The sequence below is a fragment of the Podarcis erhardii genome (genome assembly GCF_964252035.2).
Source record: "Podarcis erhardii genome assembly, chromosome: 3".
NCBI lineage: Eukaryota > Metazoa > Chordata > Lepidosauria > Squamata > Lacertidae > Podarcis > Podarcis erhardii.
In genome coordinates, this window is record NC_138507.1 from 76,757,871 (window position 1) to 76,824,927 (window position 67,057).

Below are 67,057 nucleotides of genomic sequence, written 5' to 3' on the forward strand. Positions count from 1 at the left end.
TGGGCAAAGACAGGCTGGGGCCGGGGGGGGGGGAGGTGAGTTAGTTCACTGCTTAGTCTCAGAAATCAGCAGGTCTCAAAATACATTGCAAATAGTCTGTTTTGTAACATTTACAGCAGAGACACTTTGAACTGGTTCTTGAAGTTGTTGGTCCTGTTTTGTATTTATAGAAGACCCACCACACTGCTTCGAAAGTGGACAAGTCCACTCACGTGTACATGGATTGGGAATGCTCTCTGTCTGAGGCCAAAAACTGGAGAAAAGCTGAAGGACCCTGGATGTAGCCATTTAAAACCTCAACTTCTTTTCCCTACAGTGGTTTTCCAGGGGAGATCCACACTATGCATTTAAAGCACATCCAGCACACATTTAAAACACATGACTTCCTCCAGAGAATCCTGGGAATTGTAGTTTGTTACAGGTCCTAGGAATGTTACTCTGTGGAGGAAACTGCAGTTCCCACTATTCTTTGGGGGAAATTGAGTGGAATGTGCTTTAAATGTGTAGTGTGGATCTGCCCTAGGACAGCTTGGTTCTTTATCATATCAGCATCACTTTTCCTCTTACCTCAGGCATAGGAAAGCTCAGCCAAATGCAGCCCTCCAGGCTACTCTATCCAGCCTATGAGACTCTCCCTAGAACATGGGTAGGCAACCTAAGGCCTGGGGGCTGGATGCGGCCCGATCACCATCTAAATCCAGCCTGCGGACAGTCCGGGAATCATGAGTAGAATATGTCCTTTTATTTAAAATGCATCTCTGGGTTATTTGTGGGGCGTGCCTGGTGTTTTTACATGAGCAGAATGTGTGCTTTTACAGTCATACCTCAGGTTAAATATGCTTCAGGTTGAGCATTTTCAGGTTACACTCCGCGGCAACCCGGAAGTAACGGAACGCGTTACTTCTGGGTTTCACCGCTTGCGCATGCGTAGACGCTCAAAATGACATCACGTGCATGCGCAGATGTGGCGAATTGCGACCCGCAGACGCGGGTTGCATTCACTTCAGTGGTACCTCTGGATGCGAACGGGGTCCGTTCCAGAGCCCCATTCGCATCCAGAGGTACCACTGTATTTAAAATGCACCTCTGGCTTATATGTGGAGCATAGGAATTCATTCATTTTTTCCCCTTCAAAATATAGTCCGCCCCCCCACAAGGTCTGAGGGACATTGGACCAGCCCCCTGCTGAAAAAGTTTGCTGACCCCTGCCCTAGAATATGCCTCCTCCCTAGGCCATACCACTTCTCCTCAGGTTACATCCCTCACCGGCCTAGAGACTGTTGGGCAGTGAGGCAGGCAGTACACCAACACAATGCCTTTCCTGTCCAGAGCACCCCATTTTCAGAAACACACACTCCAAACCTGGCAGAGGCTGCACTGGGTTCCTGGTGATGATATTTTACATATGGTGCTTTACAGATGTGACCCAACTGGAACTTGAAAGAGTCAGGATAAAAATAACAGGGAGGAAGGGAAATCCATTGCATCCATTTCTTGTCACCAGCCAAACCAAGTAGAGAGCAGTACTCTCTAAGGGATAGTGCCTCCCTTTCACTTATACAGTGGTACCTCAGGTTACAAATGCTTCAGGTTACAGACTCCGTTAACCTGGAAGTAGTACCTCAGGTTAAGAACTTTACTTCAGGATGAGAACAGAAATCAAGTGGCAGCAGTGGGAGGCCCCATTAGTTAAAGTGATACCTCAGGTTAAGAACAGTTTCAGGTTAAGAACGGACCTCCGGAACGAATTACGTTCTTAACCAGAGGTACCACTGTACATTCATACAGGTATGTTAGAAGCAATATTGTATATGGTGTATCTGGTAAGTGGGTTTCATAGTGTTTCAAAAACCTGAAAAAGCTACAGGACCAAACCATCAGATCAAAGAAGCAAGGATACCCTACTCTATTGCAATGCCTTCTACTCTCTTAAAAGATATTGTTTGCCTCCATCCTTAGATGCATGGTGAAATTTCATGCTGGTGAAATAAAGTAATGCCAAGATCTGCCCTTTTAATATGAATCAGTAGTGTAGGCTATTCATCTTCAGCTGTGTACAGGTAAGAGGGATAAATGTATTTCTTTATTATAAATCAATATTTCACTTCAAAACAAACCTCAAAGTGGTTTACAACACTATAGTAACACAGCAGCAATAATATCTCAACAGAGCATCACATTTGCTGCATTGTACACTGTCTTCCATTTGGGCACTGCTGTCACATTAAAGAGCTTATATTTGTATAACTCCAGGTCTTGCTTCTGGTAAAATCCATTTCCCATCAACTTTACATGGAGCAGGGTGAAACCTGGAAATGACACCCACGCCACCTTTTGTTTAGACTGTCATCACTTTTTTACAAGCCTGCTTGCAACTTTTGCCTTAGGTCATAGCACAAGAGCTACCACAACCAACAGACTTTATAAATGACCTCTCCACATTCTCTAGCTAGGCTCAGATGAACTTGCATAGACGAAAATATGTATAAAGCGGCATAGTTCTTACTCATGTATTTTTGAAAATCAGGAACCGCAGAACTCACCATCAACAAAGTCACAGATTTGTAGCCCGTGTCTACTATTACAGTTACACCACTTTTTATTGCTCATGAGCAAGGATGGGCCAATGTATCAGTTTCCATTTCAGTTTCTCATTTTTTCCCAGTCCTAAGTGCCGTTCTTCACATTTCCACATCAGTTTGCTTTAAAAAAAAAGTCATCATGGAAAGTCATCAGCATTTTGACACAAATTTCTCCTTATACTGTATGCACATGTTAGCATGTAATTTCCCCAAATATACTCATTTTTGCAAAAGCAGTTGTCCCTGATATAATGCATTTCCATATGTCCTTTTTACTAGTATATGCATTTGTCTGCACATTTCACCCTAGTATATGCATATGTGTGTGTATTACTTGGCGCTGCAAGATTCAGAGAAGTCCAAAATCTGAAGGGTGGATATGTTGCATTCACTAAAAGTGATAATTAGGTAGGTTCATTTTTAAATGCAAAGTGAATTGAATCCCCCCCATCCCTACTCAAGAGGTTTTGAATAGCAAAACATTTGTGCCACCATTCAGACATTTCAAGGCATGTGCTCTCTTTAAAAAAACAAGCAAACAAAACCTTGAAAATTAAACTTTGCACCTTAGAAAATAATGCTATTTATTTATTTAAAATATTTCTACCCCATTCTTCCATCATAACAAGATGATCCCACACAGGTTTACCATTTACAATAAAATACATAAACAATAAAGCATAGGCAACAAAAAATATATCTAAAAATAGTATGTATCATTACATCTGGCTTTGTGGCTCAGACTAGCAAAGCTTAAAACTTCAAAGAGGTTTTCATTAAGAAGACCTGAATTCTAAGCCCAACTGCAATTTTAAGAATCATTTATGCAGTTAAAAAAGCAAACTAGTTTTTTGGATTATCTCCTAGGCCCTGCTTTGGTTGATCAAATCCGAATCTGAAGTTTTCAGTGGACTTGTCTGGACTCATCCCAGCAGGTTATGAAAGGAATATGTGGTTTTTCGTGATGTGCTGAAAGGAATAACAATTTGTAGAATTCTATGCATCCCAGATCCCATTCTGACGCAAGATAAACATTAAAAACATGAAGACTCCGAAACAGATATAATTAACTGTATCTAAAACAGTTTATGCCTTGTGATTTCAGTCACTGGTTTATTTCTGAAAATAATTCCTTCAGATATATCTATTTAAAAATCTGAATATAGAATAGAAAACCTCCCAAATTGGAAATATCATATAGGGTGTTTTGTAAGAAAATGATTAGGTTTATTGCTAAGGATTTAATCCCAGGGTTTACTAAGAATTAACTTCCATTCTGCTTTCAATACTGCATAGCCAATTTCTTCACATAAAAAAGGGAGGGGGGAACAGTCAGCTTGCTAAGATCAGAATAAAAAGAACAACAATTGAATGAAATTTGCATCTCTGAAAACCCAAATTATATTTGTGAGTAATCAGTGTATTAATTCAGGGACTTTTCTATGGTGCTAATCACTGTCATTATGTTTCTGAGCACTTCAGATGCATTAATGAATTTATTCTTGTAGCATGCTTGTACAAAAGAGCAGTGCTGTCCCAGTTTAATAGATGGTGTTTTGAAGCACAGGGAGAAGACGTAGTTGATGTAAAGTTGCCCAAAATTTCTGACCCGCTGTTTGAACAAAGAGCTCTTAAATTCTGCTCTAAATCAGCAGGAATGCGCTGGGCACTGGCGTGATCATTACATCAGCTATTGCAGTTCAGATGCATATTTGTCAAATGCAGAGCATGAAACAATGAGCAGCTTGTTTCAGTTTATGTTACCCATGCTATGGCTTCTGTTGTGTTCAGAACAAATTGGTTCGCATTGAGTGAGCAAGATTCAAAGTGATTTGGTCTGATTCTTATATCAGGGCAAAGGGGCATTTTAGATATTCAGAAAACAGAGGTGGTGCTTGCTTAACCGCCACCTGACACAAACTAGGAAATTGCCATCTTGCTGCCACCACAACTCTGCCACTGCCACCTCCCTTACCTGGGTTGTGGGGCGGCACTTGCAAAGCAGAAATCTTGCCAGTGGTAGAGGTGCCCACAGGTGTGGCACCTCATGAGCTTCCATTGCACAAGGCAGCTGCCTCAGCCTGCCTCATAGGTAGGCCAGCTCTGTCAGAAAATGAATAGAGTCAATAGACCATTAAAAAGGTAAAGGGATCCCTGACAGTTAAGTCCAGTCACCAACAACTCTGGGGTTGCAGCACACATCTCGCTTTACTGGCCGAGGGAGCTGGCGTTTATCCACAAACAGTTTTTCTGGGTCATGTGGCCAGCATGACTAAGCCGCTTCTGGTGAAACCAGAGCACCACACAGAAACGCCATTTACCTTCCCGCCGGAGTGGTACCTATTTATCTACTTGCACTTTGGCGTGCTTTCAAACTGCTAGGTTGGCAGGAGCTAGGACCGAGCAACAGGAGCTCACTCCGTTGCGGGGATTCAAAGCGCCAACCTTCCGATCGGCAAGCCCAAGGCTCAGTGGTTTAGACCACAGTGCCACCCGTGTCCCATAATAGACCATTAGTGAGACACTTATCACTTCAGAATGGAGGAGAGAGATGCTCATTCCCATGGATGCTTCCGCCCTGTAAACTAGCATGTCATAGGGAAAATAAGGCTAGAAATCTTCCATTCTTGGACAAAGTGACTGAGCAGGTGGTTGCTCAACAACTCCAGGCACGCCTGGAAGATGCGGACCATTTGGATCCCTTCCAGTTGGGATTCAGGCCTCATCGTGGGACTGAAACTTGCTTGTTTGCGCTGGTCAATGATCTCTGGCAGGCTAGGGAGAGAGGTGAAATGTGGTGGTGGGGTTTTGCTCAATCAGCCCAACAACATCAACTAGCTAAGTGTTTGGAATGTGCACAGGGCACACAATCCCTCCAAGTTTGGAAACACAGTTGAAGTGCCATAAAGCTTCAAATTAAGGCTGGAGAGAGTAGCCCCCTCCCTCACATAAATAAATGTGAGGATAAAATGCAGAGAAGGAGAACCACCTTGAGCTCCTTGAAGGAAAGGTGGGATATACTGTAAATGTAATTTTGAAAAAAACACCCAACAATTTGAGATTGTTAAGGTCTCTGCTGCTTAATCTGTAGCCAAGAACAAGCCTTTTGTTTCACCTTTCAGGGAGAATACAAAGAAAATATTCACTTCTTTTGTCTTTTTTGCACAACAGAACCATGTGAAAATACAGACATGATTAGATATGTAGGTAGACAGACAGACATATGGATCACCCACTTCTACATATCTATGGACTTGCATTCTAAGCTATTTGCCTTGCAGACATCTTAGCTAATTTAATATAACTTATTCCCATGGCCACACAATGGTGTGAAATAAATGGTACAACGAGAGTATGCGCTAACACAGACTCAGATTTTGCGTGCAAAGGAGTCTGAAGGCCAGCGATGGACATAGGAATTTCCCCTGCATCTGGACATGTTTCCAGTCCTCGGAAGCCTTACATGGTGGTTTTTGTGCTATACTGTGTGCTGCCATGTGAAAAGATGCATGGAATCAGGAAATGTCATGTCACTTTGTGCTGACTCTGAGCTCCCCTGAATTAATGCAGCTTTGCTGAGCATATCTGTCGTGCATGACCAGCACGAAATATGGGACTGGTCCTGCCTGTACACTTCTCATGACCTCCCACAATGTCACTCTTAGTTCCTGCTAAGAAAGGACATTCACAAAGGTTGACCATCCAGCACTCTTCTTGACATTATCACGTGTAGTTCATATACATGGTTAGAGAAGGATTTTGAGTTTTATCTGGGTATAAACTTCGAACATCAATAAAATGAATTTTATTTTTGTAGCAGGCTGTGTACACATTACTGGCTTAAAATGCAACTAGGTTGTTCTTTTTCTCAATTCAGTTGGAAGGTGGCTTGGGGGAAAGCACATCAAAACACAGCAGTTCATGAGGAACAGTAGGATAGATACGGATTGTGGTTAATGTCACGTGTACACCACTCCCCAAATCAGTGGTGGGAGTGCCCTAGATGCAGAGTAAACGAGTGTCCGTACACAGCCCTGGGTTCACTTTGTGCCACATTTCCCCACAATTCTGCATCATCAAAAGATGACAATGAGAATCCAGAAATAGGATAATTGGCATTGCAACTGGATTGTGCCACCCAGCAATCTCAAATACGTGAAGAGTTATTTCCATTACCCGGCAAATATGGAATCATCCTTCAGACATCTTGTAAGCATATAGCTTTTTGATCAGGCTTTCCCTGACACATGAGATTGGACCCTGTTATTACGGAAGTCCTGCTTTCAGAATATTGTACTGGTTTACTGGTTTTTGTTACACTGTTTTATTGTTTTCATGTTATATTTTTGCATACAGCATAAAGTTCAGTCATTAAGTGACTCAAAACTACTTTTATCCACTCACTCTGAACTACAAAATCATAACATATATGGTACCGCATAAGCTCAGCATCTTATAAAGGGAATAAACAGCACTGGTAGCAGACAATAATATTAATCTTATTCTCTTGGTAGCCACAGATGGCAAAAGCATGCCAGAAAACTGTTTAGATGGGCCTCTTAAGATGCACTCTTCTTTGAAGAAGTGGAATTAATTTTATCCCCTTGCAAAAGCACATGATGTGTCTCCCCTCACCCCCCCCCCCCCGGTAACACCATGAGACCTCCCCTGATATATGCCTGTCTTTGGGAGATTCATTTCTGACTCATTCACTGTAACTTTATGCTCTGCATGCATGGGGTTCTCTTATCTGATGGCTGGAATGAGCTGGAATGTTATTACAGAAGTTTCACTGACTCAGTCGGGGAGTGGCTTCACTAATATTTCTCAATATTGGCCAAAGAGTGAAAAGGTGAGGATAAATCCCATTCCACAGGAAAGGAGTTGACATTATCTGTTGCTTTTACAGTGTACCTTTCTTGGCAGAAGATTGCTTTACAGATTACATGTATAGAGAGCTATCCATTTTCAGCACAGGGTCTACTTGACACCCGTCTGTGAGACATCAACAACAGGATTTGTCAGAAAAAGTCACAAGTAACTTCTGAGAATGTGTGTAAAATATGCTTTTTAAAAACTTCTTTCTTCTAGTTTTTTAGTTCAAGGTGACCACAGACTACAGACCACAGTATTTGCTTTTTTATTTTAGTTCACACAATACAGACATTGTAAAGAGGAGAAAGGGCCAGAGGTTTTGCATATAGATACAGGCAACGACTGTTTTGCACAGAGGATTGTTCTCCTGTCCCCCATGCACACCAGTGGAGTGCGCGTAAACCCCTTCTGCCCTTCACACACTGCCCCACCCCACTTTCCAGCCACTTCCAGCTTGAAGTAATGCACACATGCATTAATTAAGGCCTGCGTCAATTGGATGTTGGCTGTATATTTTTCGCTCTATAAGATGCACTTTTCCCCTCCTAAAAAGTAAGGAGAAATGTGTGTGCATCTTATGGAGAGAATGCAGGCTGCACAGCTATCACTGAAGCCAGAAGAGCAAGAGGGAGCATTCCTGCCTCTTCGCTCAAGAGGCTTTGCGTTGCTTTCTTGTTTCTTGTTTTCCTCCTCTATAAATGAGGTGCATCTTATGGTTGGGTGTGTATTATAGAGTGAAAAATACGGTAGATATAGACAGACACACACACACACACACACACACGACCCAAGCTACTGGGTTATAGGGTCATTTTCAGAAATGCATCCTCCCACCTCCATATATAAATACAGTCATACCTTGGAAGTCGAACAGCTTAGTTCCTGAACGTTTTGGCTCCCAAATGTCACAAACCCAGAAGTGATTGTTCCGCTTTGCGAACTATTTTTGGAAGCCAAACATGCGACGGGGCTTTGGTTTTTGAACATTTTAGAAGTCAAACGGACTTCTGGAATGGCTTCTGTTCGACTTCCAAGTTATGACTGTATATGGAGGTGGGAGGATGCATTTCTGAAAATGACCCTATGGCCCAGTAGCTTGGACACCCTCGGCTACTGAATATATAGTAAACCAATCAATTCCCACATTCCCTTCTTCTTTAGACCTTCCCACTCAATGCATGAAGGTGAGGTTGGAGACGGTGCCCCCAGTGTGCAAGAATATTGGGTGTGGGGTTGGCACACGTCCCCCTGGCCGCTACACATTCAGCCCTCGTGCTTTGGCTGAACAGCTGAATAGGGCTTTTGTGGCTGTGTCACATAGGTGTGGTATAGAAGGATCTCTTCTCCCCACACCCTATTATGTTTCCGCTTTCTACTTTCACGTCTGGAAGTTGGTCTTACACAGCATGACCTTTCCCCCACATTTAGCTGCTGGTAGTGGTATGATGGTTTTATAACTCACACTTGATCCACTGTTTTGTGAGTAGCAGCAGGAAAATGATAGTTTAAGCCCTTGCTAACTTGGGGTGAAACACTGCTGGGCTGCACTGTTTCAAAAACCCGGACTGTTTTTTTTTTTTCTGCCGTTTCTCTCCCGGTGCATCCCCTTTTTTAAAGCACAGAGGTCATCTTTCTTTCCTTGACACCTGCCAATTGCAACAGTGCTGCAGCTTAGATAACAACAGAAGAACAAGGAGCCTGGCTAATCTTTCCACTATTGGTGTCAACAGAAGGGCACTTCCAAATGTGGTTAATTTCCCACACAGATGGTACTTCTGTGGGGGGTGGGGTGGAAACATGCCAGCCACATGTAAATCACCACATGCGACAAATGCACACATCTCTTTTTGGCTCCTTAGTCTGAAAGTATGCAATTGCCGTGCATGATTTCCGACTGACATGCTTTCCTACATTATTATGCGTCGTGTTTCTCTCCCGCCTTTCTTTCAAGGAGCTTCTGGCATATAATGGTCACCCAACACCATCATTTTATTCTCAGAACACCTCAGTGAGGTAGGTTAGGCTGAGAGATGGTCCAAGGTCAACCCAGTGAGGGGAATCTAAACCTGGGTCTCTGTGCTCTCATCTGGCACATTCCCTATGCTCCGCTGGTTCTCCGGCATGCCATTTGTATGTTCTACTTGTCATGAAATGGAGCATGTTTGAAATAAACTTGAGAGGTAGCATTTTTAGCTGAAGAGAAAGCAGTTGTGTAATACTTGTGGAAAGTCTCAGCCAACTGTCACCTACACAGCAGGCATAGGGGAGGCCTGCTGTCTGCCACAGTTTTTAGGGATGTATGGAGCTATGCACGATACACAGACGTGCGCATGAGAAGGTCTTGGCCACCTCAGGCTGTTGATTTTGGATATCGTAAAGTGTCTGGAATCCAAGCCTTATGAGGAGCAGTTGAGGAAGTTGGGTATGTTTATCTTGGTAAAGACGGGACTGAGAGGAGATATGACAGCCATCTTCAAATATCTCAAGGGCTGTCACATGGAAGATGGAGCAAGCTTGTTTTCTGCTGCTCTGGAGGTTAGGACCCAAACCAATGAATTCAAGTTACAAGAAAGAAGATTTTGACTAAGCATCAGGAAGGACCTTCTGATCTCTCCCAGGAGGTGGTGGGCTCTCCATACTTGGAGGTTTTTAAGCAGAAGTTGTATGGCCATCTGTCATGAATGCTTTAGTTGAGATTTCTGCATCACAGTGGGATGGATTCCATGGGCCCCAGGATCCCTTCCAACTCTGCAATTCTTTGATTCTATAATTTATGATAGCTGTATTTTTACTGCCAGTGAGGGGGCAGACACTTTTGGGATTTACTACCCTGGTGCAAAATACTTTGACCAACCTGGATACGATGCACTTTGACTTGCTATTCCACCTCAAGCAATAAAATCTCTTGTACCAACCTGGAAATGTCTGTGTTGTGTCATCAGAGCTTTCCACCAACATTATTGTCTTGCCAATTGTCTAACTGTATATTACCTTTCCAGTCCATTGTTTCTGAGCAGGGCATGCATGTTGCTACATAAATTTTAATTAAAAGGAAACTAAGGGACATTAACAATCGAAACTTGTCATTGACTTTTGCTTTATTTTGGTTCATTAACTTGTCATCAACACAACTATTCAGTTGGGCTAAGAGCTGGGGGGAACCACTGTTTCACAAATGGAAGATCATTCCAGATTGAACCACCCAAAGGAAGTCAATAGCCTTTGCAGCAAAGGTCATATTTTAGCATTTGTTTGCTAGTAAGCATGTCAGAGTTCAGAAATATTTAGACCTGTGCTCTCTAGATGTAGTGGCACAAGTCGTTTCTATTAGGCAGGAAAGGAACTTATGGACCTGGGATAGCTCAGTTAGTAGAGCATGAGACTCTTAATCTCAGGGTCGTGGGTTGGAGCTCCATGTTGGGAACAAAGATTTCTGCATTGCCAGGAGTTGGGCTAGATGATTGCCATGGTCCCTTAGAACTCAACAATTCTGTTCTGTTCTGATCAAGATAGAGAAAGCAGCAATGAGGGAAGGGCTGTGGCTCAGTGGCAGATCTCCAGTAGAAGACCCCAGTTGGATCACTGGCATCTCCAGGTGGGGCTGGAGAGCCACTGCCAGTCAATGAAGACTGACTCCATTGGATTAATGGTCTAACTCTGTACAAGGCAGCTTCCTACATTCCTGTCTCTGGTAGAGTATTTGTATTGATTTCTTCTTATCAGATAGCATTGCCTTGCACATGCAAATATCCACAATGCAAATATCTCTGCTTTGCTCTGAGTGCAGGTGGAGGTTAGGGTTACATTTATTTCTGGACTCCGGCTTAAGAACTCTTACTAAGTTTTGTGAAGTCACAAGTTTGCAGGCACCTACTACCCTGCCCAGTCAAAACCGGAATTTATAGAACTAAACAATTCAAGTGCAAGCTTTTGGCTAGCTTCCAGCACCACCAAGATAGATAGATCGTAAGCCTAATATCTTTCCCTGCCAAATACAGGAGCGAGATAAGCTGCAAGCTAAATTGAAAACTCCACTTAGGCAGCTTGAAGGCTCAATATAAATGCTTTTGACATTCCTACACATATGTTGAATTACTTCCAGTTAGTCCTTGACTTTCAGAACTGGCACATGAACAACCAGAGCTCATGCATCATTTGGACTCCAAAGAAACATTTCAGACAGCTAAACAATGCATGTGCATTATGAGACCCTGGATATTGTCAGTCAGGAGGGCTAGTAGAATCATAGAAGTCATTATAAGTAAGCTGTACTGCCCTGGCAACTTTCTGCATTTCATTAGATCTTTTGGAATTGATTGACTATGACAGCAATCCTTCACACAGCTAAGACGGCTTAAATCCTATTGGATTCTTGCCTAAATGTGTGCAAAAATGCAACCCATAAGGTTGCAAATGAGCTGAATGAAACCTTGCCCATTCCTGCACAGTAGGACTTTTTGCAAGAAGTAGAGCATGGATATCCATTAATTTATTTAATATGCAAATACATTTCCCAAAGGCCCAGTGTGAGTTGCAACATTTTCCCTTCTAAGAATCTTGCAAATGTGTGTGTGTGTGTGTGTGTGTGTGTGTATTCCCTTTCATAGCTACGAAATGAAAACTGAGGAAAAAGTAACACTGCAATCCTGCCATGCTTACTTGGAAGTAAATTCCACTGAAATCAGCAGAACTGTTAAAGCTAAATGTGTGGGTGTGAGGTTTTAGGGCTAATTTAGTCCAATGGACTGCAAGAAGATCAAACCTATCCATTCTTAAGGAAATCAGCCCTGAGTGCTCACTGCAAGGACAGATCCTGAAGCTGAGGCTCCAATACTTTGGCCACCTCATGAGAAGAGAAGACTCCCTGGAAAAGACCCTGATGTTGGGAAAGATGGAGGGCACAAGGAGAAGGGGACAACAGAGGACGAGATGGTTGGACAGTGTTCCCGAAGCTACCAGCATGAGTTAGACCAAACTGCGGGAGGCAGTGGAAGACAGGAGTGCCTGGTGTGCTCTGGTCCATAGGATCACGAAGAGTCAGACATGACTAAACGACTAAACAACAACAATGTGATCAATCTGGAGCACTGTGGATGTGGGTTACATCATATACATCAAGGCTGAGTCTGATATGCTCTGACATGCCATACCTTTAAAGCGTATGGTGTCACTTTAAACAGTGATGGATTCCCACAAATAATTCTGGGAACTGTAGTTTGTTCAGGATACTGAGAGTTTATAGAGGCCCCTATTCCCCTTACAGAGTTACAGTTCTCAGATTTCCCTGTGAAGAGGGATTGATTGTTAAACCACTCTGGGAATTATAGCTGTGTCGTGGAAACTCTCAGCATTCTTAACACATTCCCAGGATTCTTTAGGCGAAGTCATGGCTGTTTAAAGAGGCATCATAGTGCTTTGAATGTACAGTGTGAATGCAGTCATATAGTCTTGCAATTTTGCCAGCAAGCATCCGAACAAAACTCAGATCCTATCTATGGCTTCCCCAGAGAGAAGCCAACCATAGCTTGAATTAAGAGTTGGGTATTTGCAAAAGAAGTCACTTGACCAGTTAAGCATATGCCAGACTGAACCAAACAATTATGTTGAAGCCAAATTCACATTCAGCCATTTGCATCATGAGGGTGGCCTTAAAATAGCAAATGAATGGTTGAGCACAAACCTTGTTAGGTGGTGGGATGGAGGTGGTCATCCTTGTAGTTAGCTGCTGATGGAGAAACAGATGCCTCCTTCTTTCTCCTACGAACAGGATATTTTCTGTGGTGGTCAGTGGAATCATGGGAGATGCACTTCGCTGACCCATTTAGGATAGGCCAGGAAAACATTTCCATTTCATCTAGGCAGTGAGGTGAACTGGAAAAAAAGTGCATAGAACATTAATGTTGTGGCAGCTCTTCAGGGACTAGGTAAACTCTACAATTTTTATTTTTATTTTTTGTGTAGGCAAGAAATCCCCAAGTCCTTGGGTTGAAGGTTTTCTGCAAGATTTTCTGCAGGGATTTCCCCCCCTGCTAGGACACATTTAAAGGAACAACTGTTACACTGAAATTTGGGGTAGAATCTATGGCTCACATTGAGTGTGTGGAATGAGAATGATCAGAAAGTTGCATGAGACCTTAGGCAGTACATGCATCTGTGTGTACTGTTCACTTGCACAGTCTATCCTCTTTTTGGTGACAGGAAGATCCTGTGGAGAGGTATATGTGTCTATATGCTGTGCCACACATGAACATGGGCTGTACAGAGCTGGACATACAATGCTATGGGTTACCACCCTTGCTTAGGCACAGAACCATCTAACAGATTCCTGAACCTGATTCCATGTCTTGAGAGTTCCTCCCTTAGGAAAAAGAGGTGCTTAAGGAATCAGCTTGGTACAAAGGGAGCCACCTCTCTCTGCAGCCCTTGGCTCCAGCTCTGCTGGAGGGCAGACCAAGGGAGGGGTCCACACTTTCCCCCTGAAAAACACACCCTTCACCAATGAATCAGAACAAACCACAATCCATGGAAAACTCAACTGCCACTTGTCCCAATTAAGTGGTAAACCATGGGTTTTTCTAGAGGGAAGAGGCGGGGCAAATGGAGGTGTGTGGCCACAACTGTTCTAGACATTGGAGCATCACAGCGAGATTTCCAAGGCTATACCTTTCAAGCATATTTGAAGCACATTCCTCCCCTCAAAGAGTTTTGGGCACTGTAGTTTATTCTTGCAGAGATACAATTCCCAGGTGTTGCCTGGGAATAGGAATTAGTTCTTAAGCCACTCTGGGAATTGCAGCTCTGAGAGGGAAATAAGGGTTTCCGGAGCGATTTTTTAGCGCCCTTATCAAACTACACTAGATTTGAGCTACTATTTGATGGTGGCTCCCTCCGACTGTAAAAAACATGAGGTTTTATGTTTTGTTTCTGTGTAAAAGACAGTTTCATCAAGTGTGGCCTGAATGGCTCTTCCTTTTTTACCATCTGGGATACCCTCCGCAGCTGTTTCTTATAGAACCCTATGATAGCAGAGTGGCACATTGCTCCCCCCCCCCCCAAGAATCCTGGAAAATGTAGTTTACTCCTAGAATTTCAAACTACAGTTCCCAGGATTCCAGGAATCCTTAATGCAGCTTGCTTGCCTGGACAGAGATGTGTACATGCATGTGGCTTCCGTGTGGCTGGCATGTAGCCTACAGTACGAGCCGCAAATGTTAGTCCATTATTCCAAAATACCAGCCGAATGGTCTGCTGTCATGCCAAAATATCTGAAAACCCCCAGCAACTGTTCCACTATAAATGGTAAGTGCATAAAGACCCCAGGTAAAGAGCTTGTTAAAAGCCATTTAAATGTCTGTTTTGTTTGGAGACTGGATGAATGTTGTTTGTTCCAGGCATTAAAAAGCACTTCATGGTCTATACAACAGGGACCAATGAAGCAGGGGAAAGGCTATAAACCTTCAGTGTGACATGGAAAAGGTTCACTGAAATTGACAACTCAAAGGAATACACAACATCAGTATCTGCTACTGTTTGCCATAGAGATCAAAGGGAGGCTTGAACTCTTGACCTGGCGGAATGTGGGCCGGGAATTCCCTAACTCCATAATGTTCAGCCGAGATTGAAAATCCATGACAGCGCTGTGTGCTGTTTCTCTCAAACCATCATTGCTGGCTCGGCTTTTTCAGCTATAACAACAGCAGCATTAAGTCATTAGTCTGGTCCAGGGTGAAACTGGAGATAGTACCTTGCTGTTTGCCCCCCCCCCCCCCAAAAAAAAGATGTGACAATATTTACGCAGTCAGCAATGACATGGATCACTTTTAGAACCAAATAGCAGCCACAGGGTGTGGGTGAGAGAGCGAGAGAGAGAGTCAGATCAGAACTATGGTCCAGTTTAATTCTTTGCCACTGCTGAGGTCCAAAACCAGATTCCCCACTTTCCCCATGGCTTGGGATTTTTCTCCAGATGCAAAGAGCAGCTGGGAGGGCAAGAAAAGGGGATTTGAATTAGGTTTGGGGTGCAGGCTTAAAGCACCCCACCCCTACTAGGGTCCTAATCCTGATCAGCTGCCTCCCATGAATTTATTTACTTTAAGGGGGGGGGGAATCCATGCCATCACTAGATATGTGAATCGCATTGGCCCTCAGTCCTCTTTTTGTGTGTGTAATTATAGGTGCAATGCCCTTCAAAATCCTTGTCTCAAAAAGCAGTTTTGCAGTCCCTAGCTGGCAGAAAACAGTTGGAACTTGATTGTCAGAGATGGCCAAATGATTAATAGACTCCACAGTCACCAGTTGTTGAACAAGCTGGATTTTCATAGTTTGCCAGCAGCGGCTGATATCCAAAGATCCCGCTGGGTCAACAGAAGGCATCTCTGCTTGTACAGTGGTGTCACTGGTTTCCTCCCTCCCTCCTGCACTGACCCTCTTGCTGCCTGGAAAGCAATTCTGGGCATCCCTATAGGATTTTCAAGGCTCACAGGGGACACGCAGAAGGGGACAACATTGTGCTGTTGTTTTACAAACAACAAAGGGAGTTCAGTGGAATATTGAGATTAAGTCAATGTGTGGAAACAGGATCCACAATAGATGGGACTCTTTTAGGCAACTGTCATGGACTGGCTGGATGAAGAGATGCTGTGGGAGACACCAGCTGGAGAACCCCCAAGGAAACCCCCAAGGGAAGAAGATGCAGAACCAGGGGACTGGTGGTGGGATGACAATGAGTGGTCAGAGGGAGAAGAGGAAGCAGACTGGGAGAAGAAGGTGTCGGAAGCTGAAGAGACAACAGGGTTTAGTGAGCAGGAAGAAGCCGGGGCAGAAAGCAGTCCTGATGTAGAGGCTGGAGGTGGGGGGGGCAGGAGACAGGGATGAGGCAGGCTGCTGAAGAATCCAGGGAGCCTTTTCTCCTGCTGTCACCAGCTCTCCCAGCCTAGTCTCTTAGAATATGCAGAGAAATGAAAAGAGCAGAAGAGAGATTGGTTGCACGCAGATGCAGTCCCTGATTGATTGGGGGGAAACCCTGGAGAGGAGAGGAAATATCCTTTGCCAAAGCAACAGTACTGGCAATAGCTTGTTTTTGCACCCCTCAAACAAATGGTCAAAAGGGGATTAGTCTGGGGGAGGGTGCAAACATATTCACAAATGATTGCTCCCTTGTTTAGCTCACCTGCTCTCTGTTAAAGAAACCTTGGGCCACTCATAATCAAATAATAGGTTTGAAACTCAAGTATATTTCTGCATTAGCTGTTACTTTAGACCTGCAGTTTTTTGCAACATACTTCAAAACTGCATTTTGTATCTTCCCCAAAAGTAAAATTAGACATATTAATAGTACAGTGGTACCTTGGGATAAGTACTTAATTCGTTCCGGATGTCCGTACTTAACCTGAAACTGTTCTTAACGTGAAGCACCACTTTAGCTAACGGGGCCTTCTGCTGCTGCCGCGCCGCTGGAGCAGCGTTCTTAACCTGAAGCACTATTTCTGGGTTAGCGGATACTGTAACCTGAAGCGTATGTAACCTAAAGTGTATGTATTTGTAAGGTATAGCACACCCTTCAGTTAATAGCTAGTTCAAAAAGTAGCTTTTCGTGGTTGTAAGCTTATCACAAAATCATATTTTATTGTTTTGACATACCAATGAGCAGCCTCTCTGAAATGTGAGGGAGACGACAACAAAAGAGAAACTTTGGAAAGGTGCAAATGGAGAAAAGGTTTTGCTCTAAGTGTAAGGAGCTCTTTTACATTGAAATATGGGTCAAATCTCTACATTAGCCATGGTAGTCTTGTGGGCTGCAGAGGTTTGGTTTCCTGCCGGATTTTGATTTGTGAATGTTGATGTTACATTTTAGAAGCATTTCGAAGCAACTTCAACTGCACAGCTGCTACCTGGAGTCCCACATGAAATGATAAAATGAAACTAGAAAAGAGATGACAGGAAGATGGTACAAGGTCAACATATCTTGTTCCCATAGAGGCTTTTTGCTTGCTTTCTCTGCTATGGAGCAGATGTTCCTTTCTCTTTTTAAAAACTTTATTTCCTCTTTTATTGCTGCATTGAAGCAACTGTACTATTAATAGCAATCGGTGTTCTTTGGAAAAAGGGATTGAGCAGGCACTCTGCTGCCTCCAATAATCCAGAGGCCCATTGCTGATCCAGTCTTTGCTTGTAACACAAACAGTGTGAGGGCAACTGGGCTTTGTGAAGTCTCTTGCTCACCCCTTCCCCTGCAGCTGAACTCCAAGACCAGGAATGAGGCCAACTTAAGGGCAAAACAGACTGGTTCAGGGGAGACATTTATGCAGAAGAATTGGTGGGTGAGCAAGGGTTAAGCACTTCCTGCCCCATCTGTGTTCTTTTACAGATTTGGGAACATACTCTTCTGCAACTATCATGCACTTCTGATCTGGGACTGTAGAGAGAGAGAAAATGCAGCTTTGCAAGGATGCTGAATTTGCAATGTGTGTCTCTCTTGTATCTTTAATGAACTCAAGGTAAACAAAGCAATCCTTCAAAGCAGAAATGGCGTGTTTACATATTCTGGCAACTCTTGCTTTTGCTTATTACATTTCCTGACACATATAACTTATCCTCGTGGTGTGTGTGTGTGTAATTCTCTAAAGAAGAAGTCTTTATAGCACACATGACTGTGAGCGGTTTTTGATTTTGCGTTGTTTCTGCAGAGGAGAAGAACTAACTGCGTCAGTCTTGCTCATTTACTAGACAACTCTGTTTTTATTTCCTGCTGCTTGTTAAAACACGGCAAGAAGGGTTGATTAGTTCAAATATGCATTTCAAAAGATCTAGCTTCATAACAAACTTGCTGATTTCACCCCTTCTCCTTGCCAATGCCAAAGATGTGGCAGAAGGAATAGTATCTGCATTTAGAGACTTGTAATTATTATGCAGATAGACAGCCATATGGAGTGCACACACAAAAACAGAAATAAAACAGGTCTGTGGTAGCCTAAGTGGTGTTGGACTACAAGTCCCTCTCAGCCCCAGCCAACCTTGCACATGGTCAAGGATGGTGGGAGTTGTAGTCTTATCAACATCTAGAGGGCTCCACATTGGGTATTCCTGAAAGGAGGATACAGTCGGTGCTTTTGTGTATGAAGCTACTCACCATTACGGAGTGGTCACCTCATTTCTTTTTTCCTGCCTGTGAGAGCCATTTTGTGGTGGCACCCACAGCACAGTTATCAAGATATGACATATAACACTGGTCCTGAAAGATCTACATTGGTTCCCAGTATGTTTCCGAGCACAATTAAAAGTGCTGACCTTTAAAGCCCTAACCGGCCTTGGCCCAGTATACCTGAAGGAGCATCTCCACCTCCATCATTCAGCCTAGACACCTGAGGTCCAGCTCCAAGGGCCTTCTGGTGGTTCCCTCACTGCAGGAAGTGAGGTTACAGGGAACCAGGCAGAGGGCCTTCTCGGTAGTGGCGCCCACCCTGTGGAATGCCCTCTCATCAGATGTCAAGGAAATAAACAACTACCTAGCTTTTAGAAGACATCTGAAGGCAGCCCTGTTTAGGGAAGTTTTTATTGTTTGATATTTTATTGTGTTTTTAATATTTTGTTGGAAGCAGCCCAGAGTAGCTGGAGAAACCTAGCCAGATGGGCAGGGTATGTATGTATGTATGTATGTATGTATGTATGTATGTATAAATAAATATTATGATGATGATGATGACTACCAGGCAGCTTATTTCTAACAACAACAACAAAGCACCACATACAGCTGAATAGGTTTTATTTATTAAATGTGTATTTCCTGCCAGACTAATGACAGTAGGCTCTTATGAGAGCTTTACACTTTACATCTGGGAACTGCTGAGCTCCACTTGAGTTAGTCATACATGATAATGATGATTATTATATACTTTTTTCCTAATAGTGGCACCAAATGTGCATCACACTTTATAGAACCATGTATACAAAGCAGCCAAAACACTCAGCCCAGGTCCCTCTCTTGACTTTACAATCTAATGGTCAGGGTATTGTTTAAAGGGGGTTGTTGGGTTTTGTTGTTGCTGCTGTTATCAATACTCATTTAAGATTTATGTGGAAATTGTTCGATTACGGTTGTGTACATTTTGATGCGTTTTATTTATTGTTTATGACTACTCCTGTTATGCTTGTAATTATGTAAATCTTTTCACATTGTAAGCGGCCTTGAGCACCATTTTAACTCCGGAAAGGCAGCATACAAATAAAATGATGGTGGTAATAAGTTTGAGCAATAGAGAAGGCAGCAGAGGAGGAAGGGGAACAGGTGATATGAAGAAATACAGCTGCCAGCAATTCCTTGGGGCCAAAGTTGGTGGTGATGCTGAATGACCCTTTGCATTTAACAAGCACATTTTTAAAAATCTTATACCATCCGCTGGTGTGTCTGGCAATTATCAGTATCACATTAGTTATGGGGAGGGAATTTAATTCATGCCTCCACTGCTGCAGTGCTGATGGAAAATCCCTTCTCTGAAGCTGCTATTCAGCTAGGAGGAAATCCCCCATTGGTGCCAGTTTCAAAGCACCAGAAATGACAACAGATCAGCAGTTGCTCTTTGGAAAAACATGCTGCTCTTAGTCTTTCCCTTTTATTGCTTGTTTGTCTGTCTGTCTGTCTGTCTGTCTGTCTGTCTGTCTGTTTGTTTGGACAATGTATATACTGCTCAAGTGCAATTGCCTCTAAATGGTTTACAAGGATATGTAATAGGAAAAAGGTTAAAACTCAGTTGAAACTATAAAATCAGACTTCACTTGAAATGCCTGCTGGAATACAGAAATTTTCAGTAGCTGTTGGAATTTCAGCAGGGAGGTGACCAGTCCCTTCAACTAGAAGGGAGTAAAATTGGGTCCACCACACTAAACTCATGGCTCCTGGTGGATGCAAGCCATTCATCTGAACCATGCGGGACTATGAACGGTGACTCCCCTGAAGACTTCTGTGATCGGGCATACACATTTTAGATTACAGAAGATATTTTTCCTTATTGCTATGTCCAGAAGCAAATCTTTATTAGTTTTGCACCCACCCAAAGATGCACCTTTATGGGTTATATTTCCATCCAACAGAATTCTGCTTATTCATGGCTAATGGAAGCTCTGTCACGTAATCTACCGAGTGCAAACTTTGGCTAGAATCCAGACTCTAGCCTTGGGCAAGGTTGAGGCTGTTCAGTTAATGATTGCCTGCATGAGTACAAATCCATGGCTCGGTTTTACTTCAGATTTGTATTGATGTGCGAGAGACTGGTGTAATCTGTGCTGTGTCGTGAGTCATCTTGGTATACTGTTAGCATAAGTGCCCTGGAGAATGTCCAGACACCTGCACTATGCCAGGAGGAGCGTTGTTGGTCACGGTTTATCACGTGCTGCTCCCATAAAACATAGCTGATAGCATGTCCTCTTCAAAAGGCTACCCTCCGAGCTAGTTTCCTAGCTTTTAACAACTTCCCTCATTCTTAGCCCCGGCTCTTAAACCGGAGGTAGGATTTTCACTTCCTGCATCTGTAATCTCTGAATAACTCTAGACGAACCTACCAGGAATTCACCTTAGTGAGCTGCTGCTGCATCGTAAATGCCAGGCTGAAACCATGCTCATCTATGCTTCTATCACCAACTCTCATCACACCTCCATCCCCGATCTTAATGCTTTGCTTCCTGACACACTATTTCTTCTTCATCTCATTCAGCATGTTTTGTGTTTTGAATGTTGCGTTCTGTTGGCAAAACATACACACAGTCTCCTTTAATTATCCTCCCCCCTACTCTTTGCTTTGTGGGAGGAAGGACATAAGGGTACTAAGGGTTTTTAAATAATGTGTGCCCAATGTATACTTAACATGCACACATGTGGAACAGGCATATAACTGTAGTGTCATCTTGGAGCAAGGAGAAGGAATGCCAATGTAATCTTGGTATGTGGTTTGGTGCATAATATGCAAGGTTGCTTCGTGGCTGCCTCTCGCTCACAGGGCACAAAGTAGGTACTTTGAAGCTGGTCTGATCACTAAGGTTAAGCAACATCCCAATGAACTTGGCTCTCCTTGTGGGATATTAATATGAGTGCCAGCACCACCACCAGGAAGTAGAATGCAAATGGGAACAGGCTTAGAAAATCAGTTGTAGGTGGCAATCATGGAGAAGCTTATCAATGTAGACTGGGGATGCACAAATCTGTCAGTTTCCATTTCTCTCAGTTTCTCATTTGCCAGTTTAGTTATCCACATTTATACACCAGATTTTTAAAGTCCTTATGAAAATTCATCAGTATTTTAGCCCAAATTTCTCCTACTATACACATTCTTGTATGCAATTTTGCCTACGTTTCCCTAACATAAAGCATTTTAGTGCACATTTATGAACCAGTATTTGCATTTTGGTACACACTACTTTCCCGGGGAACTGCATTGCAAAATTCAGAGCAGAGCAAATTTGGAAGGTTTCAGGTTGTTGGAGGTTTTTTTTTGAAGGTGTGAATTAGGTAAGTTTGCCTTTAAACATAAGCTGAACTGAATTTCTTCTCCACCCCAATGTACACATGCCTATAGGATGCTATACCAAAGGTGACCCTTTCTGCACAACCAACTATGGCAAGCTCCTTTCTATCCCTTGATGCGCTTTCCACTATTTACCTGGTGGTTCCATCTCATGACCTAGCAGCCAGCCATTCACAAGCCTCCCACAGCCCAACATTTTGGAGTAACAGCTGGCTAAGAATGCATCCAAACACTGCTGGGAAATCTATTCCTTTATTAACCAAGTTACTTCCCCCCAGCACAGGGCTATCAAATGCAAACTTTGTTCAGGGTTGCATGTGGCTTGGGCTTTCCTTGTGGGGCTTCAGATGGAAACATGGCCTGCATTTCTTCAAGGATTGTAGCAGTAGTTAGTAAAATGTTTCTCTTGAGAAGACTAAGCAGAGGCATTATTAATGTGGAACTGCTGCAGAGTCTTTAAGGACTGTTGCTCAGGAGTGTGTCACCTGCCTTGGAGGCGGGAGAAGATCCCTGGTCTGATCTCCAGATTGGATTGAAACCCTGGAGAGCCTGGAGAGTCAATAATTAGACAGTAGCAAGGTAGATGGATGAGAAGTTTGATAATGCAGACTCCTAGGTTCCTGTCTGTGCAGTTGCCATTCCTAAACAACTTTTGTAGCTGCTGGAAAACAGAACCAATGGAACCCTTGCAAATTGCCCAATGCATAGATACAGATGTTGCTTCACAGCTGGTCCTAAATCATACAGCTTTATCTTGCTGGCATTTGCCTACCATTCCCCTCTGGTGAAATGGCTTATTATGGCTGCACGGAATATAGTTCTGAGTACTTTCTTTAGTCTACCATATGCCTCACCCAAAATGACTTCCCAGCAGCATTTGCATTCATTAGCCACACACACACACAAAAATCTAATTCCATTAGGTCCAACAGCACTAGATCCATCGGTTGCTGCTGATGTTAACAGCTTGAGGACATTACCTCTTCTAGGCAGACAGAGTTTCATAACCTAATAAAGCCAGGAATTAGATCCTGGCTCAGCGCCTCTGCAACTCCAGCTCAGTAAGCCAGCAAAACAGAAGCTGTATCTGTACATTATTTATATCCCCTATTGTCCAAAATATTAATTTACCAAAAAAGGCAGGAAGACAAAGCAAACCTCTGGTACTCTGTGCTGCTCACGGATTTCAGAGACCTTGCTACACAGGCATGAATTTCTGAAACAGAGAGATGTTGCCTGCTTTTCAGTTTCGCTTCAGAGAATCCACAAAATGGTTGTTAACATTTCCAAAAGTCTGCTTTGCAGAATCAAAGACCTGGTTCCCCAAATGTCCTAATAATAATGCAGCTGGTATCCTGACCCATGTATAATTCCGATTTAACCTTGGGGATTTTGTGTTTTGTTTTGTTTTTCTTTCTAAAAATGCTGAGCACCCCAGAGTGTTGAAAGCACTTCACATACTTAAGAACTATTGAGGTAAATAGTTCTTATAACCCCCTGTAAAGTGCATTGGTATTATTATCCCTGTCCTTCAAATGGATGGCTGAGGCTAAGAAATAGTAGCTGCCTTTCTTAAGGCCACATACTGAATATCTTAATAATACATTTTACAGTGTGACTTAAGTGGGGGAAAGGAGGCAGGTTTATGCCCCAAAGAGCTTACTATCTCTAAATCTCAACAGTGAGAGAGGTTCCAAAAGATGTCAATAAAACAAGACAAAGGGAGAGGCTAAACTATGAAGGAATGAGGCACATTGAGGCACATTGTGCCTGCCCCCCCCCCAAATATTAGGAATTGTAGTTTACCCCTCACAGAGTAACAATTCCCAGCACCCTTAACAAACTACAGTTCCCAGGATTCTTTGGGGGCAGCCATGTGCTTTAGGTGACTGGTGTAGATTTGGTCGAAACTAACAAGGGATGAAATGTGTGTTAAATGTTCTTTTTTATACAATTTTAATAATAATAATAATAATAATAATAATAATAATAATAATAATAGAGCAATCAACTTATTTTTACATCTGGTCAAAACCAAAAACCATGTGTTGACTTCCCATTAGCAATCCATAATACAAACTGTAGTTTAGCTTGAATCAGGACACAGAATCAGCCCAGAAGATAACCCTGAATTAGTCAACAATATCAATAAATTATTTCCAATGGAGTTAAATGTTCTTTTGAAACATTGTAACAGCACCCAAACTTTAAAGGCATCACTACCTTTCAGATAAGGTCCAAAGTGGGACTTAGAGACATAGAATGCTTCCTTCTCCCAAGTCAGACCCTTGGGTAATTACGTATGGAGACAGGCAGCATCTGTCCAGGTTTCCAGACCGAAAACTTCCCCAGTCCTATCTAGAGACACTGGTGGATGAACCTGGGACTTTCTGCTAATAAATCTTGCACTCCACCACTGCACTACGACCCTTCTCTGTAGCTCAGAAGACAAACACCAGGCTGCTCAGAACTCTGGGAGACAAATGCATTCTACATTCTCAGGACTGCCTCAAACATTACAGCCCACAACATGCACATTGCAGAGAAAAGACAGTTATGAATGCCATGTGGAAGCCATAATTCTTGTAAACAGCTTACCATGCGGTTAGGGCGGCTGACATCATGCGAGGCGTCTTCATACAGGCACTAGATTCCCTTGGTAGCCACTGGCATGGAGAGGTGTCGTATTACTGGCCCAAACAACATCCCGAGTTGTTTACAGGCATGATGATGATTTCCACATGCAGAACCAGCCCATGGAAACATTTCTTGGTAGCACTTGGGTGGAGGAATGCAACGTTTTTGAACCTGCCCTGGGCTGATTTCCCATGAGAAACAGCTGCCGGGCAATAGGCCAAGGTGGAGGGAAGGATGTTGTTCAGGAGGAGGAGGAGAAGGTTGGGGACAAAATGCTAGATTCAGAAAGAGGCCAGATGGGAGAGTTGGAGGTAAGATTCAGGGTGAAAAGGAGACACCAGAGACCCCTGAATTAAGGGGCTTGGAGGGTATCACTATGCTCACCATTGGCCGCACAGATATGTTGTAGGCTGCTATAGCCAGATTTAATGGGCCAAACCGGTGCTATTTTGCAAGAAAAAAAGGTGCCGAAACTTGTTCCAGGTGATCAAGATACATTTCACCCAGCTGATGCTTTGGCTGAAGGAAGATGATCCAGATTCCACCAAGTGAAATGAATATGTTTGTTTGGATCTAGCAGACAGATTTCCGAAGTGAAAAATCGACGGTGCTGCTTTCAGGCGTACAGGTGGAATAATAAATGTGACATTGCCAGCCTGCTGGCAAGTGCATTCTTCTGTGTCCTTGCATCACCTGCACAGCGTGGACGTGCCTAGTGAATCACACAGACACCATCCATCTTTTGGGCTGCCCTGTAAGAGGCTGCCCTGGACTTCTCCTGAATCCAGGAAGGGGAGAATGTAAAATACTGTGCCTGAATTAGTGGTGAACTCCTGGGCCAATTCACTATCCCCTTCATAACATACACATTTAGGGACCACTGAGTGATTTGAGGGGCAGGGCGAGGTGATCACGTTCCCTTGTGCTGCTGGATGCCATTTTGTTAACCCCCGGCTAAGGCTCCCCAATGAGAGCAGGAAGCGTTGCTCTCACACCCCGATGTTTCACAATAAAGTCACATGGGGATATGGCATTGGTGTGAAGCCAAATCAAACCATACCCTTATGGATTTGGGGGAGTGGGGAAATGTGTCCACCAGGCATCAGGACTCCCAAGAGTGCAACCGACACTACTGTCCAAACCAGGGTTTCCCAAACTTGGGTCTCCTGCTGCTTTTCGACTACAACTCCCATCATCCCTGGCTAGCAGGACCACTGATCAGGGATGATGGGAATTGTAGTCCAAAACCAGCTGGAGACCCAGGTCTTGGAAACACTGGTCTAAACCATGGAATGGGGGGTGGCAGTGGTGGAAAGAGAGAAGGGCGTCCTTTTCCCCTGGAGCCCCCAGTTTCAGGCAGAACAATTTCATGAATAACTTTCAGCTTAGCTCTATAAGAGATGTCCTTCCACAGTGCGAAAAAAGCAGAGCATTTAAGCTGCTGCTTCTTATGCCCAAAGGAGATTGAAGACACCAAAGATGGCTGCCTTTCCTTAACATTGTTCCATGTTAAATGCTCTTTGGCTTTTGGAAACAAGGTCAAATAGATTTAAGCTGTTCATGTTATTAAAGTTCTCTGCAGGAAGACAGGGGACAAAGTTGTTTTCTTCTGCAATTTTTTTAGCCAATCTATTACTTAACACCAGCTAACATATAAATTGCCATTGTAATTGTTCAGTGTACAGCATCACTGTCACTTTTTACAGTATCTTTTGTTAGAAAAGTCCAGAGGTTGCAGAAGGACTAGTAACATCACATCTGGACCACGGGCAATGTTGCGTTTTTGATAAAATGCAGCCCAGCGTTGCTTTTGATTTCCCTGCTGTCATACCGCTATTCATTGTGTGAGGCCAATGTAATATTTTTAGCCTACCGAAAGCATGTCATTGTCTTGCCTTATCAAGAAGGCTGCCTTGGGTCATTCCTACTGCTGAGAATAACAATGACTCAGAGCAAAAGGTCACAACAGTGCAGAGATGTTTGAGAAAAGCTCTGCCAGAATCCTTCTGCCTAGCTGACAAAATTCCAGAATACAGATGTAATCCTTCCCCATTTATACATAGCTGAAAACATCCCTGGATTGGTCTGTCCCAGAGCCAGTTTCTCGATGTGGGAAATAGCTAGCCTTCCAGCAGACATGTTTAGTGGGGCACATAATTTAAAATATGTAAGAGTTAAAGGTGTGGATGAGGTGGGACTTGTCCTGCATTTCTTTGGCTTTGTGCACATTTGCGGCTTGAAACACAGTGAGTGTGTGGCCCTCCAGTTGTGCTTTTGTATGCTGCTCCTCACAATAGAGAGGTGATTGGGATGTCTCTACCTGATGTCCATTGCCTGGTTTGTTCCCTCATGCTGAACTCCAATTTGCTAAAGCCATTATCTGCGCATTGGCTGCCTGAAATCTACTCACCTCCGCTTAACGGTGGCTTCCATTTTGTAACTGGATGGAAGCTGGATTAAGGGAAAGCACATCAAGTGAGCACTTTAAAAATATTCTGTATTGATTTATCATACAAACTAACACATAACTATGCAAACAATAACAGAACCATACATGGATCGCATGCACTATAAAAATCAAATTACAGAGATGCAGTTACATACAGCCAGATTTTAAGATGAATCTATATAGTCCAACCACAACAAAGAGTGAGTCATGGGACGATTGTTTATTGACTATATTTAATCAAAACATGGAGACCAGTCCACAGAACTGTCCAATTTGGCTTCACCCTCAACTATCTGACGTTAAGATAAAATATATCTCAAGAAGCTACAGGATGCCAATGGATGATGGCTAATGTCAAGTGTAGTTCGAAAAACCACCACACAGCCTTTGCCTTACTTTTTATCCCACAGTTGTGATGGATCAACCCAAATTGCCTCTAACATCTCCCCTATCAGCGAGAGGACAGCAGCCACCCTGAGGGAAGAAGAAGGGCAGAATGATTATGCTTATTTTCAAATTTTTCTCTGGCTTCGCCGTTCCCATGCATAATATTTGCCTCTCTTCTATGGGCAGAAAATAGCAAGCCAAACCCCCTCCCATTCCTGTTCTTCCTGGCTCAGCTTTTTACAGTTCTGCTTGTCAAAAGCTTCCAGCAAGTCTGCATATTAATGAAAGCACAACTTGTACATTTTATCCGAGCGACTGTGTGAGAGAGAGGAAGGGCAAATGGGTACAAGACAGCAAAGTGTTTCCAAAGAGGCCCATCTGCAAACTTTGATGGGTTTCGCCTTGTATATAATATTTCCTCTGTGTGTGCAAAGCAGCTAATGAGCCCAACCAAAATCCCATTCTGTGGGAACTCGTTATCATCCCCACTCAGTATTTTTAGCGGCCAAGAGATAGCAGTTTTCCTAATGTTCGCCATTGGAGTTGAGCTCAGGTATCTTTCAAGCAAGGCTCCACATCTAGTGGGCAAGTGTCACAAGCAGGGATGGACCAACCTTGCCTATTTTGCTTTCTCTCCATCTCTCACTTTCCTACGTTCTTCCCAGTTCTGCATCACTCCATGCTTTACTTAAAAAAAACAACAACAAAAAACAAAACTACACAAAACTACACAAAAATTCACCAGCATTAAGAACTTCTCTTAATGTATACAATTTTGAATGCAATTTTTCTTGGCTCCCACTGGATAAAGAACTTGAACTCAGATTATGGTCTCTGCAAAAAACTTCAATGCTCAGATCAGCACGGTACCTAAGCAAGGGGAAAGGGAAGGACCCAGCAAGTGCAATGGATGGCTAAGGGAACTAAGATCCAATGGGTGATGTGCTCCCTGAGCTCCTGTTATATAGGAGTGGGGCGTGGGCATGGCTTTATCATTGCAAGTGGGGCATTTCTTTAGAGTGGACAGGCAAATGGGACTGCCTTCCAGCGGGCCAAGCCTGCACTGTCTGCTTGTGCCAGTGTTGGCATCCCTAGGTGACAGAGGTGAAGACAGCACCAACTCAGAACCAGACTGATATCTTCTTTGTGGGTAGGTGCTAGTCAGAAGGCGTCAATGGAAGGGCAGGTTCCAGTGGCATGAGAGGCACCATCAGGGCTGGAGGTGGGGTCAAGCAATTTTCAACAATATAATGCATTTTGTGTGTGTTCTTTTCCCTAATTATATGCCTTCTATGGACACACTTCCATAATCGACACATTTTTGTGTGCATTTTTTGGTTGAAGAACTGCATCACAAAATTCAGAGAAGTATGAATTTTGGAGGCTAAGACCATAAGAAGAGCCTGCTTTATCAGGCCAGTGACCTATCCTGTTCTCACAGTTGCCAAGCCCTCAAGAAGGACCTGAGCACAGTAGCACTCTCGCCTGCATTTCATTTGTGTCTTGTTTTGGGAAACACAAATTAGGTAACACAAATTTCTCTCCTATCTAACTCCACTGGTCAGGTATCTGGCCTGTCCAGTATTTCTGCAATCACAAGCAGACAGAAAAATGGGAGCTTTATTGATTCCACAAAACCTGCATTTGGCTTGATGGGCCACAAGATATGCAGATCTACCCTAAACTAGTATGAATTCTCCATCCACTGGCCTGGCCAAAAATGCTGCATGGATAGGGGGTGTGTGTGTGTGTGTGTGCGTGCGCGCAAGCAACTCCCTGGATCACATTCTATTTTGATGCTGATCGAAGTATAAGACAGGACTAGATTTGTCCCCAGAAATTCTGAAAATAAAGCAATATTTTACCTCCTAAGAATGTGGAAGAGCAAGCTAATTCTCAGTCATTTTCTGCACCTTGTCTTTGAACGCTACCTTTCATAAATGCTGACTCTGTTCACAGCCACTCAAGGGTGTAGAGTGCCAACATCAGCAGGAGGAGATTCCACACCATCCATCCTTTGCTGAGGCTTTACAAATGCAGACAAGGCAATAACACGTTAGTTTTCCACCAATCTGCCTGCTTCGTTTCAGCACTTTGACTTGAAAACCATCTGCTCCGTTTTCCACTCCAAAGTACACAGAATTGGCTATTCTGTGAGGTAAACATTAGATTTTTCAGCAGCCTGAAAAATGTCTGGTGCTGCGATGCTCAGCACAAAGGTCAGTCTTGGATCATTTTAGAAAAGTTTTAACATTCTGCAAATGGACACTTGTGACCTGGAACTCAGTCACTGCAGTGAGTTAGAGCGGGAGAATCTGGATGAAAAGGTCGTGTCACTTGTTAAACCGGTCAACAGCTCAGTCAGGCTGCTTCGCTGTGAAGGATCAGGCACACAGAAGGAAGGGTAGCAAACAGGCATCTCAGTCTAATGGTCCTGAGTGGTCTCTTACATCAGTGTAAGTTTGGTAGCTGCGAGCCAATTCAATGTGGCAGCAATGTCAACAGCAAAGCAATACTACTACTAGAACCAAAAGATAATGTAGCAAAGCCAGACACTTCTACAGTAACCCTAGCAACACCCATCAATCACAGTGTAGTGCACCAAGCATGTCCCTCCCCACATTAGCTAAACACAGAAAGAACCAATCCATGTGTGAAGAGGGCGGACTAGCTCTGTGAGATCATTCTGCACCACCACACATTCAGCGCATGACCCTACAGCCACAGAGAGACTGCTACACTCTGACAAGTGTCACAGCCAGAACAAGCTCTGAAACTGACCCTGGCCCCCTCCAGGCTGTCAGTATTTTGCAGAAGAGATTCGAGTGCACATGAAAAATTTAGGTTTGCGCAATAAAAGTGGATTGAAGTTCCCAGTCACCCTAGCACAACAAATCCACTTGAAAACATCAACAAAAGGCTTTTTACAGTTAAGAAAGCAGTGGGGAAATGCACCAAAAAGTGCACCATGAATGACTGATAAATGGGAAGATATAGAAACATCAGACAAGCAAATCAGGAAAATGCTCATTGGCCCTGCAAACAAATAAAAATGAAGTCCCAATAAACACCAGGCTCAGTCTAACTTCCTCATAAGCTCTGTGCAAGCAGATCAATAAACAGGTCATGTGGAGGAGCCCATCAATAGCCAAGAACTCTTGGAATTTGACCAGAGGTTCTCTTATCATTGGATTTTGCTCTCAGACTCTCTCAACCTGCACCTTCCTTTAAATTTCTAGGTTTTTCTTCAGGTGGGTTCAGGCAGCTGGCTATAGGAGAGATTTCGGTAGGGGTTATGGCAATCATTTGTTTGTGCTGACACATCAAAGCCATGTGATGAAATCATCTCTCAGCATCTGTTGGCTCCCTCCACATTTTAAAGGTATTTCCACAGGTGGTGACCTATGTTTTCATCCCCTCATTGTGACCCATCAGTTGCCATACAAGTTAAAGTATCACTGAGAGACAACTGCTGCTGCAGTTGCTCCTTGCCCAAGTTGTTCATCGAAGCTACCCTCAAATTTCCAAGACAACAACAGGAAACATCACCCACCCCCGATAGTTAATTCAGCTCAGTTTACCAGTATGTATCACTTCACACTGCCAGGAGGAGTCCTGGAGCAATTTATAGAGAAAATAACAAACAAAACATATACAATAAATAATCATTACAAGGAAACAAATATATTAAACATGTCCCCCCCCCATATCATGCAAAAACATAAAATAAACACCCCCACCCACCCCAAAAAGAAGACTCATTGCTTTTCTGTATTAACTGTATTCAAGGACATGGAAATTTTTGCCAGTTCAGCATATTGATATTTTTATTCATTAAGAAACTGATCAATTTCACACAATCAGCTAAATTGCTGCTTTGAAGCTATTACAGAAAGATAAGTGTTTCGCTTAATTTCTTCCTCTTTTCCCCAGCCATTATGGGTGAAATCCAATAGTGACCGTCCCCCAATGGAATGAATACTGCTGGTGGCACAAATCTCCCCTCCTTTTCTGAAGCTGACAGGCAGACATGTGGGGGAGGGTGGGGCTGCAGAAGGGATGAGAGGAATAGAAATCTGTTGTGTGGTGCTGGATGTCGCCCTATAAGTATACAGATTGTTTACGAAAAGAAAAACAGCACTTAAACCCTTTAGTGTGGAACAGCCTCGAAAATCCATGTGTTTAACCTGTGAACAATGAATTGCTCTGATTAACTAATGCACCTCAGCTTTCTTACAAAGTGGAATGAATACGTCGTTTCACGAATGAACCTGCCACTCCTATCAAACTCTGCCTACAAAACTTGTGCTTTAGAGAGAGTTATCCTTCTCAGTGTAGACTACGGGCAAAGTCTTGATCGAAGATGGATCTGTTCATCTGTGGCTCCTATATTCCCCCTGCTTCTGCTTTGTATGCTCAGCTGAGCACCTTGCTCCATTTGTTTTTTCCCAAGTTTTCAGGTATGTTAACAAGCAGGTCAGCACCATGATTGCAGAAATCTCTGCTCTTATCAGGATGCTATTGTCCTTTCTGGGGAGACAAGGTACCAGCTGCCCTGGAATGTGCCGTTTCAGTCAGGCATGCCTCAGGAGTGTCTGTTAATCTGTGACTTCCAAAGAAGGTTTCTCTTATCTAATATTGTAAAAAGGCAAAATTTATGTGTACTGTTTGAGATAACCGTGAGTGATTCTCCTGTTTTCTTCCCTCAGCAATTTAGGCAGAGCCAACATCCATTTGAACATTCATTTTCCACACTGATACAGTTTCGAATTGATTACATTACATTAGTGAGGAATTAAAGTTAGGGATAATAGAAACATAAGGGTATAAAGCACATGAAGCAAGTTTAGCTTTTAAATCTTTCTAAAGATACATTACGTCCAGGGAGCCTACATGAATACCCACATGACAACACGGGAGCTGATTTAATGCAATGTGTGACAAGAATACAAAAGCAAATTTTAGACAAAAAAGGAAAAGAAAACCTAGAGGGAGGGAGGAACAACAAAAACAACCCAATGAGGCTTGAGTGTGCTCGTTGAATGATAATAATAATAATAATAATTTATTATTTGTACCCCGCCCATCTGGCTGGGTTTCCCCAGCCACTCTGGGCGGCTTCCAACAGAGATAAAAAATACACTAAAATGTCACATATTAAAAACTTCCCTGAACAGGGCTGCCTTCAGATGTCTTCTGAATGTCAGGTAGTTGTCCATCGCCTTGACATCCGATGGGAGGGCATTCCACAGGGCGGGCGCCACCACCGAGAAGGCCCTCTGCCTGGTTCCCTGCAACTTGGCCTCTCGCAGTGAGGGAACCGCCAGAAGGCCCTCGGAGCTGGACCTCAGTGTCCGGGCAGAACGATGGGGGAGGAGACGCTCCTTCAGATATACTGGACCGAGGCCATTTAGGGCTTTAAAGGTCAGCACCAACACTTTGAATTGTGCTCGGAAACGTACTGGGAGCCAATGTAGGTCTTTCAAGACCGGTGTTATATGGTCTCGGCGGCCGCTCCCAGTCACCAGTCTAGCTGCCGCATTCTGTATTAGTTGTAGTTTCCGGGTCACCTTCAAAGGTAGCCCCACGTAGAGCGCATTGCAGTAGTCCAAGCGGGAGATAACCAGAGCATGTACCACTCTGGCGAGACAGTCCGCAGGCAGATAGGGTCTCAGCCTACGTACCAGATGGAGCTGGTAAACAGCTGCTCTGTATACAGATTTGACCTGTGCCTCCATGGACAGCTGTGAGTCCAAAATGACTCCCAGGCTGCGCACCTGGTCCTTCAGGGGCACACTTACCCCATTCAGGACCAGGGAATCCTCCACACCTGCCCGCCTCCTGTTCCCCAAAAACAGTACTTCTGTCTTGTCAGGATTCAACCTCAATCTGTTAGCCGCCATCCATCCTCCAACCGCTTCCAGACACTCACACAGGACCTTTACCGCCTTCACTGGTTCTGATTTAAAAGAGAGGTAGAGCTGGGTATCATCTGCATACTAATGAACACCCAGCCCAAACCTCCTGATGATCCCTCCCAGCGGCTGCATGTAGATGTTGAAAAGCATGGGGGAGAGGACAGAACCCTGAGGCACCCCACAAGTGAGTGGCCAGGGGTCTGAACACTCATCCCCCACCACACTTTCTGAACACGGCCCAGGAGGAAGGAGCGGAACCACTGTATGACAGTGCCCCCAGCTCCCAGCCCCTCAAGACGGTCCAGAAGGATGTCATGGTCGATGGTATCAAACGCCGCTGAGAGATCCAGCAGAACTAGGAAACAGCTCTCACCTTTGTCCCTAGCCCGCCGGAGATCATCAACCAGTGCGACCAAGGCAGTTTCAGTCCCATGATGAGGCCTGAATCCCGACTGGAAGGGATCCAAATGGTCCGCTTCTTCCAGGCGTGCCTGGAGTTGTTCAGCAACCACTCGCTCAATCACCTTGCTCAAGAATGGGAGGTTTGAGACTGGGCGATAATTGGCCATCGTGGCCAAAGATGGTTTTTTAAGAAGCGGTTTAATAACCGCCTCTTTCAGCGGGTCTGGGAAGGCTCCCTCACGGAGGGAAGCATTCACCACCCCACGAAGCCCATCGCCCAGTCCTTCCCGGCTAGCTTTTATAAGCCAGGATGGGCAAGGATCCAGGAGACAGGTGGTTGGCTTCACTCGTCCAAGCAGCCTGTCCACATCCTCGGAGGTAACAGATTGAAATTGATCCCACACAACTTGACCAGACAGGACTCTAGCACTCTCCCGCCCCGGCCCTGCTCCCACGGTGGAGTCTACTTCTTCCCGAATCTGAGCGATTTTATCTGCAAAAAAATTTGCAAAATCATTGCAGGAGAACATGTGGCCCGTACTGGGCCCCGATGTTACAGGTGGTTCCGCTAAATTGCGAACCACCTGAAAGAGTCTCCTGCTGCTGTTTTCTGCAGATGCAATAGAGGCGGTGAAGAAAGTCTTCTTCGCCGTCGCTATCGCCACTTGGTAGGCTCGACGTTGAGCTCTAACCCGTGTCCGGTCAGATTCAGAATGAGTTATCCGCCACCGGCGCTCTAGCCGTCTCAACGATTGTTTCATTGCCCTCAGATCCGTGGAAAACCACGGGGCTCTCCGGGCTTCATGCAATCGGAGAGGGCGCTTCGGAGCCAAACAGTCAATAGCCCTGGTTAAGTCCACATTCCAGCGGGCCACCAGGGAATCGGCTGAAAGGCCATCAACATGGGATAAAGCATCCCCAACCACTCTCTGGAAACCATTTGGATCCATTAAGTGGCGGGGGCGGACCATCCGAATCGGTCCCACCTCCCTGCAGAGGGGATGGGTCGCGGAGAAGTCCAGTTGCACCAGGAAGTGATCTGACCATGGCACGTCTTTCGTTTCGCTTTTACTTAGTGTCAGATCACCAACATCCATAGAGGTAAACACCAGGTCCAAGGCATGTCCGCGGCTTTGGGTTAGGCCAGACTTATTCAGGGATAGCCCCATGGAGGCCATGCTTTCCACGAAGTCCCGAGCGGCCCCTTGTAAGGTCGTGTCGGCATGGATGTTAAAATCCCCTAGGACGACCAAGCTAGGTGTCTCCAGGAGAACATTTGCCACGACCTGAAGCAGCTCGGGCAGGGAATCCTTGGTGCAGCGGGGAGGTCGGTACACCAAAAGGAATCCTGTACTGCCCCTATTGCCCAACTTCCAGAACATGCACTCAGAAAACTGGGTCTTCCCAATAGGACGCCTGGTGCAAACTAATGACTTCCTAAAGATCACTGCAACCCCCCCTCCCCGCCCACATGACCTGGGTTGCTGTGCATAAGAGAAACCTGGTGGACAAGCAGCGGCAAGGACAGGCCCATCTGCTTCATCCAACCAAGTCTCTGTTACACATGCCAGGTCAAGTCCTCCATCCATGATCAAGTCATGGATGGCAGTGGTCTTATGAATCATTGACCTGGCATTGCACAGCAACACTTTCAGGTCATGTGGGTATCCCTTGCTGATTCTAGTATTCATCCGGTCAGGACCAGACCCAGAGGCAGGGATAGTCCTCAGACAACGACTAAACCTGCCTCCTCTGTAATGACATGGTCTGGTCTTAGCGTAACTCCTCCTCCTACCCGTGATCACTGAGATCGGTTGTCCCAGTGCATTCCCCCCTGTGAAGCATATCCCAGCCATTTTGTGGGCTGGGGCCCATTCCCCGGCAGCCCTGACCCCTCCCCTTAAGAACAAAATAACCCCTTTAAGAAACAAACAAACAAAAAAAAACACAAATAAGACAATATAAACAAAAAACAATAAAAATTACAAAAATTACAAAAACATAAAATCAAACAAATTCCCAGGCCCAATAAACATCCACCGCACCCCCCCCCCACATACAAAAAATTCAAAATAAAAATTTTAAAACATTTTAAAAGCACTCTGCACCCCTCCGGCAGTAACAGCAACTGTTCTAGTGAGGCCCGTCAGGCCCTGCCCCAGGCCAGATGGTGAGTGGCAGGAAGGAGCAGGACCCCATACACTCACACAGGAGAGTCCTCCCGGGCAGCAGAGTCCAGCAGTCCTTTATGAGGCTTCAGGCCCCGCCCCAGGCCAGATGGTGAGTGGCAGGAAGGAGCAGGGCCCTCAGACACTCACATACAGGAGAGTCCTCCCGGGCAGCAGAGTCCAGCAGTCCTTTATGAGGCTTCAGGCCCCGCCCCAGGCCAGATGGTGAGTGGCAGGAAGGAGCAGGGCCCTCAGACACTCACATACAGGAGAGTCCTCCCGGGCAGCAGAGTCCAGCAGTCCTTTATGAGGCTTCAGGCCCCGCCCCAGGCCAGATGGTGAGTGGCAGGAAGGAGCAGGGCCCTCAGACACTCACATACAGGAGAGTCCTGATGACTGAGGCTTGTCCACATTTGAGCATTATTTAGCTGTTATTCCTTTCCACCCAAATTCTAATTAGACTAGAGCTGTCCACACCCACATGTATTTACAATTGTATCTGAGGATAAACTTTGGTTTCCCCCGTTCATACCAATAGGTGTTCCCTTTCATTTCTGTCACTGCCTTCTAATTCGTTGATTCTATTATGGCAATTAGGTACTGGTAGAGCAGGTGCAATGCTTGCGCACCTTGTGGGTTTTTTATTATTTAAAAAGACAATCCTTGCCCAAGAAGGGTACAAAATCACACCATCTGGCAATTATAAATTTGCTTGGGCAGTTTTCCAGTTTTGTGCAAAACTGAAAGGGGTGTGCATGTGTGTGTGTGTGACTCCTGTGGTCCCTTACTAGCTAGCATGCTGGAAAAGAGACCGAAAGGAATTGTAAACGGTCAGCACACACTTTTCAGCCTGTTGCCCAACATACCTGGTGTAGAAAATTGTAATCTAACACACAACACTGTCAGCTTTACCCATGCAGTCCCTTCCAACTCTACAATTCTATGATACATGTAAATTACACAATGGCAGGGACAACTTTATGGTTGGTCACACGTTAGATTTCACATGAAATGAGTAGTGCATGCCTCTAGAGAAGATGTGCTGTTTCAGTTCATCGGTGTTATGCAGAGTTGAGGCGACCCGTTAAGGTTCCAGATAACCTGCAGGGCAATGGAGGGACGGGGTGGGAACGGAACATTTCACCTGGACGAAATGCCATTCATTTTCATTATTCAAATACAGAATGGCAACACTCTCTTTGCCCAGGGTTAGGCTGCTGTGCCACATTTTAAAACGATAGCGCACTTGGAAATAAAAAGCGTTGGAGCCGAGTGAGTTTTTCAGAGGTGACAGAAATGGCTGCTGTTGATTTAAATCTCTGTGAAATACTTGGTTGGCGAGATCTTGCTGAGTGGGTATGATACCCACATCTATTTTGTGCGATTCGGTTTATGAACCACTTCCTGTAAAATGCCTCAATGCCATTTTGATGTAAAAATGTCAACAGTGGAATCAATTCTGTACGTAAAAACAATTCCACATAAGCAAAAGCTTGTTGGAAAAGGAAGTTATTCAACAGGTGCCAAAAAGAGGATGGAAATGGTGCTTGTCTGATACCTAGTCGGAAGGAATTCCAAAGGGCAGCTGCCACCACACACCTTGTAGGGAATAGATCACCTGATATGATGGTATCCGTGGTTCTCTCTTGCAAAGCACAACAATGAAATGGGTATATGAGTACGACAATGTTTTCGGTTCCACCAGGATACAACTTTCCCTAGGTTGCAAAGGGTTTTCTATGCCGGAACCAACGTCTTGAATGTAGCTCAGTGGCTAATTGGCAGCCAATAAAATTCTTCCAGCAGCAGTGTTTACATGGTGGTGATAGTCTGCCTCAGTGAACAGCCGAGCTGCTGCATTTTGCATGGGCTGCAGCTACAATTCTATGCTTCTATTATTCAGGATTCTCAGGACCCAGTTAGGATGCATCACAGTATTCCAACTGAAAGTTGCCAGCACACCGATGACAATGGTCAGGCTAGCCGCTTCAGAAAACATTTGATAATGAATTTTTCCTATGCAAGAGCTATAGCTTTGCATACAGATGCTCCCAACTTCAAAATATGGTATCTCCAGGTATGGCTGAGAATGCCTCACAACCAGAAACCTTGGTGAGGTGTCACAGTCAGTGTAGACCATAGGTAGGCAAACTAAGGCCCACGGGCCGGATCCGGCCCAAACACCTTCTAAATCCAGCCCGTGGACGGTCTGGGAATCAGCGTGTTTTTACATGAGTAGAATGTGTGTTTTTATTTAAAATGTATCTCTGGGTTATTTGTGGGGCATAGGAATTTGTTCACCTCCCCCCAAAAAATATAGTCCAGCCCCCCACAAGGTCTGAGGGACAGTGGACCAGCCCCCTGCTGAAAATGTTTACTGACCCCTGCTGTAGACAATGCTGAGCTAGAGAGGTCAATGTCTGCCTTGGAATGAGGCAGCTTCCTATGTTCCTATGAGTCTCACTGAAATGAATGGGAGTTGCCTGTGAACTATAATAATAATAATAATAATAATAATAATAATAATAATAATAATAATAATTTGTTATTTATACCCCGCCCATCTGGCTGGGCCTCCCCAGCCACTCTGGGCGGCTTTCATAGAAACCAAAAATACACTAAAATATCACATGTTAAAAACTTCCCTGAACAGGGCTGCCTTAAGATGTCTTCTGAATGTCAGGTAGTTGTTTATCGCTTTGACATCTGCTGGAAGGGCGTTCCACAGGGCGGGCGCCACTACCGAGAAGGCCCTCTGCCTGGTTCCCTGTAGCTTTGCTTCTCGCAATGAGGGAACCGCCAGAAGGCCCTCGGCGCTGGACCTCAGTGTCCGGGCAGAACGATGGGGGTGGAGACGCTCCTTCAGGTATACTGGACCGAGGCCGTTTAGGGCTTTAAAGGTCAGCACCAACACTTTGAATTGTGCTCGGAAACGTACTGGGAGCCAAGACCAGTGTTATATGGTCTCAGCGGCCGCCCCCAGTCACCAGTCTGGCTGCCGCATTCTGGATTAGTTGTAGTTTCCGAGTCACCTTCAAAGGTAGCTCCACGTAGAGTGCATTGCAGTAGTCCAAGCGGGAGATAACTAGAGCATGCACCACTCTGGCGAGACAGTCCGCAGACAGATAGGGTCTCAGCCTATGTAAACAGCTGCCCTGGACACAGATTTGACCTGTGCCTCCATGGACAGCTGTGAGTCCAAAATGACTCCCAGGCTGCGCACCTGGTCCTTCAGGGGCACACTTACCCCATTCAGGACCAGGGAATCCTCCACACCTGCCCGCCTCCTGTTCCCCAAAAACAGTACTTCTGTCTTGTCAGGATTCAACCTCAATCTGTTAGCCACCATCCATCCTCCAACCGCCTCCAGACACTCACACAGGACCTTCACCGCCTTCACTGGTTCTGATTTAAAAGAGAGGTAGAGCTGGGTATCATCCACATACTGATGAACACCCAGCCCAAACCTCCTGATGATCTCTCCCAGCGGCTGCATGTAAATGTTGAAAAGCATGGGGGACAGAACCCTGAGGCATCCCACAAGTGAGAGCCCAGTGGTCTGAACACTCATCCCCCACCACCACTTTCTGGACACGGCCCAGGAGGAAGGAGCGGAACCACTGTATGACAGTGCCCCCAGCTCCCAGCCCCTCAAGACGGTCCAGAAGGATGTTATGGTCGATGGTATCAAAAGCAGCCTGTCCACATCCTTGGAGGTAACAGATTGGAATTGATCGCACTCAACTTGACTAGACAAAATTCTAGCACTCTCCCACCCCGGCCCTGCTCCCACGGTGGAGTCTACTTCTTCCCGAATCTGAGCGATTTTATCTGCAAAAAACTTTGCAAAATCATTGCAGGAGAACATGTGGCCCATACTGGGCCCTGATGTTGCAGGTGGTTCCGCTAAATTGTGAACCACCTGAAAAAGTCTCCTGCTGCTGTTTTCTGCAGATGCAATAGAGGCGGTGAAGAACTACTTCTTCGCCGTCGCTATCGCCACTTGGTAGGCTCGACGTTGAGCTCTAACCTGTGTCCGGTCAGATTCGGAATGAGTTATCCGCCACTGGCGCTCTAGCCGTCTCAACGATTGTTTCATTGCCCTCAGATTCGTGGAAAACCACAGGGCTGTCCAGGCTCCATGCAATCGGAGAGGGCGCTTCGGAGCCAAACAGTCAATAGCCCTGGTTAACTCCACATTCCAGCGGGCCACCAGGGAATCAGCTGAAAGGCCATCAACTTGGGATAAAGCATCCCCTACCACTCTCTGGAGACCATTTGGATCCATTAAGTGGCAGGGGCGGACCATCCGAATTGGTCCCACCTCCTTGCAGAGGGGATGGGTCGCAGAGAAGTCCAGTTGCACCAGGAAGTGATCTGACCATGGCATTTCTTTCGTTTCGCTTTTACTTAGTGTCAGATCACCAACATCCATAGAGGTAAACACCAGGTCCAAGGCATGTCCACGGCTATGGGTTTGGCCAGACTTATTCAGGGACAGCCCCATGGAGGCCATGCTTTCCACGAAGTCCCGAGCGGCCCCTTGTAAGGTTGTGTTGGCATGGATGTTAAAATCCCCTAGGACGACCAAGCTAGGTGTCTCCAGGAGAACATTTGCCACGACCTGAAGCAGCTCGGGCAGGGAATCCTTGGTGCAGCGGGGAGGTCGGTACACCAAAAGGAATCCTGTACTGCCCCTATTGCCCAACTTCCAGAACATGCACTCAGAAAACTGGGTCTTCCCAATAGGACGCCTGGTGCAAACTAATGACTTCCTAAAGATCACTGCAACCCCCCCTCCCTGCCCACATGACCTGGGTTGCTGTGCGTAAGAGAAACGTGGTGGACAAGCAGCGGCAAGGACAGGCCCATCTGCTTCATCCAACCAAGTCTCTGTTACACATGCCAGGTCAAGTCCTCCATCCATGATCAAGTCATGGATGGCAGTGGTCTTATGAATCATTGACCTGGCATTGCACAGCAGCACCTTCAGGTCATGTGGGTATCCCTTGCTGATTCTAGTATCCATCCGGTCAGGACCAGACCCGGAGGCAGGGATAGTCCTCAGACAACAACTAAACCTGCCCCCTCTGTAATGACATGGTCTAGTCTTAGCGTAACTCCTCCTCCTACCCGTGATCACTGAGATTGGTTGTCCCAGTGCATCCCCCCCTGTGGAACATGCCCCAGCCATTTTGTGGGCTGGGGCCCACTCCCCGGCAGCCCTGACCCTTCCCCTTAAGAACAAAATAACACCTTATACAAACAAACAAACAAACAAACAAACAAACAAAACCAATAAAGCAATACAAACAAAAAACTGTAAAAATTACAAAAACATCAAAATCAAAAAAATTCCCCAAGCCCAACCAAACATCCATCCCACCCCCATCTCCCACATACAAAAAATCCAAAAGAAATTTTTAAAAACATTTTAAAAACACTCTGTGCCCCTCCGGCAGTAACAGCAACTGTCCTAGTGAGGCCTGTCAGGCCCCACCCTGGGCCAGGTGGTAAGTGGCAGGAAGGAGCAGGGCCCTCAGGCACTCACCACAGGTGAGTCCTCCCGGGCAGCAGGCAGCAAGCAGCAAGCAGTCCTTGTGAGGCTTCAGGCCCCGCCCTGGGCCAGATGCTAAGTGGCAAGAGCAGGGCCCTCAGGCACTCACTCAGGGGAGTCCTCCTGGGCAGAATGCTTTGGTACAGCTTCCCTTCATTTCAATGGGTCACACTCCAGAGAAATTCTCAGTGGCCTGGGCAGTGGCGTAGCGTGGGTTGTCAGCACCTGGGGCAAGGCAAGTAATTTGCGCCCCCTAACCCGTGGATTTGCGCCCCCTAACCCGTGGATTTTAGCACTCGAGTCTCTTCCACTAGATTAGTGCGCCCCCCCCAGATGTTGCGCCCGGTGCGGCCGGCCCCCCCTGCACCCCCCACGCTACGCCACTGGGCCTGGGCCCATGTCGTAGTGTATCTTTGGTTAGCACCAGTGAAGGGAAATGAGTTTAACTAGCTTTACCCTACTCAATATAGTCATTTGGCTCTTTAGATCCATATCAAAATGTCACCGCTGAAAGCAAATGAAGCCATAATAAATACTGAAGCAGATCAGTAGCCAAATATTTTAATAAATAAGAAGATGGTATTTTAAACAACAACAACTGTGAGATATATAACTATTAGCAAGATTTATTATGGCTCAATGCGATTGCATCTGCATTGCTTTGGTAACTAATGAATTATATTTCATTTACAAAAACTTTGGCGACAACAGCAGTTCAATTTTTAAAGGTATTTTCCAGCAGAGCCTGAAATCTTTCAGCTGCTGTACATGATCACATGGGGAGAAGTATAAATCCTTAACATGCTGCCTTCAGTGTGTTTACCTGTCAGCTCAGCTAATGGAAAACTCGAACTTTAGCTAATGTGAGCATGGCCACAAGCTAAACTGTAGGCACACATTAAAAGAGTTACAAGCCCCCTCCCCAGTATTATTTTTTTACACAAGCTGTTGGTTGCACCACCATAAGCAAACACTCACTCTGTGTTTCACTGTGTGGCTTTCCACAAGGGATCTATTTCCCATCACTTCTAACACATGATCTAGTATTTTGGATCCAACCACCACCAGTCAACTGGATTTGTGCTTCTGTTTATGGAGGGATCACGTGTTGTCCTAACCAGAGCTGGCCTCACCATTAGGGAGAGCAAGACGGCCATCTCAGGAAGCAGATGCTGAGAGACGGAGAATGAACATGGCTGTGAGAGTGACACACCGTCTGCCCTGCACCCCTTAAGCTGGCCTACTGCCATGGCATGTGATGGAGGATTCTGTCCCATTGACAGTGTTGAACTCAGAAACAACTGCTAGTCCAGTTGGGATTTGGACATCGTCAACACCATGATGTTCTTCACTTCAGGTAGTGAAATGTCTTGGGCTGGCCTTGGTCCTAACCAAGGAACTGTCTTACCATTCATGCATGCCGGGTTCTGCCCAACTTTGGGGAGGCCTGGTGTGCACTTACAACATCACACAGCAGAAGGAGGCCCAATGGGGCCTGTCGCAGACCACAGAATATTGAGGGGGTCCAATCCCCTCCTTGAGATTTTTTTGAGGGTCTTGGCCCTTTGATTGTAGTAGACCCTCTAAGCAGCTTACAATAAAAGTTAGTGATCAATAAAAACAGCTAAAATAAATAAACATGCTCAAAAATAACAAGTATATTAAAACATGCAAACATCTATGTGTCTGGGTAGACTTGCCCAAGCAAAAATGTATAAAGAAGGCACCAAGAAGAGTTGTGCAGAGGCCCTCAATAGGCAAGGAGTTCCAAAGTGAAGGTGCAGCCACACTGAATGATTGATTTCTCCCAACTGTGGAATGTTGAACCGTGGAACATGTAACAGTGCCAGTTTGGCAGATGGAAGCAGTTAAGTGGGTAAGGTGATTATGCAACTAAACTGGTCCCAAGCCATTAAGGGCCCTATTAGAACTTGGTCCCATAACAAATGAACAACCGGTGCAGATCTCTGAGCTGAGGTGTGATATGTTGACAGGATCTTGTTTGGAATAAGTCAGAGTGTTATCTGCTTGACACTGCCTGCTTCAGCACATTTGCTGCAAAATCCTAGCTACATGCAAGAATGGGTATTAGGTTTCAAGGCATGAACCAGATTAGGGGTTAACCCAGGGATCAGAACAAAGGATCCTTTATTGTGTGGGACACATTTACCATATTTACTTGAGTCTAATGTGCCACCGAATCTAATGCACACCTCAATTTTCAGAATCTTAAAACAAAAAAAAAGTATTTGCTGGAGAATGTAAATGTGCCATCGAATCTTAAGTGCACCTTAATTTTCGCAATGTAAAAGGTAAAGGGACCCCTGACCATTAGGTCCAGTCTGGGGTTGTGGAGCTCATCTCGCTTTATTAGCCGAGGGAGCCGTCGTACAGCTTCCAGGTCATGTGGCCAGCATGACTAAGCCACTTCTGGCGAACCAGAGCAGTGCACGGAAACACCGTTTACCTTCCCGCCAGAGCGGTACCTATTTATCTACTTGCACTTTGACGTGCTTTTGAACTGCTAGGTTGGCAGGAGCAGGGACTGAGCAACGGGAGCTCACCCTGTCGCGGGGATTCGAACCGCCGACCTTCTGATCGGCAAGTCCTAGGCTCTGTGGTTTAACCCACAGCGCCACCCGCGTCCCTTTTTCGCAATGTAATTTGGCCCAAAAAGGTGAGCATTAGATTTGAGTAAATACGGTATGCCAAGTCAAGGCCTCTGTATATGCAACACTTTTTTTCCATGGGAAGCAATATAAACCTATTGAAAGGTGTATAGAAGTTTTACTGAAGTCATCATAAATCTTCATCTGAACAAACAAAACATTTTCTAAGGTAAGTAGAAAATTCTATTTGTGCACCCAGAGCATTTTATGCTGAAGTGATCAATTTCTACAGGCGATCAATAGTGAAATAACTAGAAGTCAGTTTTGATGGGGCATATTTCTTGAAAAGAATATAGAACAAAGAGCTGAGATACAGAAAATAAAACTGTAGCGAGCAAAGTCTACGTATTGGTTGTTAAATGATGACTTACATTACAATCATATGTATGTTAAGCAGAAAATTATGGAAATTACATATTGCTCAGGAAACAATATTCTATCATGTCAACCCAGGGGATTTTTGATCATCAAAATATAAAATATATAAATTATAAAATGTAGATGCAGCAGTGCAACATGGTAATAACACCCAATCCATTAATGATCTACAAGCTAGTATTGGAACTACCTGCCATCTTCAAAGGGAAATCCCCCTCCTCTGTTAAAATACATTAAAATACAGTGATACCTTGGGTTAAGAACTTATTTCATTCTGGAGGGCCGTTCTTAACCTCAAACTGTTCTTAACCTGAAGTACCACTTTAGCTAATGGGGTCTCCTGCTGCTGCTGTGCCGCTGGAGCACGATTTCTGTTCTCAACCTGAGGTAAAGTTCTTAACTCGAGGTACTATTTCTGGGTTAGTGGAGTCTGTAACCTGAAGCGTCTGTAACCCAAGGTACCACTGTAGTCTAATCTGAAGGTTAACAAACCATGGATAACAAAGGGTAGGCTATCAGTCTAAATTACCTCATGGGGTTGTTGTAGGGTTAAATTGACACTCCTCTTCTTTGCAGGGAGAGTAGGAAAGAAATGCACTGTGCCCAATATGTTATCACTAATTCTTCTCCTCCCCCAACAAAATCATCAAGGGGCTTCATTATTCAGCTAGGCCACCACTGAGGCAATGTTCTCTAGACACTTCACATGCTGCCCCAAGATATGGAAGAGTACAGAGATATTTCTTCTTGTGACACATTCATGTAGGTGGTCAACCTATTGAGGAATCATGTGACTAAGCCATGTGAGGCCTCACATAATTTACAGCAGAGGCGTCTAACCTGGGGGCTATCGCTTCCCCTAATTCTGATCATTGGACTTGCAGGCTGGGGCTGATGGGAATTGGAGCCCAACAAAGTCTGGAAGGCCAAACATTACGGCGAGCCACTGTTGATGTTTACTCAGAAGTGGCTGTAATGGAATTGACCTTGCTCTCGGGCAGGTTTAGGGCCACCGTTCCAGCCATTGGAAGCATCATGGGGGCAGGATTGAATAAAAGAAAGAGGGGAGGAATTTAACAGTTCAAGCCAACTTGGGCTCAGACAAAATTCCAGCCCGGACGCTGGGTTTAAGCTGGTGATAGGTACCCCTGTAGCAGCCCACCATATACTGTTGGACTCCAACTCCCATCAGCCCCACCAAGCATGGCCAATGGCTAGGGGTGGTGGCAGCTGTAGTCCAGCAGCATGTGAAGGGTCAAGGTTCTCTAACCCTGGCTTAAGCCTTCCGTCAGGTGAGTACAGAGAGGCTGCTATGTAGCTAGGCTCTCATTCTGAGGCCCCTTGCTATACAACCACCAAGGAAGGAGGTGAGGCTTTTCAGGAATAAACATAGCATACACAATAACCTTTAATTAAAATGTTTAAGTGGGATTTCCACTCTCCCTGACAAAATCTAAAATTACAGCAGGGAAAACGCAGAGATTCTTTATATAGCCTTCACACAGTTCTTGAATTAGAGGAGGTGGCGCACCCTCTCAATGCCCAGTCACTCTTGTCAGAGCAGACTTGCATTTTTCAGAACTTTCCCCCTTCTCTATAAGTTTAAAGCGAGCAATTTAAAGGCAAGTCTTAATTAGCATATTGAGGACGGTTTATTATTTATGAGATGGAAATCAGGATCCCAGATGACTGAACTCATTAAAGTCTCTTTGGAACGGCTCCCATCTACTTCCTCTCCTGCACCCACACAGCGAGTAATTCACACTTTAATTAATGCGGCGTCTTCCCAAACAATGCATGCTCCTGACAGAAATCTTTCCTAATGCAGCTAAAAGAAGAAAGTCACAATATTGAATTGAAAATGTAGCACCGCTGCAAGTACAAGAAGTGTGAGATAAGGCAACAGCAGCATCTGCAATTCAGTTTACCCTGGGTCCAAATTGCAATCTGAACGGTTGGGTGGACCTGCAACAATATGTGTACTCCACAGCAGTCAGTGGTGGAACAGTTCCTACCTGACCTTTCTGTTAAGTTGTGGGTGAACATATCAGACGACACAGCGATTCTTCAAACAGCTCTTGTTTATTCACAGGCCAGAACAGAACTGAACTGAAGGGTTCAGCCAGCCTGCTTATATAGAGCTCCACTACAACGCAACAGTAACCATTTTCTGTAACTATCTAATCACTGAACGTCACTTTCAATCCCTTATTTGCATATGTGGACCTGAGTGAAAACTATCTACAGTATCCCCCTGCTGGCCCAGGGTGAAAACTTCAGTATATAACACTTTCCTCACTGGTGTTGCTGCAGTTACTCTGAGGGAAAGGGGAAGGGCTGCGATGGCAACAAGTTTGGTGTGGTGCAAACACACACTGGCAGGAGCAGCGATTGGCTCTGATGGTGCATTTGCACCATGCTGACCATGCCCCTCCGCCTTTCCATCCTAGTATGCTGCAGTGATATGGGCAACTGGAGGTCAAAGGAGCACCACCACCCCACCCCACTGTCTGCTACTGTAGTGCTGTTAAGTCTAATGCAATTGCCACACTAAGAGACTCTCCTTATAATTCCTAACACAGCTGCTGCAAAGGAAAGCAGGGGTCTTGTATCTCTAACAGAGGGGTTTCTACAGATGCACTTTGTTCCAGCCCTATATGGAAAGTAGCACCTGCCAAATTTCCATCTTCTGTGTGCCCTTTAAAGGTACAGAAGTCCCAGTCTGTTTTGCATCTGGTTCCATCCTTACAAACAAGACTGAGCATTCAGTGCCAGACTAACCCAATGCTTCTTGGTTTTATTCTGATCTAACCACTGACTTTTGAAACATAAACAGCAATAAAATTAAATAGCTCAGCCATTAACATCCACCGGAATCCTCTTGAAGTCTCAGAATGAACAAGAGAGCCCAGAGCAGCCTGACTGAGTTTTCCATCTGTTTTTGAAGAAAAGATAAAATCTTTCAGCACAGAAACCGCACAGAGTAGTTGAACTATAAACTTCTGACAAAATGCGGTTTGGCTGCACTACGATCTCTTGAGCTGATGCTAGGATGCACACAGTAAAAACATATTTGTACCCAAACAAATATTTGAAGCCCTTTTTTGTTGTTCGTAAAAGCTCATCTAATTGTTTCATCTCCTTCTGAAACCTCCCTGAGGCGCAAAAAGGGCTTTCAGAGTGGAAGGCACTGTGCAGTTTTCAACTGCAATTCAGCCCTGGGTGGTTTACAGCTTGACCTATAAGAATACTGTAAAATGTAGCTTTTCAGGTGGCACTGAGCAAATTGAATAAATCTTTGCCTGCAGTGAAAGGGCCCAATCTGGAGAGGTTCTGGATATTTCAAGGACTGCTTGGTTTCAGCAGGAGATGCAGGTGCTGAACGCCACCTCAAGGCGCAGCCTCGATACTTTCTTGACATCACACATATCTGTGCAGGCTTGTTAAAGCTGCCCTTTATGGCTGACTAAGTAAATGGGATACCAGCATCATTTGTTGGGAAGACGTTGTTGCTGCATATGGCAAAAGAAAACAGATTGACTTAAAAAACAAAACAAAAAACCAACACTATGCAATCAATTCCCTGGATCCTAGATGTGCAAGTATCAACATTTAAAGATGTACATTAATTAACAATGAATTACACCAGAAATACTCATGGGGTTTCCAGTAATACCACATGAGGGAGTGACGTTCTACAGTAAACATTATAAGAGAACGATGATGAAACTCTGATTCTACAGTGGGGGGAAAGAACATGGAATTTTATCATGACCCGAACTGTGCTACAGAGTTACTGGAACAATGCCTCCCATATTAGAACAGCAAATCCTGATCCTTATTCTTCTTTAAAGCTAACCTTCCAAAGACGACAGCAAGGGGGGGGGCAGGGTCAGACTTAATTGCTACAGACCTCCCTAAGTCAAGCAAACTATTATTTGATACTCCCTAAAAATGGCAGTGTGGGTTTTTTTGCCTGAATCTGAGAGAAAAAAGATTAAAATAGACAAACCACTGAGGTCCACAGCATATCTAGCAAAGCTGAATGCTTGTAAAAATAATCTTCTCCTCAGTTCTTGGCAATCAATTTGGAAGGGAGCTACACACTATTGCAAAGTGCCAGCAGCCAAGATGGGTGAAAAACATGGTGGAAAGCGAGTGGAGGGGTTGATGTTCTGGTACACACCAGAACTAATCAAGGTAGAAGGAGCTCATATATTCCTCAGAAATTTTTCTCACTCCTCCAGAAAGATGTGTCACACTTTTTGAGAACCTCTGAACCAAGGTTTTCATAATGTAAGAAATACAGAAGCATCAGATATAGAACTCTCGCATTATCTTCAAGGTTATTTTCATTACTCATAGGGTAGCTGGGGACTTTCTGCTCTACCCCATGTGGGATCACAAAAAGTGCCATCTTATATCCCTCAGGCTGCTAACAACTATATGAAACCACAAGGTAAGGTTTGGAGTATGCTAATAACACTCTGTTTCTCTGTCATTTGGAGTGGAATCTACACACATATAAAAACCGCTGTGAAAATGCTTTTTTAAAAAACCTTTTGAAAAATACATTGAATTTGGCATAGCTCACTGTCGCCATCTAGTGTTACTGTTGTATATTGCACTTTACAACAAATTTAAAACATTTTATTTGCAGCTGTATAGCTGAGGGTCATTTTCTCTTTCACTTTCAGAGCCTAGATAAGAACACTTTGGAAAGATAGGTGTAGGCAAGTATAGAGACTGAATTTGGGGCTCCACATGAAAATACAGATTTGCTAAGCAGAGCAGCTTTTGACTCATTTTCCTTCAGCTGCAGAGAAAGGATATTTGAAAAGTAACTCAGATTTGCAAAGACATCAAAAATGAGTAATTGAAGAGATCAGAATAAAAAACCCAAGAAACATTAGCTAGGCTTTAACTGAACAGAGGAAACTAGATTCTTTCAAATGTGAGTTTTTAAAAAAGTAATTCTTCCAAAAGCCTGTTCCCCAAATAATGCCAAATCAGTGTTCTGACAGCAAAAGGACAAGCTTAGCAGACTGACATGTTGGAATGAAAATCTGAGTTGAAGGGCTGTCTCTTTGAAAGGTCAGGTTTTATTTTATGCAATCTTCTCCCTCTCAACAAACTACAGAGTAGACAAGCTTCTCTACTTTGTTTTCTTCTCCATTGTCTCTCCCATCACCTGAACATTCTTTCCCGGGCTTACAGTGGGTGGTCATTTTTTATTAGGTCTTTGGTTCTTGGGAGGGGAGAGTGAGGAAACTATGTTCCAACAAGAGAGCATTTTAAAACTGTGTTGATAGGTTAAAGTCACATACTTGCCTTTCCGTCACAAGAGCAGTAACCTAGAACTGGCTTTACTGATCCAGCCATGAAAATCATTTGATTCAAGAAAGCCCCCTCATTAGTAAAAATGAGGTGATGATTATTCCATTACATGTGAAAAATGCAAAGGATTATATCTACAAACACTCCTTTACTTTTTCACACTTAATGCCAGCACCCAGTTTCTCTTTTCCTTGTTGTCTTATGATGACTGGCTGTTCTGACTCTGCAAATGATAATGCAGTTGTGCCATGCAATCTCCAGATCCTTTAAATCAGAGTGGGGCAAATGTGACCGCCTTGACCCTTGGAATTCTCCTCAGGTCACAACCCTTCCTCAGCCAAATCTACTCCATCCAGGCCATCTACTCTAACCAGCCCAACTTCATAGTCTGCTTGTGTGTTTTTGCCTGGCTGGGATGTGTCCTTGAGAAAGTACCATGGGTGCCAGTTGCAAAATGGCTGCTCTGAAAGGAGAACATTGCATGCTGCCATTGGGGCTCGACATGACACAAAATGTCTGCTGTAGGGCATGGCACCATCCAAAATCTGAAAGAGACAGGACTGCAAAATTGTGTGGCCATATCCTCCATATATAAAAAAGGGGATGCAGGTGGCAATGTGGTCTAAACCACTGAGCCTCTTGGGTTGCTGAATGGAAGGTCAGCGGTTCGAATCCGCACAATGGTGGTGAGCATTTCATGACGCCCCCAGGCACTGCATTAAGTCAAACTATGGCATATTGTGAACACACAAACCCTGGGAAACTACAGCTGCTTTGTTTCTCCCCATGCAGAGCTAAGTCACGGCTTGGCTGAGGATGTTGCCCAAAACTGGGCTTGTGGTTTAGCCTTTTCCAGACTAACTAAAGTTTGTCCTGTGATTTATAGCTTATGGTTTGTGCAAGACAGCTATGAGTGCAGGCTGAAATGATACGCTAAGCCAAACCATGGCTTAGTTCACTGCAGTGCAATAGCAGAATAATCGGGGAGTAACAAAGAGATGATAATTTTATCTCTAGGAGTCCATATGCTTTCGCTAAGCCATGACTTACCATGATGAGTGAGCCAGGCCTCTGCTTATTCTGGCTATTCCCTGGAGCAGATATTTTAATTTGCAACCATTGGCTTGGATTTGGAAGGATGTAAACTGCAGTCTTAGCTATGAAGACATCCATCCTTTAAGAAGGGATGACCACCTTCTAATTCCTAGTGATGGGCATTAACATTTAAGTCAGCTTAGTCCCTGTAGAATCAGCGATACAAAAAATATATTTTTGTTATTGTACGTCAGGCAAATGTAGGAATTTATTCAGGCCAAACTGAATAAATTTCAATGCCAGAACTCAAGTCAAAGAATAAATATCACTTCACTACGCAGCTTTTTCTGGACAAGCTTAAGAGTATCTATTTTACAGCCAGCCCCTATGTCAGGAAAGGGAAATGTCTGGGCCCTCACTTGCTGTTGGACTATAATTTCCATTATGCTTGAACGTTGACCATGATAGCTAGGGGGTTGATGGGAACTGAAGTCCAACCATAGCAGGAGAACCACAGATTCCTCCAAGCCTCCCACCCCCGTCTCTTTCCAATGTATTGGGATTGGGGGTCAAATCTCTCAGATCATAAGGTATAATTTTAGGGCACTTACTGGTACTTTGGGTAAAGGCAGGTTTATCTGTGAACACCAATTCTTTTAATCGATCAAATTCAACCCCCTGCCCACCGATACATTGGCTAAATGCTGACTATAAACCATTTTAAAGTGCCACAAAATGAAACAAAATTTTCCTTTCTTCTTAAAGTGGTGTATTGCACTTATTGGCAGGGAAGGCAGGAGGCAGAAAGTCAAGAAACAGAGAAATGGGAGGAGTTGGTTTTCACTTCCATTTATCAGAACATGCTAAAAATAAACCACAGCTTTGATGGCTTTTTATTTTTCTTATTGTTTCACTGGTTTTCTTTCAGCTGAACAAAACAACTTTTTAAATGTAAGTATCTCTTCATTCATCATTTCTTCCTTTCAGTGTCGCTGGGACTATTTGGAGATGATGAAGGTGACGATGAAGTGAGGGAGCCAAATGGCCAGAAAAAACAAACAAGCCCTTGTCTGAATTCTCACCTCACAGCAGTATAACCCAAGTTGCCTCAAACTTGCAAGGAGAACAAATGGGAAAGCCATTTTTAGAACTGTTTATTTAGCAACTATTCTGATTTGTTTGTGAAGAGGTTATAATACATCACATTAAGCAATTGCTATTGCGTATTTTCCAGTGCAACTTCCCATCACTTTCCTTATTGCCAACAAGTCCATTGTGGTGGTGCTGGGTTTTGGGAATGGGAGTGTCAAATCCACTTTAATTGCTCAGTGTGATTTTGCCTGTACGTGACTGAATCCAACCTGCAAAAGAGCAAAGCTCTGGAACAATCCCAAGACATCTTACTCAAATGAAGGCAATCTGCCCAGAGAAGCAGCCTTCATTATCAGGGACCACAAATGTAAATTAGTTCCATATGCGAATATGCATCCAAATGCAAAAGTCATGTCTTCAACCAAAGCATTACTTTTAACACATTTAGATGTGCGTTCTACTCCATATCCAAAAGGGAAAGCACATTTAAATGTGCATCAGAACGTTTGTTCCAGTAAAAGCAAGAGGCTTCCTCATTCAAATATGCATCCTATTTACATTACATGACAATCCCCAGTAAGTACACAGAAGTCTGCTTCCACGTGCAGATTGCCTTCCCTGGATCTGGAACAGCATAGCATTTTGGAAAGTCACATAGAGCCACATGTAACTTATGCCCTGATAATGGATTCACTTTGGCATATCTGGGGTTTAGCAACATGCTGAGGTTTCTCATAGGTCTCAAGTACTCATTTAGCATATTCAGCCTCCACAGAAACATCAGGTCTAGGCCAATCATCTGGCAGACCACACAGCAGACCAGAGAGAAACTTTGGGAGAACTGTGGGAGCAGTCAAATTCTGTGGAGAGCAAGGACATGAATCATACTTTTTTGGAGTGGGGTGCTGACTTTCACACTTTGTGCTGAGACTGCAATCTGAAGCAAACATGCCAAGAAATATTTCCTGTTAAACACAGTAGGGCTGACTTCTGAGATCATGGAATTATGGAGCTGGAAGTGACATCAAAGGTAGTCTGATTCAACTCTATGCCATAAGAAATGCACAACAATATCCCTGATGGGTTACCATCCTGCCTCTGCATGTTTAGGATTAGGCCACAAAGTGTACAGTTGGTCTTCATATTGGCCCAAGAGGTGGGAACCCTGGACTTAATCTTGAGTGGTGCCCACAATCTTGTGCGAGAGGCAAGTCTTGTCGAGCCATTTGGGAGCAGTGACTGGACTGCTTTTAAACTGAAAATACAGGTAAATAGCCAATTGTCTAGAAAATTCAACACAGTCACATTTGCCTTCAAAAGAGACTTCCCCAACAATAGGGGATTGGTAAAAAGGAAGCTGAAAGGCAAAGTCAGAAGGGTTGACTCACTCCAAAATGTTTGGGCGTTGTATAGACACAATATCAAGCTCAACTAGACTGTATATTGCAGATTGGTAAAGATACTACAAGGCCAAGTATATGCTGGTGTGGCTAATCAGCAATCAAAGCAGCTTTTAGAGGCAACAATGCTTCCTTCAAAATATGGTAGTTTTGCCCATTTGAGAAAGATGAACACAAACTTTCTTTTTGGGGGAGACGGGGCACAGGTAGACAGTAAGGTATGCAAAAAAAGAATTTGAGCACATTGCTGAAAACATTAAGACCAACAGGAAGTTTCTTAAATACAGTAGTAGCAGAAGGTGATGTCTAGGGAAGCAGCTGGACCCTTGGAAGACAAGGGAGTCAAAGGTGTGTAAAGGAGGGGAAGGGGATTGCAGAGCAGCTGAATAAATTCTTTGCACTCATATTCTGTTTGCATGCTTCCCACAGGCATCTGGTTGGCCACAAGTTGTCAGAATACAAGTTGCCATTGGTCTCCATCTGATCATTTCTGATGCGGAAAAAGACAGTGAGGTTGGATCCAGGCTTAGTCTGCAATCCAACCCCTCTTCACACTCGGAAATGTGTGAATTGGGTGCTGAGGCTTCCTCTGCCAACCCTGCTGGCCCCTGTCTGCAGTGACACCAGTGTAATTGCACAAGCACAAGACTCCCCATTTCGCATGACAAACACATGCAGTTGCCAAAGAAGGACATTGCTGGGGGTGGGGGAGAGATAAGTCAGTCTAGAACAGCTGGATCCCAAGATGTCCCTACCGTTGTCACTTGATAAGTGTCCCAATCACTACAAGAGCTCCAAGCTATTCCTCGCCTCCCACCCGAAAATGAGCAACAGGGCTGTGGAGACATTGGTGGTTCCACTGCTTTGTCACCCCTGCTGCTGCCCGGCTGGAGTGCAAGTGTTTTGTTAGTCATGCTTAGAATGGACTTGTTGAAATCAATGACATTACTCTTAGGCATGATTTAAGTCTGGCTCCAACGCAGTGTTTGAATCAGCGATATACTCAGGGCCTTGCAGAGCCAGGCAGAGGCCCGGGCCAGGTAGATAATGTGCCTCCCCTCTTTTTACCCTGGGGATAACTGAAGTCTTATAAATAAGTAAGTACCGTATTTTTTGCTCTATAAGACTCACTTTTTCCCTCCTAAAAAGTAAGGGAAGAAGAAGAAGAAGAAGAGTTTGGATTTGATATCCCGCTTTATCACTACCCTAAGGAGTCTCAAAGCGGCTAACAATCTCCTTTCCCTTCCTCCCCCACAACAAACACTCTGTGAAGTGAGTGGGGCTGAGAGACTTCAGAGAAGTGTGACTGGCCCAAGGTCACCCAGCAGCTGCATGTGGAGGAGCGGAGACTCGAACCCGGTTCCCCAGCTTATGAGTCCACCGCTCTGAACCACTACACCACACTGGCTCTTTCACAAGGGGAAATGTGTGTGCGTCTTATGGAGCGAATGCAGGCTGCGCAGCTTTCCCAGAAGCCAGAACAGCAAGAGGGATTGCTGCTTTCGCTGCACACCGATCCCTCTTGCTGTTCTGGTTTCTGAGATTCAGAATAATTTTTTTCTTGTTTTCCACCTTCAAAAACTAGGTGCGTCTTGTGGTCTGGTGCGTCTTATAGAGCGAAAAATACGGTATATAACGTAATTTTTTATATTGTATTATAATTTTAAATACATTTTACAATAAATACATTATTCATTTTAAAATGTATTATACAATTTTTAATAGTTCAATAATGTATTTAAAAATACATTTGACTATTTTTAAGACAACTTTGACTATTATTTATAATTAAATTATAATTATAATTCAAACTTCTCTGTCTTCTTATTCTACTCTTAAAAAAGATGTATGCTTGTGAGAAAGCCACTACTGTATTGCTCATAAACCACTATTTCTTTAAAAAACATGGTTTCCACCAAATTTTATCCTCATTGAGCTATATGTACTCCTCGGGTGTAAGTAATATTCCTGGCCTAGTCAACAAAATTTTAAACAAATGGCCACATCTTCATCAATTTTTCATCATTAAAAAAAAAAGCGTTAAGAAAGCCAACACACTTATCTTTAAGGTATGTGTGGTTTTAACTTTTGGCAAACAAGATTTCAAACAAAAACTCACCAACTTTTAACAGCATGAAAAACATGGTCCACCATCACGTTCACGGCATGCTGGCTGCTGGAGCCTTGGTCGCGTCCACCCACCCAGCGCTCGTTCTGCACTCCTCTGCGGAGCCAATCGCAGGCCCTGCCCCAGACGCCAGGGAAGCTTTTCTCTTGCGCTGCCAGCCATGGCCCCAGAGAATCCTCCTACCGCCGCCTTTGCGCCTCTGCATTCGCCCCAGTGCATCCCCTGCGATTGTGAATATGCTGACTGAGGCCCCCTTTGGAATTGGAGGCCTGGGCCAAGTGGCCCATATGCCCCCCCCCTCTGTCTTTGCCTGGATATACTGATAATAAACATGAATACATTCTGCTTAATTCAGGAAGCACTGCAACTACATAAACTACTTTACTTCTCAGCATGTGATTATTTGGAGAATCAAACGCAAACACATGCATGTGTAAACCAGATACAGTGGTACCTCGCAAGACGAATGCCTCGTAAGACGAAAAACTCGCAAGACGAAAGAGTTTTTCGTTTTTTGAGTTGCTTCGCAAGACGGATTTCCGTATGGGCTTGCTTCGCAAGACGAAAACGTCTTGCAAGTTTGTTTCCTTTTTCTTGAAACCGTGCATTCAGGGGGTGCAGTTGCGACTTGACTTCGAGGAGCAACTCATAGCACGCGGTGTGGTAGCCTTTTTTGAGGTTTTTGAAGACTTTGGTGATTTTTGAAGCTTTTCCAAAATCCGTGCTTCGCAAGACGAAAAAAATCGCAAGACGAAAAACTCGCAGAACGAATTAATTTCGTCTTGCGAGGTACCACTGTACAGGAGGAAGGGAATCTCATGCAAACATGCTTTTTGAACTGATGCCTGAAAGTGGCTATCGTATTGAATAGAAGAGGCTATGGAGCGATGGTGCCTGAGTTTGAGAGTGTTCTGACGTTTGTTTGTTTAAAATATATATTTATTTGGCTACACAATATTACAATTATTTAAGAATCTATTTATTTTTAAAAATATTATGACAAAGCAAAAGACAAATTGCTATTTCGATAGTCTATAGATGCTTTCAATCTTAATAGTTTTCAGAAACTGAACAAACGTTACTATAAATGTAATACGGTTATATTTTGTACAAAAGGGAGAAACCAAATCCTAACAAATACATTCTAGCTTAAAATAAATCTTCTACTCGTAAAGTGTTCCTGTCCTGCATTGTACATTTAATCCTCTAAACTGCATTAAAAGCACAAGCTTTACCAGGCATCATAATACAGATCACAGGCTACTCAGCATATGAACCATGGGCATTTCCCCATGATTTAAGTATTTTAAACGTAAACATTACGTGCAATACTGTGTCATCTTTGGGGGAAGAGTAATTCATTCCATAAAACAGAAAAGGAGTATCTGCTTATCTCTTCCCGCAATGAAAGGGCGCTGCTCCATTCTAATCGGGGCACTGCTGTCTCCCTGTCATGGAGGGAAGGGAGCCCATATCTGGCCTGTAGAGGACACACTCTGTATTCTCTCCAGGCTGCTTGAGTGCACAACTCTTGTTGCAGGCAGCACAGATTCCAGCTCACTGAGATGTGTTACATTAATCCTAACAAACAAGAAGAAGCCAAGTCAAATCTGGTACATTGGCTTGAACTGTTGACAACAGCAATCTTCCTGTCTGCAAACTAAGTGCCATACGTGAATTATTCACTCCAAATAATTCAAACCCCAAGTGTTTAAAAGTCTTGGATGAAGCCCAAAACACAATCAGATTAAGGATAAATCAGTGAGTTTGAAGAGGAAAAATGGTTTTGGAAGAGTTTTAATTTCCATTCTGATTGTTTAATATTTGGAACAGTTCATTAACTTTTTCAAGCATTCTCTATGCAACAATGAGTAATAAAAACACACTAGCTCTCATGAAAGTTCATGTTCTCAGAAAACCAGTCTGTTACAATGACTGAGTTATTTTGCAAGGGAGGGGAAAGTTGAGTTTGACATTTTATGTTCAATGGGCCTACATCTGTGGCTGCTCCTTTTTCTTGACAACCCCCCCCCCCAAAGGATATTTGTCTTCCTCTTCTAATGAGGATGGCTTAAAATCACAAAAGTTTGGGCCCAGATTTATCTTGATTTTGAACGCTGGCTGCATACTTTCAATGCTTGTATCAATGAAAGCGGAGCTAGCTAAACCGATCACTCAAAACAAAAATTTCATGTTGCAGTGGAGATGATTTCTCCTGTACAGCAAAAAAGAACGTTTTCCAAAGCCTGCAGCTAAAGAAGTACATGCATCCATATGTAAACAACGCTCTTCCCCTTTGAAATTCCACTCACCCCCCTCTTCCAACACCTGCAACATTTAACATTAAAAAAAACACAAAAGGAGGAAGCATGTGTAGGAAATGCAAAAACAAAAAACCCCTAAAACCCTGAGGAGCATTCAAGCAAAATTACAAATTCATCCCATTTATTTCCACTAGATATTGGTCAGCATGTGCTCACACTAAAGACAACGACCCAAAAGCAATTTAAGGTGCTTATCTTTGTCTGGATTGTGCCCCTCAAGTCAGGAGACCAAGAGGGGGGGGGGACACACCATGTTTCTCTTCACTGGTTTCTCAGAATTCTAAAAACTATTTTTGCTCTAGTCTAGCGAACGGCTGATCACTGCAGATGGTGACAGCAGTCACAAAATTAAAAGACGCTTGCTCCTTGGGAGAAGGGCAATGACAGGCCTAGACAGCATCTTGAGAAGTAGAGACATCACCTTGACAACAAAGGTCCATATAGTTAAAGCTATGGTTTTCCCAGTAGTGATGTATGGAAGTGAGAGCTGGACCATAAAGAATGCTGATCACCAAAGAATCAATGCTTTTGAATTATGGTGCTGGAGGAGACTCTTGAGAGTCCCATGGACTGCAAGAAGATCAAACCTATCCATTCTGAAGGAAATCAGCCCTGAGTGCTCACTGGAAGGACAGATCCTGAAGCTGAGGCTCCAATACTTTGGCCACCTCATGAGAAGAGAAGACTCCCTGGAAAAGACCCTGATGTTGGGAAAGATGGAGGGCACAAGGAGAACGGGATGACAGAGGACGAGATGGTTGGACAGTGTTCTCTAAGCTACCAGCATGAGTCTGACCAAACTGCGGGAGGCAGTGGAAGACAGGAGTGCCTGGCGTGCTCTGGTTCATGGGGTCACGAAGAGTCGGACACGCCTAAACAACTAAACAACAACAAAAGCGAACGGCTGCTTAAACAATAACATCAAGACAAAACGAGGCGCGCAAGACAATGAAACCCGTTCTGCTGCCGCGGATACTGCGCCGTTGCTGGTACAAGCCTCCGCCTGCGGCAACGGCCTGCTGTCTAGCAGCTCCCAGCATTAGAACGTCTCTTGGCGGGGGCTGGACTAGATGACCCCTGGGAGTCCCTTCCGACTCCGCGGTCCCGACCCCGATGCGGCCCGGAGAGCTTGACCGCAGGAGAGGTTAGCTGGGATTCCCAGAGGGCTTTGCGGCTGCGGCGGCCGGTCGCTAGACAACGGCTTCCATAGAGATAATTATACGCGGAGGCTGGCGCGCGCGCGTGGCCGCGCGGTTCCCCCCTCCGGTCTCGCGAGAGCGAACGTTCGCCGCCGCCACCGCCTGCCCGCCCGCCCGCCCGCCCTGCTGTCGACGGCGAGCCGGGATGGAGGAGGGCGACGGCTGCGAGGAGAGCCTGTTCTCGCTGGAGCTGCTGGTGGAATCGGCGCGCGTGGAGCCGCGGCTGCTGCCGACGCCCATGCCGGCCAGCAGGCCCTTCCGCCCGGCGGTGGCGCTGCGGCTGCTGGACTTCCCCACCCTCCTGGTGCGCGCCCCGCACTCGGTGCCGGGCCCGCTGGTGCCCTTCGGCCGGGGCAAGTCGTGCCTCTTCCGGCTGCGGCCGGGCGCCCTCAAGGGCCTCCTGAGGCGCTCCCCGCTCTACGCGCTGCTGCTGGCGCTGCCGCCGGGACAAGGCCCCGCCCGCCTGCTGGGCACCTCCAGCGTCTCCCTGGCGGCCGCCGCCGAGGAGCTGCTGCTGGGCAGCGGCCCCGGAGGGCGAAGGGGGCAGTTTCCGCTGAGGGACCTGATGGGGGAGCCGGTGGGAGAACTGGGCCTGAGCTACCGCCTGAGCAACTTGGGGCCCTGCCTGCTGGGCCACTTGGGGCAGGGGGCCGCCCCCGGGGAGCCCCACATCGAGGAGCGGCACAGATCACCGCCTCGTCCGCCCAGCGTCCACAGCGACAGAGGGGTCAACCTGGAGCTCATCCCAGAGGGAGAAGAAGACCAGCAGGACCCTGCCCCGGAAGGTGGCAGCACGGAGTCCTTAAACAGCACCCTTACCGAAGAACAACCCCCCAGCCTTGCTGTGCAGAAAGCAGCCCAAGAGTTGGAGATTTTGACCAACGTCTTCTGCCCCCCGCCAATGTACTATAGCCGCCCGGCTGAAAATCCTTGCTCCACGCCGAAAGCTGCGGCGTCAGGGATGGTGACGGTGGCTGCACCTCGCGAACCTTTTCCAGAAGAAGAAATCGTCTTTCCCTCTGCAGAGCCTCTTAAGGAGGAGCCTTCAGGTAGCGTCCCGGAGCCTGCCTTGGCATCTCCAGCGCTTAGTAGCCATGATCAGCTCAGACAAACCTTGAGCCAGCTGCCTCTGCTGAATGCTTTGTTGGTGGAACTGTCCCTGCTGAGCAACCAGTCGCTGCAGCCAGGGCCGTCTACTGTGCACCCTCAGTTAGCATGGCTATACCAAAATGTAGCAGATGGTACAAAAGCCCCTCCCTCAAGTGTCAAGAGTCTATGCCCCTTCCGGGAATATAAAAAACCCTCTCCTAATCATAAAGAGAGAGGAAGGTCTGCTAGCCCAAAGTTAAAAAGAAATCGCCCAGATCATTTAAAATGCATGTATCCCTCCATGCACGTTACAAGCGCTGGTAAAGGATTCACAAAAATGGAAAGAAGTGGCAATCTTGAGAAAAGCAATACTAAGGAAAACTCTTCCCCTAAACGAAGGCTTACATATGGGTTAACAAATACTCTAAAACTTCGTTTGCTGCGCTCCAATCCAGTCATGTTGAAAGTGCATGAAAAAAGGGAACATCGTAGAAAAAAGCAAGGAGACTTCACCACTGAAAGGAAAGGCAAAAGCTCTTCAAATAAAGGGAAACTATTGCGGAGCTCTCCCGAGCGCCATTCAAAGTCTTCTGTGCAATTTGATGAAAAAAGCATCTCTGAAGAAAATGCTCAAATAAATGAAAATGTTGAGACTCTAATACAAAGCAGTACTGACCAAGATTACTCTGCCACTATAAAGGGACTAACCTGTGATCTCAAAAAAAAAGGTGCAGCCCGCCGTGTAAAGAGTCATGAAAATGCAAAACACAAGGGCTTTCCTGAAAGTATTAGCTCTTCTTATAAAGAAAAGAGTTTGAAAGTCCATCTGCCGAGAGTCTGTTTGCAGGATACTAATGCCCTTGAAAGTAAAATTGATACAGAAGAAGAAAAATGCGTACTGAAAAATAATTGGGATGCTTCAAGCCTTCGTAATGATAGCCAGAGCAACAATTTTGAAAGCAGCTATGGACTTAAGAATTCATGTGATGTGGTTCTTGGCTCTGAAAATGTAGCCTATTCAGAAGATTTCACCAATGTTGACAGTTCAGGCACAGCCTTAGAAGCTCAAGAGAGCAGCTCTGAACCTTTGCTAATAAACCCAAATCAAAGCCAGTCTGTTATGGACTCGGATTCTAAAATGTCTGAAAGAAGTATGACTGCTGAAAGCATTTCACCCCCTGTTCCAGTTCCCTCAGATACATCTCCTATCCAATCTCTTAAAAGGACCTATTATTCAAAATCTAATGAAAAAGCCACAGGTGTTGCTCTTAATCAATTTGATCATGATTCTCCTTCTGCAAGAGTTTCAAAGGAGGAACGTGCAGCTCAGCGGGCCAACAAGGAAGGGAGCAAAGATATGCAGACCTTGGGAGAGGAACAAGTTCCCTCTGAGAGAAATAATAATGTAGAAAAAAGTGAATCATCTGTGGAAAGGAGCCAGTCAATAAGGACATCTCAAGTTAGCTCTTACTTGCCCTCCAGTGTGTCTGATGTTGATCTTAGCGGGTTAGAAGAAAGCAATCCATCTGAAAAAGAAAAAGATGATAATTTTGAGATGGTGGATATTACTAATCAATATAGACACATCAGTGAATTAGTAGTAAACAAGCTTCCAGGATACACAATGTAATTACCAATAATAATGACCAGATCAAAGTGAAAATGTCTTTATTTTTATATGCTAAGTTTGCAAGTATTATGACTGTCTTTCACAAATGCAGTTTTGTTTTTATAAGTGATGGATATAAAAAATGTACCATGGGTATTTTTAGGTGAGCCATCCAGAGCATGCATCCAGAGCATGCAGAACTCTGCAACTGTTTGGATTTTAGGCTAGTGCTCTCGCACACACGTACAGAATGGTGAGCTGCTTTTGAAACTCAAACAAGTTTCAAAAACTTTTGGGAGAAGACTGTCATGCAAATATACATTTTTTGTGTTTCCAGCGAGTATTTGGGTGCATGCAGAATTCCTATCTGACTGATGGCCAGTGTCTCCCATTTTTAGCAGTTTCCTTTCATTGCAAGTAGATACAGGGATCCTTGATTTGTATCAAGACTGTGGCATGGGGTAAAGAATTGACCCTCCCCTCCCCACCCCACCCCACTTCATTTTAGAAAAAAATACAAGGCTACGTAAACTAATGTCGTTTACAGTTTTGACCTAAGTTTATGAAGTGGAATGGCATTGCTGCCATGTGACACATTTGGCCTCTGCCACGCTAGCACAAATATTATTTTGAAAGAGAATTTGGGCTTTTATGCCAAAAGGCAGATCTAACATGTAGCAATGGCTGCACTCAACAATTCATCCTCTGAAATAAATTCAGTCTGATCAATGCTGAGCAAGTCAGTAATATGAATAAGTCAAAAATGCTTTCTGATATTGTTTTACTGCAGCACCACTTGAATGCCATGTGATTGTGCAGTGGTTCTACCATCCTAGCTAATGTCCAATAAGTGTTCAGTGATCAAAACAATTTGTATACAAGTCCTCATACATACTTTCAATTCAAACAGAACAATCTAATTCTTAAATTAATTTCAGAAGGGGGAAACAGTTAAAATGAGATGAACAGGAGCACTCTCACATTTATTTTTAACTGACATATGAGAGACAAGGAACTTGCAAACTGGCTGTTTATTGTGCAGTCACACTGATAGGGTTGCATGAAACTTATGTGCAGGCTATATGATGCCACCAGTTTATTGAGAATTCATCCTGATATGTTAGCGTGGTGCTTATATGACATTGCCAGCTTGTGATTGTTATCTTGCATTTTCCAGGGCAATTTCCCTCACTTTTATTGGACTTTTTGCAGTGAGAAAAGTAACACAATACTTACACTAGAAAGTGTGGGATAAGAACTAACTTTTGCACAGATAATTAGCCTGTTTGGAAGCACGCTGGGTGTCATGCATCAGCGGTACTGATTTTTGTTAAAGATGGGATATAAATGCCTTAAGTAAATAATACTAGTAAGACCAAGTTCATGTAAGTTTTAGAGTAGATGTTTTTTGTCCCAATTAAGAGCCAAGTCCTGTTTCTGTTATAGTGCAAGTTCATATTGTGGCTGCCCCTAAAATCATGTCAGATCTTAATTCAGAAATGCAGAGGATCTTATTCTACTGCCTGCCAATTGTACCTGAAAAGCCAGATTTAAGAGTTTCCCACTCTTTTGTGTGAAAGTACCATAAAGAACCCTTGATAAGCACTGGATTGAGATCAAGAATGAAACAAGATTATGTGCTGGGGTTCCATAGGATTGGGCTCTTAGTGCATCAGTACCAGAAGTGAGTGTCATGTCGTTATAGACAAATGCTACTTTAGTTTCATTAGCATAAACATTGCATTCAAAATGTCAGAAGTAACGGTACAGTATACTGAGACTTTTGGGTATAGGGTGGTATAGAAATAAAATAAATAATAATAAATACAGTAGTATATAGTAGAAGGTTCGATTCGATTCAGTGTTTTATTTTAGAGTACTATAGGACAATTTGAAGTGAATCAGGATCAGAAAGGAGAAACAAATGCAGAATTTACAGGGTGTGTTTAGGACAAAACGGAGTTTGGGACACCATAGAACAAAAATATAGAAAAAGCAAATGAAATTCAACTGCAGGAAGGAAGATGTCATTTAAGTTGGAGAGGGGGCAAATTAAATTGAGGGTGTCATGGGAGACAGCATTCTCAAACTATATATAGTAAGTTTCCATGAATGATGAAAAAAGCTCATGCTCTCAATAATAATATAGACCAAATACAGATATTTTGAATGGCTCTGCTCACTCTTGTCACTGGAAGAGGAATAATCCAGAAAAGCCAATGTACTAAAAAGTGAGGCAGTTTTTCTGTGAGTGCATGCGCAGGAGGGAAGGGAGGAATATTGACTTCATAAGTACACACAAATTGCAGCTTTGACATCACTGCCTTTTCAGAGTAACCTACCTCTCACTTGTGAAATCTAGACAGAGGCAAGTTGTGGACTCCCCTTTTTTTGAGAATGTAATTGTTTGAATTTATAATTTAAAGCTTCAGCCTTGTTGATTTATAATTTAAGGATTCCATCCTATTTAGGCAGGCATATATACTTGTGAACTAAGACTTCACTTTTCTATCTTTGCATCATTTCAGAATAGTTCTGGATCTGCCCAGTCACAAAGAAGAGACAAGGCCACACACAAACTTCAACATACTCAACCAGCCCTTTGTGCTGGAGCTTCATATTTATAGATTTATAGAATCCTGCCTTAGGGCAGTTGCTTCATTTGGAAAAGTTCTGAAGTTCCCTTTTGCCCTTCTCTTTTTTCAAATGTTCCTGTCCAATTAATTCCTCATTTTCTGCTATTGTGATCTGAAAGTTTATTGGTTACAACTCACCTCGATGCTGAGATGTTTCCACAGGATGTTAATCTCGTTTCACCAAGACAGCAGTTCATATAATAATATTCTGAATATATTTAGTGTTAAGTTGCATTTTATTAATGTGTTATTAAATAAAACAGTATTTTTATTCTCAATCTTTTACCCAAGATTGAAAAATTCTAATTTCTTTAATTGCATTTTTCTTAGTTTCAAAATGTAATGATAAAATGAAATGTATTTTCTTTTTTATACAATATATGTTACTGTCTTGGATTGGGTTCATTCAGAGAAACAATTAAAATAATTTGCAGTTGGTTCTGAAAACATCTTGTTGGTACTTCACTATGCTATAAACTGGCTAGCTCTCGGTTATTTAAAACATACTATTTAACGTTTTTCAAACTCCGTGCTGCAAAACTGTCAGTTTGCTGCAGCCCAGTATAGCACTTCCCACACCACTGTAAAGGATTCTCATACTCTCAAGAGCAGTTTTTTTTGGGGGGGTATAGGGGGAATAAGGGGACACAGGTGTGCTGTGGTCTAAACCAGCAAGCCTCTTGGGCTTGCCGATCACTAGGTCAGCAGTTCAAATCTGCATGATGGGGGTGACCTCCTGTTGCTCTGTCCCTGTTCCTGCCAACCTAGCAGTTAAAAAATGTACCAGCACGAGTAGATAAATAGGTACCACTGTGGTGGTAAGCAAAATAGTGTTTCCGTGCGCTCTGGCTTCCATCACAATGTCACATTGCACCAGAAGCGGTTTAGTCATGCTGGCCCCATGACCCAGAAATTTGTCTGTGGACAAACACTGGCTCCATTGACCTGAAAGCTCCCTTGACCCCATAGTGGAATTCGACTGGACTTAACTGTCCAGGAGTCCTTTACCTTTTACTTTTATAGACGGAATGCATTTTCTACAAAAATGTAGAAGCATTTTTTACAAGTATGCAAAGGAAACAAGTTTTGCAGTCCACTGAGCACCTAGTTTGCTATACTGTTTCAGTTCTAGCACTCTTTAGAGAAATCAAAGTTTTTGAATTTTCTGTAGGGGAAACCCGTGCAATTCAGATGACATTAGCGATGTTTGAATCCCACTGAAATCAGAAATGCATATTGCAATGGGGGCAGAACATAGGAGCACCAATGATATTTTTGAACGGGAGTTTATTTAGAAAACTGGTTAATATTTCTCATTTCGTTCAAATGTAAGACTTCCCTTTTTTTTAATTCCTCCCCTCCCCTTAATATGACCAAACAGATTTACTTTTCATTCAGTATTTTGCCATTGGTAAGTACATTCTATTAATTCCACTTTTCATTCAGTATTTTGCCATTGGTAAGTACATTCTATTAATTCCTGTTCTAAAGGCTTGGGTGCCTACTTGTATCTAGTTTCAAATTGTTTGTATTTATTTCTCTTAATTTTCCTGAGCTTACCCAGCCAGCTTACCTTTGGCTAAAATGACCAAACAGTGATATGTGGGATAGATCAGTCAATAGAGCGTGAGACTCTTAATCTCAGAATCATGAGTTTAAACCCCAGGTTGGGCAAAAAGATTCTTGCATTGCACAGGTTGGACTAGGTAACCCTCATGATGCCTTCCAACTGTACAATTCTATTATTTTGTTCATTTATTGCTACATACCTTTGACGGCTCCGTATTCTAAATAATATTTGGTTCCTTGCTTGTTTGAATACTGTGATGGTGAAAAATTGCTTTGCTTTTCCAAATCTTAATTTTGATCCAGCCATTGGACCTGCGACATAGGATTGTGTCCATCACATTGCTGAAATCCCTATAGCAGATTAGTCTTAACTAACTTAACTACGCCACCCCTTTGATTCTGATGGGATTTAAGCACAACTAACTTCAGCCGGATTGCTTTTGAGAAGTTCATTTCAAGTTTATTTATTTTACCCTTTGGCCATAACAGAGCAGAACAAAATATCAACCAAAAATAATAAATCCTATCAGGCAGTAGTCAAAGAAATACATACAAAACATCTCTACAGAGTTACAGTAGTCCAATAGCCAAGCATCCTGATTACAACCCACAACATGAGTCATTTTTTTTGTTGCTTCCTGGCTGCCAGAGCAAAAACAGTCACTGTATAAAATTGCTTTGCTCCCATTGGCCAGCAGGAATTCTAAGTTCTGCTGGTAGGACTAGAGTTAATAATCTCTCAGAAGTTGCTTTAGAAATATATTCCCAATATTCTTGGAAAGGACATCCACTGTTTTTCACCCCAACAGAAGGACTTCCACTATTTTTCACCCCAACAGAACAATGGCACAGATCAAAAGTCAGTTTGCAGCCCGTCCATCTACAGAATCCAGGGGCATTTGCTGGAATTTTAGTAAGGTTAAGGTCTTCCTTAAATCAAACTTGGCTCTAACAAGGATTTCTCAAGCAATGTGGAATCTTAACTGCATATCATGACATGTATTTTACATTAGTGATGATAAGCTGTTTAAAAACACCTGTTTTTTAAATCTAACTTAAACATATAGCTGGTGGTATTGTAGCCAGTCCGTAACTTGATGCCTT

The 67,057-nt window shown here is 44.1% G+C and overlaps 1 protein-coding gene and 2 long non-coding RNA genes across 3 annotated transcripts; 2 read left to right on the forward strand and 1 right to left on the reverse strand.

Moving 5' to 3' along the window:
* Window positions 1–735: 735 nt before the first annotated feature.
* On the reverse strand, window positions 736–38,293 carry LOC309338590. Its single transcript, XR_014154986.1, has 3 exons — window positions 38,114–38,293; window positions 1,085–1,185; window positions 736–756 (listed from the first exon to the last, which is right to left on the reverse strand). It is a non-coding gene; the product is annotated as an uncharacterized lncRNA (long non-coding RNA).
* A 17,600-nt stretch (window positions 38,294–55,893) lies between these two features.
* Window positions 55,894–57,559, forward strand: LOC309339001. Its single transcript, XR_014155134.1, has 2 exons — window positions 55,894–55,977; window positions 56,331–57,559. It is a non-coding gene; the product is annotated as an uncharacterized lncRNA (long non-coding RNA).
* A 1,607-nt stretch (window positions 57,560–59,166) lies between these two features.
* Window positions 59,167–61,802, forward strand: MAP10 (microtubule associated protein 10). Its single transcript, XM_081856595.1, has one exon. The coding sequence runs from the start codon at window positions 59,196–59,198 to the stop codon at window positions 61,767–61,769; it is 2,574 nt and encodes an 857-aa protein (XP_081712721.1). The 5' UTR covers window positions 59,167–59,195; the 3' UTR covers window positions 61,770–61,802.
* The last annotated feature ends 5,255 nt before the right edge of the window (window positions 61,803–67,057 follow it).

Excerpts from the sequence above, each read along its gene's own strand:
- MAP10 (XM_081856595.1), top strand. The coding sequence starts at position 59,196 with ATGGAGGAGGGCGACGGCTGCGAGGAGAGCCTGTTCTCGCTGGAGCTG.